Source organism: Lacerta agilis, chromosome 8, assembly GCF_009819535.1.
Source record: "Lacerta agilis isolate rLacAgi1 chromosome 8, rLacAgi1.pri, whole genome shotgun sequence".
NCBI classification, from domain to species: Eukaryota; Metazoa; Chordata; class Lepidosauria; order Squamata; family Lacertidae; genus Lacerta; species Lacerta agilis.
In genome coordinates this window covers 72,872,997-72,945,085 of record NC_046319.1, presented here as the reverse complement: position 1 = coordinate 72,945,085, position 72,089 = coordinate 72,872,997, and the positions used below count along the sequence as shown (strand labels likewise).

At 41.9% G+C, this 72,089-nt stretch overlaps 2 protein-coding genes across 4 annotated transcripts; both read left to right on the top strand.

Moving 5' to 3' along the window:
• Positions 1-12,612: 12,612 nt before the first annotated feature.
• LOC117052408 (phospholipase A2 inhibitor 25 kDa subunit-like) lies at positions 12,613-22,889 on the top strand. Of its 2 annotated transcripts, XM_033159306.1 has the most exons (5): positions 12,613-12,701; positions 13,672-13,782; positions 18,341-18,487; positions 21,812-21,943; positions 22,478-22,889. In XM_033159306.1, exons 1-5 carry the CDS (start codon positions 12,653-12,655, stop codon positions 22,639-22,641), a joined length of 603 nt encoding a protein of 200 aa, XP_033015197.1. In that variant the 5' UTR covers positions 12,613-12,652; the 3' UTR covers positions 22,642-22,889. The 2 variants fall into 2 exon arrangements, with proteins under 2 accessions (XP_033015197.1, XP_033015198.1); XM_033159307.1 differs by lacking the exon at positions 21,812-21,943.
• A 19,964-nt stretch (positions 22,890-42,853) lies between these two features.
• LOC117052407 (phospholipase A2 inhibitor and Ly6/PLAUR domain-containing protein-like) lies at positions 42,854-68,132 on the top strand. Of its 2 annotated transcripts, XM_033159305.1 has the most exons (6): positions 42,854-42,965; positions 44,099-44,209; positions 47,555-47,701; positions 50,551-50,682; positions 51,554-51,730; positions 67,894-68,132. In XM_033159305.1, the coding sequence occupies exons 1-5, from the start codon at positions 42,917-42,919 to the stop codon at positions 51,715-51,717; spliced, it is 603 nt and encodes a 200-aa protein (XP_033015196.1). In that variant the 5' UTR covers positions 42,854-42,916; the 3' UTR covers positions 51,718-51,730; positions 67,894-68,132. The 2 variants fall into 2 exon arrangements, with proteins under 2 accessions (XP_033015196.1, XP_033015195.1); XM_033159304.1 differs by lacking the exon at positions 67,894-68,132 and having other exon boundaries at positions 51,554-51,982.
• Positions 68,133-72,089: the final 3,957 nt, after the last annotated feature.

Genomic DNA, 72,089 nt, shown 5'->3' with positions numbered 1-72,089 from the left:
GCTCTTCTAATATGGTGTTGCAGGACCCCTCAGCCATGACCTTGGGGAACAGGAGGCTGTAATGTATTTCAGTAATGCTCCCCAGATCAAAGGAAGTGAAAAGGACTTTTCCAATATTTTCAATTAATGTGTGTTTTTGAAAACATGTATTAAACGCTTTTAAGGATTGAAGTTCTGACTTGGAAAAGGTTCTGCTTGAAGGAAGAGAGAAATTGATTTAAAAATGTATAAAATGTTACAAGAATGGGAAATAAAAGATGAGCTGGTTAATCTGCAATGATACAATGGGCTCAAGATCTAGGACATCATATAAAAATGGATGCATGGGCAATGTTGTGGAAAATTGATATGAAATGTACTGCCTGTTATACTCTTAAGGGAAATTTCAAGAAAATAATCTATAGATGATATGTATCACCTAAAAAGTTGGCTAAAGGTTGCAAATAATTGTTGGAAGTGCAAACAGGTACATTGAACTTTCTTTTATATGTGGTGGACTTGTAAGAAAGTGAAGTTTTTTGGGAAATGATATATGATGAGATAAAACAGTGTCTAAAGTATTTATACAACAACAACAACAACAACAACAACAACAACTCTCCTGGAAATTTTCTCCTAGAGATTATAGGGAAGGTAGTTCCAAAAAATATGATAAAGCTGATTATGTATGAAACAACAGTGGGTAGGATTCTCTATGTACAAAAATCGAAGGGAGTAGAAGTTACCACTAAGGAAGAATGGATAAGTAAGGTGATGGACTATGCAGAATTGGCAAAGTAAACAGCCAAAATAAGAGAATCTAACAATGATTGCTTTGTGGAAGAATGGAAGCCTGTTTCAGACTATTTAAGGAAATATTATAGTATGATGAACTCATGAGCAGGATTTGAAATATGAGTAACAGAAGGAATTAAAGAATAAGTATTGATGTGTTGGTATAAGAGATAGAAGGTTTTGTGCAGCAGAGGGGAAGAAGTAAAAACACCCTGGAAAAGAGGGTGGGAAGTCTGAAAAAGATAAATTTATTACGCATTGATGTATATATATCAAATTTTTGAAAATTTAAAAAAATGTTATTATACTGTAGCGAAAGAAGGAAGGAAAGAAAGAAAGAAAGAAAGAAAGAAAGAAAGAAAGAAAGAAAGAAAGAAAGAAAGAAATGAGCTGAAACTGTGTGCTGATTTAGTGGTTGCTTTTCACAGGGCCAAGACGTCGCTTAAATGGGGAGGAGTGTCCAACCTGTCGTCCTGCTCTCTCAGAAGGCTGTAAGGGCTCAAACACCATCAAGTGTTATAATGATGAGACTCAGTGCATAGAGTTTGTTGTTGCTCACGGTAAGTAGCACTGCCAGCCAGTGAGGTGGAAACAGGGTGGTGGGCTGCTCTCTTGCTCTGTTTGTGGCTTTCAGCCAGAAAATGCACTATGTGTATTGGTAGGGGGGAGATATATTTTTCTGAAAACATAACTGCATTAAATGATCTTTGTTTTGCATGTATATAGTTGAGACTCCATATTTTTGGGGTGGGAGTATGAGAAAGAAAGCAAAATAATCTGTTCATTTAATCATGTGTAAAACTGCGTTTAAAAGAAAGTTTTCACTAACCTTTTAGAAGAAGTAAAAGCAGCCATGGGGCCTAGATCTGGAAAGCAATATTGATGAAGATGGGCGCCCATCCCATAATAAAAAATTGATATTTCTTTTTTCTAAATTTTAAACATCCTTGTCAAATTAATCACATGTATGATTCTGAGATGCTTTCTATACTTGCTCAATGCACTTAATAAAAATTAAAATGTTTCTAACCTTTCTCTTCTGTACACAAACTCACGCGTTTACTACCCCGGCACTCATGTGAAAATGTCTCTTTTTCTTTACTAGATGACAGTGCAATTCCTGACAAGCTTTTCTATGGCTGTGCATCACCAAAGTTTTGTGAACTGACCAAGAATTCAATGCATATTAATGCCCTTTCAGGCACTATAACCCGAGCACGATGCTGTGGAACTCTGCCTCCCCTAGAGCAGTCCATGGAATCGAGAAGCTAAAGTAGGAAAGGGGGCTTGGGAGCTCTGTCTCATGATAATATGGTATATGGGTAAAATTTATCATTGTCCATAATCAAAATAAATTTATGTGGCAAATAAAAACTGTGTTCTGTGTCTGTATTCATCAAATTTATTAATATTTTTAGCTCCAATGGCAAAGGACAGTGTTTTTAAAAGGTACAAATGCGTAATGATTTTTTTTTATTTTATTGATTTAGGAAATGTTTATACCACTCCATATTTCAAAGAAATCATTGAGTTGCTTAGAATATCATATGGGCATCACAAAATTCAAACAAATACAACAAAAAGCTTCCCACCCAACTTATCAAGAAGAAAGATTGAAGAAAGCTTTGAAATGCAGCCCACTGTTTGCATTTATAGCTGTTTTTAGAGATTTGCCACCCAGCACTAGGCACCCAATGCAGACTATTTCTGTTTGGCAGAACTCTGGAGAGCCAGCGAGAGATTCACCATTCTGCTCCCAGAGCACCGAACCATAATGCAGGCCGAGAGAAGAGGATGGGTGACATTCCTATTCTCCCTCCCCTGCATGAAGATACCTATGCACAGGAAGTAACCCAGGGTCTTTCCCCATGGAAGTGTCACTGGTCCCCCATGGCTAAAGCTCCCCCTCCTATGTGTAATAACATTCTCCACACAAAAATGCAAGGAAGTAAAAGTTACCACCAAAGAAGAATGGATAAGTAAGGTGATGGATTATGCAGAATTCGCAAAGTAAACAGCCAAAATAAGAGAATCTAACAATGATTGCTTTGTGGAAGAATGGAAGCCTGTTTCAGACTATTTAGGGAAATATTGTGGTATGAAGAACTCATGAGCAGGATTTGAAATATGAGTAACAGAAGGAATTAAAGAATAAAGTATGGATTTGTTGGTATAAGAGATAGAAGATATTGTGCAGCAGAGGGGAAGAAGTAAAAACACCATGGAAAAGGGGGTGGGAAGTCTGAAAAAGCGGGATTTATTATGCATTGATGTATATATACATATAATTTTTTTGAAAATTTAATTAAAATATTACACTGTAGCGAAAGAAAGAAAGAAAGAAAGAAAGAAAGAAAGAAAGAAAGAAAGAAATGGGCTGAAACCAAGCATTGCTTTTCACAGTGCCAAAAATTCACTTAAATCGGAAGGAGTGTCCAACCTGTTTTCCTTTTCTCTCAAAAGCCTTTAAGGGCTCAGAGACCATCAAGTGTCACAATGCTGAGACTCAGTGCATAGAGTTTGTTGTTGCTCACAGTAAGTAGCACTGCCAGCCAACGAGGCGGAGACAGGGTGGTGGGCTGCTCTCTTTCTCTGTTTGTGGCTGTCTGCCAGAAAATGCACTATGTGTTTTGGTAGGGGGAAGTTTTATTTTTCTGAAAACATAACTGCATTAAATGATCTTTGCTTTGCATGTATGAGACTCCATATTTCTTGGGTGAGCGTATGAGAAAGAAAGCAAAATAATCTGTTTGTTTAATCATATGTAAAACTGCCTTTTAAAAGAAAGTTTTCACTAACCTTTTAGAAGAAGTAAAAGCAGCCATGGAGCCCAGATCTGGAAAGCAATATTGATTAAGATGAGCCCCGTCCCATAATAAAATATCGATATTTCTTTTTCTAAAGTTTAAACATCCGTGTCAAACTGATCACATGTATGATTCTCAGATGCTTTCTATATTTGCTAAATACACTTCACAAAAATTAAAATGCTACTATTCTCTCTTCTGCACACAAACTCACTCATTACTACCCAGGCACTTATGTGAAAATGTCTCTTTTTCTTTACTAGATGACAGTGCAATTCCTGAAGAGTATTTCTACGGCTGTGCATCACCAAGTTTTTGTGCATTGGCCAAGAATTCAATGCATAGTGATGCCGTTTCAGGCACTATAACCAGAGCACGATGCAGTGATACTCTCCTTTCCCTATGAAGGGTAGTTAGGAGAGAAAGATGTCTTCTTCCTTTTGGATCCCACTGTTTCTTCCAGCAGTGGAGGTGGAAGTTGCTTGCCTGGTGGTGGGAGAGGAAGAGTGAATGCAATTCACAGGATTCCTGAATCCTCTATTTGCCTTTTAGTGGAGGGTGAATGGGATGCAGGGAATACAGAAGCAGAAAAGGGGGGCTTGGGAGCTCTGTCTCATGAAAATATGGTATATGAGTCAAATTTATCCTTGTTCACACCATTTATCCTTGGTGTGGCAAATAAAAACTGTGTTCTGTGTCTGTATTCATCGAATTAAGAATCTTTATTACGGTCCAGAGACCCAAACAATTCATTACAATTCATTACAGTACACAATTTCAACAGCCCGCCTTCAGGTTACACATGCATTTTGTTCAGATTTAGGAATAGGGATCATTGGTTCTTGCCACCACCAATAGAAACTTCGCCACTGCTAATGTGCTGTCATTTGTCCGGTCTTCCAGTAGGAACCTGACATAGTAAGCCTTTGATTTTCCTGGGAAAGGTACTACCCTGTTTCTCCTAAAATAAGACATAGCCATAAAATAAGCCATAGCAGGATTTCTATGCATTTGCGAAATATAAGCCGTTCCCCGAAAATAAGCCATACCCCGAAAATAAGCCATAGTGACGCGGCACCTCCCATTAAAACAGCCTGGGGAGGCGTGGCTATGCAGCGTACCGATGCGACACGGTTAAAATAAGACATCCCCTGAAAATAAGCCATACTGTGTTTTTTTGAGCAAAAAAAAATATAAGACGGTGTCTTATTTTAGGAGAAACACGGTAACTAGGGTAATATCAGTTCAGCCCTGCCTTGCTCGAATTTCAAACAGTGCAGCAAAATATCAAACAAATACAATAAAGAGCAGTAGACTTGTAATCTGGGTTTGTGTCCCCGCTCCTCCACATGCAGTAGCTGGGTGACCTTGGGCTAGTCACCCTTCTTTGAAGTCTCTCAGCCTCACTAACCTCACAGACTGTTTGTTGTGGGGGAAGAAGGGAAAAGGAGATTGTTAGCCACTTTGAGACTCCTTAGGGTAGTGATAAAGCAGGATATCATATCCAAACTCTTCTTCTTCTTCTTCTCTTCCCACCCAAATAATCAAGAAGAAAGATTGAAGAAAGCTTTGAAATGCAGTCCACTGTTTGCATTTGTAGCTGCTTTTTGAGATTTGCCACACAGCACTAGGCACCCAGTGCAGACTACTACTGTTTGGCAGAACTGTGGAGAGCCAGTGAGTGATTCTGGAGTCAGGAACATAAGAGGATTTCTGATGGATTGCATCAAAGGTCTCTCTAGTTCTGCATTCTGCTCCCAGAGCACCTAACCCCAGAAAACAAGGCATGAGCCCAATAGCCCTCTCCCACCTGGCATCTCTACTAACTAGTTTAAAGAGCAGTGGAAGCTGGTCACTATGTGTGGCATAACCCTCCCACTGAAAATGTCAAACAATTTAAAAAAGGCACTCCCACTCATCCCAAATCTACACACTCTTTCTTGTTCCACACACATTTTATATTTCCATTTCTGTCAATCCCTTATTCTCTGGCCGAGCAGCTCTTTGCAATGAAGGAATCTTTAGCCCAACATGGGGATTGCACCCACAAACCAGTCTCATACTCTGCCAGGTGAGCTATCCCACTGCTTGATAATTTCCTCCTGCTCTAGTGCAAAAGTTATTAGAGGAAACACACAAAACTGCAGTATTTTAGGTGCAGAAATCTTTTAATTTATGTATTGCAATCAATGAAGCATGGGGGGGAGAGAAAGCCCCAAATTAATAAATGGTGTGTGTGTGTGTGTGTGTGTGTGTGTGTTTGTACACAAACATATTAAACAATAAAAAGAACTTTATAAAAACAAACATTATAAAAATGAACATTAAAATACATACATACAGTGGTGCCTCACAAGACGAAATTAATTCGTTCCGCGATTCATTTCGTTTTGCAATGATTTCGTCTTGCAAAGCACAGTTTGCCATAGGAATGCATTGAAATTTAATTAATGTGTCCCTATGGGCAAAAAAACTTGGGGCCGCTGCGTCCTGACAGGGCTCCAGCGCTCGCTTGCGCTTTGTAGAAGGGAGCAGCGCCCAGCCACACAGGCAGCAACAGCAGCAGCAGCGACTCTTACAGTGGTACCGCACAAGACAAATGCCTCATTTTGCGAGTCACGGCCATAGAAAAAATCGCAAAACCCTTTCGTCTAGCGAATTTTCCGTTGCGCGAGGCATTTGTCTTGCGAGGTACCACTGTATATGCATACATACCCTCCAACATTTCTCCATACAGCAGTTGTGAAAAAGGCAAATTCCACAGCTAGGCTCATCAGGAAAGGAATTGAATATAAAAATGTAAATATCTTTGACACTGGTATAGAAATATATGCTGTGACCATACTTGCATTATTGTGTACATTCACGTCAACTCAAAAAGGGTATTGTAGATTTAGAACAGTTGCAGAAAAGGGCAATCATGATATTGAAGGGGATGGAGTAATGCCCACACAAGGAAAGGTTACAAAATTTGAGACATTTTAGTTTAGAGGAAAGACAAAAGAGAGAGATGAGAAACCTATTTAGGATTATGCATGCCACAGGAAAAAAATGGATATAGAAGACTTCTTCACCTTTCCTGATAATACTAGACACAAAAGGAAATGGAATGCTAGAATATGACAGTGAGATCAGGATGGTGTGGAAGGGGCATCTGGAAGACTTTCACAGCATTCCATAAAAACTCCATGGCAGAGTTTTGAGTTGAGCAAGAAGGGTTGACACAGGGGGTGGTGAGATGTGGCAGCTGAGCAGAATATTCAAGTTCGGCAAGAAGGGTGTTTGGAAAGGCTGTGTTGTGTTACTTTGTTCATGTTATATTATCATGTAACTATTTTGGATGTATCACTATCATGATTAGGAGAATAGGAGAGAGGAGAAGGGGTGGAAATGAGAGATCTGTGTGCAAGGGATATTTGACATAAATTAAGAGCAGGAGAGGAAAAGGAAGAGCAGCTGAAAAGAGATGTGTAAGGGGGGTTGTGAGCAGTGGTGGAGCTTCATGGTCTGGCACTGGGGGCGTGAAGCAGGGGGGCTGGGGCTGGTGCGCGTTCTGGGGGCGGGGACCACCGAGATGGAACCCTATCAGGATCACGCTGCCCGTGGTGCCCAGCCCCCTACACCCCGCAATTCCTACACTAGTGGTGGTGAGCAGAAAAGGGGTAGCAGGCCTGGACACCTGGTGAATCAAAAGCAAGAGTGTAAACAGGTTGCAGAATAGGAGGGGTTGATGGCTTCATAACTTGGAGGAAAGTGGGAAGAAGCCTTTTATTTGCAGTGTCCGGCAGGAGGAAGAGGCAGGAAGTTGCCACATGCTGGTTTACCTCTGGGGGGTGGGTGGTTTTGTACAAAAGGAGAAGAGGGGGGTACATGGACATGGGTGTGAACATGAAAAAGGATTACCCTTATCCTCCAGGAATTTGTCTATGGGTAGCTGGTAAACCTGATGGTCTACCTAATGGTTATGTTCAACCTATGTTGTTGGGGCAGTATGCCTCTGAATGTATGTTGCATCTGGTTGGCCACTGTGAAAATGGTTTTCTTGAGGAGATGGCCTGATTTAGCAGCCTGGTGCAAGTTCTGGCCAACTGAAATTTACAGGAAATCTGCTTAGAGCAGCCAAATTCTTAATTACCTCTAAGTGGTGCCCACGCAACTTACATGCTGATGAGAAGTTGTTCCACAATGTACCAGCTGAAGAAGTCTGCTTTCATAATTTCATCTCATTCGAGCCAACTGCTCATGTGGCTGAGGGAGCAAAGCCAAAAAAGGAAAACAGGTTGAGACACTATAGAGCCCTTTTATCATCTTTACCTGGGGTTGAGAACCTCTGGCCTGGGAGCCAAGTGCAGCCCCTACCTACCTGCTTGTCTTGAGTTTCACGAAACCAAAAGCGTGGAAGCTTTGATAGATTATGCAGCCCCTGTATTATCTATATGAATCGAGACTGTTCATACTCCTTTAATTGTCTGGTTTATTTATTCCACCCTTCTTCCCAACAGACTCCAGGCTAGTTATTCAGATGGTTAGTCATAGTATTTTCATGAAAGACTCCTGAGGAAGCTTAGCTGTCATTGGATGAGAAGGCAGTTCCTGTAAAAACCAGCAATTGGCTAAAGAGAAGGATAAATAAACAGTATTCAGAATATGGAGCTGTTAGATGTGAAATCCCAATAGGTCAGTATTTTCTTAGGGGTCTTAGCCATTTTTTTGCATTTATATTTATATTACCATCTCTCTCATGGAAGCCATGGATACGGACAACAGGTAAATATCACTAGTAAAAATAAAAGAAAAGAGAGAGAGAGAGAGAGAGAGAGAGAGAGAGAGAGAGAGAGAGAGAAATCAAAAACATTGAAAATCAGCACAGTCAAACCATGGTTGTCTAACATATTCCTTTCCAGAAGCCCATTCGGCTTCCGAAATGTTCGGCATCCGAGGCGAGGCTTCCGATTGGTCGGAAGAGCTTCCTGCACTCAAGCAGATGGTGCGTCAGACATACGGCTTACGAAAAAAGTTTAAAACGTAGCCATTTGGGAACTGAGGTAACAACCATCACAGCTAATAATTTCAAGGCTGCCAGGAGCAGTGTCCTTCAGGTTTAAATGCCTGGGTGAATAAGTATTTTTAATATCCCCCAGCATATGAAGTCTGAGGGAGACTGATGTACTTTAGCACAGCAGTCCTTTCCATGTCATGTGTTTAGCACTGATCTATCCTTAAGAAAACAACTGTCTTTCTTTTGAAGCAATTTGGAGTCTGTCCAACTCTGTTTGGGGGCCTAAGTCATATCTGCTTCAGAAAAACAGGGCATTGTTTCTCTCTCATTCACTGTTTGGAGGACTAAAACATGGCTATAACTAATCATTTGGTAGTTCCGTCCTTAAATAACTCCCTATTTCTTGCTCTCCCTTCATTCTGGTACCCATGGCATTTTTTCAGCCAGAAATCGCCTGAATCAGTTTTGGCACCTCTCCGGGGGGGGGGCACTATCATTAAAAGAGAACAAGGCATAGTGAATTAATCCACCTGAGTTAATCTTGGAAAGGATCTTGCATAGGTGGTCCCTGGGTCCGCCTGCCTGATTGTGGGTGGGGGATGGATTCAGATCAGGGGGATGTCTGCATAGATGTATTTTCTAGTTTTTTATGCTTCAGCGTGAGTATAAAATACGCTTGTTTAAGAGACCTGTATCTGACTCAGTATTCCTCAATAAAAACATAAACAATAGCCCAGTGTTATCAGTGGATTTATGATGAAATTAACAAAGTTAGGGAAATTTATTTTGATGTGCATAAACAACATGAGTGGCTATCCTGTATAAGTGAAACCTTTGAATTGTTTTCAAGTCATCTAAAAAAACCCATGATGTTCGGTCTAGCCACTTGAACCAAATAGGAAACATTCTAATAGCAACCAAGCTTCAACTGCCTCAAAGTGGTGTTCATCCAGTGTACTTTCTGTAGAAAAGTGGTTCCATTAAACTAGCTAAAATGATAAAACTTGTTTGACTGAGGGAGGGATGCTAAAGGAGATTGAACTTTGAGACTCTACGCAGCCCATTTATCATCTCTGTGAATCAGAAGATGGATATTTTATTTATCAAATTTATCAAATTTCTATCCCACCATTTCTGCCGAAGGACTCCCCACTGGATGTTCAGAAACCTCTTCATGAAGTTCATCGGAAAAGATTCCTGAGTAAGCTTAGCTATCCTGGGAGATGAAGAGAGGTCATCAGATAGAAAAGTGACTTTTTAAAAGTAGGAAGCAGGACAAGTGGACAGAATCTTCAGTCGGAAGGAGCTGGAAGTGAGATCTCAGAAGGATCGGTATTGGGTTTGGCGCTTTTCAGTTTATTTAATTGCTTATCTTTCTGTCCCATACATCCCCCCAAAGGATCCTATGGCAGCAAACAACAGAAAAGAACATTAAGAACATTAAAAAAACAAACACACCCTCCCACTTAATAATCTGAAGTCTGAACAGACCAGTATCTTAAACTTGTGTAAATTAATAGAGATGGATGTATGTCACTGGACATGAGTTGACACCAAATAAGCAGCTACATCAAAAGTACATTGTTTGCCCCACAGCATATGAACACAAATATTTCTTTGTGTGTGTGAATATAATATACGTTTCAGGAAATAAAGTTGTATGAGTTTTAGTTTTAGCTGGAACTTGGAAACTCTGGGTTATTGGTACTTGACGCCTGTTCTCTTGAACAACTGCTTCTATCTGTAGGTATGGAGGTGTGCATTGGCTCAGGATATTATTGATGCCTCTTTCAAAGAGGAATAGAGTGGTTCTAGCTGCTTTCAAGGCTATGAGTTGACACCAAATAAGCAGCTACATCACAAGTACCTTGTTTGCCCCACAGCATATGAACACAAACATTTTTTTAATGTGAATATAATATACATTTCGGGAAATAAAGTGGTATGAGTTTTAGTTTTAGCTGGAACTTGGAAACACTGGTTAATTGGTCTGGGCTCTTATCCCTGAGAATAGAAGATGCAGCTGGCAGAATTTCATACAGTTCCCAGAAATGACAGGAATAACATTTAGGTTGACATAAACTTCACTGGGACTAAATCAACACCAGCTTCTTCTTTATTTTATCCAGTGGCGTAGCAAGGTGGAGGCGACACCAAGCCTTGCCCCACCTGCGGGCCCCGAGCAGGCCACAGAGCGAGGCAGCCTCGCCCCACAGCCTGCTTGCAAACCTGCTCGGTGTACCACACATGGTGCATGCATTGCTGTGTACTGCGAATGGCGCATGCGTGCCAGCAGCACCAGCGGGCAGCTCCGGGCGGGCCGCAGGGCGGAGAGGCCTCGCTCCGCGGCTTGCTCGCAAGCCGCCAAGCAGGTCACTTGGAGGGTATGAAACATTAGTCATGCCTCAGAACTAATTTGGAAAAGGATCCAGGATAGATTGGTCCTGAATTTGTGTGCACGAGTGGAGGTGGGGCTAGACTGTGGCCCAAGGTCTGTTCAGTTGTGTACATAGATGCATATATATTTTTGGTGTGTGTTTCTAATTGATCCAGGGTGTCTGGAAGCAGTTGGTGGATGGATGGCAGCTAACAGATTGAGGTTGAATCCTGACAAGAAAGAAGTACTGTTCTTGGGCAGATAGGTGTGGGTGAGGTGGGGGGCTCCCTGGACCTGAATGGGGTAACTGTGCCTCTGAAATAACAGGTGTGTAGCCTGGGAGTCATTTTGCACTCACAGCTGTCCATGGAGGTGCAGGTCAGTTTTTTGTCCAGGGCAGCTCTTTACCAGCTCTATCTGGTACGCAGGCTGAGACTCTACCTGCCCACAGGCTGTCTCACCAGAGTGGTGCATGCTCTAGATATCTCCCTCTTGGACTACCGCAGTGCAGCTACCTTTGAAGGTGACTCAAAAACTACAACTAATCCAGAATGCAGCAGCTAGACTGGTGACTGGGGGTGGCCGCTGGGACCATATAATACCGGCCCCAAAAGACCTACATTGGCTCCCAGTACATTTCCGAACAGAATTCAAAGTGCTGACCTTTAAAGCCCTAACTGGCCTCGGCCCTTTATAGCGGAAGGATTGTCTCCACCTCCATCATTCAGCCCGGACACTGAGGTCCACTTCCAAGGGTCTTCTGGCAGTTCCCTGACTGCAAGAAATAAAGTTATAAGGAACCAGACAGGGGGCCTTCTTGGCAGTGCTGCCCTCCCTGTGCTGTCCTATCATCAGATGTCATGGAGATAAAGAATGACAATACTTTTAGGAAACATCAGGAGGAAGCCCTGTTCAGGGAAGTTTTTATTATGTTTCAGATATGCTGTAAGCCTCCCAGAATGGCTGGGGAAACGCAGTCAGGTGGGCGGGGTATAAATAATAAAAATATTATTGTTGTTATTGTATGTATTATATGTAACAGCATTCTTCAGTAAAAATATATCCTTGTATTAATGGAGTCATGATGAGATTAATGATGCTAGGGAAATTATTTTGATGTGCATCAACAACATGAGTGGCTATCCTATGTAACTAAGATCTTTGAATTTTTTGCTTGGTATCTCCACGGTGATGTGTGTTTGAGCCACTTGAACTTGGTAGGAAATATTCACATAGCAGTCAAACTCCAATTGCCTCCAAGTGGTGTCCATCCAGTGTATTTTCTGTAGAAAAGTGTTTCCGGAATAGTGGCCCCCATTGTGGTGAAATTGGAGTGGGACAGAATGGAATTTGGTGAATTTTCATGGCTTTCCAAAGGTTATTCAAGTACTTAAAATATATGTTTCTTATCCCTGAGAATGCAGTGGAAGAGGCAGCTGTCAGAATTTTATACAGTTCCCAGAATCTAATTACTACTCCGTGCTTTGTGTTCCAATATAAAATTAGAGGATGTTTGGGAAAGTATACAATCTCCTTTATTATCATTTGCCACCCCCTCACTGGACCAGTTCTGTCTACCTGGAACCCTCAGGCTCCTCTTCTTGGCCTATATATCTCTCCGGGTCAGCCTATTCCACCATCAGTTGCCTCCTTCTTTGAACTGAGTTCTCCTCAGCTTTTGATCTCTCCAGCACTATGAAGATCTTCCTCAGTACTTGTCTCTTCTTGGCCATCCTTTCTGAAGGTGAGTAGCAACCTGCAATCTTGAATTGTTTTTTTTCAAATTGGGAGGGGATATGCAGTGGACTAGAGAAGGCAAAATGATATTGCTTCTAGGAAGGATAAGTGAAGCTAAAGATATTAGAATACTGGGAATCTGGACTCCAAATTTTAGAAGGCAGCATTATGGAGTGTACTGCTGATTCACGAGCTTGGCTTTCTTCACATACAGCATGAGTGCTGCATGTGAAAGTATGCAATGGGACTGCTAAATTCCCATTGGGCACCTCACTGTGTGTTATGGAAGAGGACATGTCATGATCATCCTACACACAAGTAGGAGTCCGATAGAGACACATGCCCGACTGGCATGTTCTCTCCCTCCTGGCTGTTTGTTCGGAAGCTTCAAAAGCTTTCTCCAGCCCGAACATCACAGCAACTGATACCAAGTGCCATTAGCACACTTTAGGATCCTGCAGTGTTTACAGTTCGTGTAACAGACTCAATAGTGCAGCATTTTGGCTAAACTACTTCTGACCCAGCTCCTTCCTCTTTCTCATCAAACAGCAAAGAGAAAGAGACAAAGGACAATAGTCCCACATCACCCAAACATCCTGTCTCTGTCACTTCTTGCACTGTGGAATGAAAATATACACAGTCATGTGATTTTAAGAAACAATCCCATGACTGCAAGCATGGGGCAAGAATCCTAACAGGATGTTCCTGTTTTAGTGCATGCATTCATACTAGTAAATGGAATGAAGGCTGTGTGTCTCTTCATCTTTGTGTCTGGAGATGTTCCTGTGTGTAGAATAGGGGGAAGATGTGTGTCAGTCTGCATGCAGCCTCCAACACACCACTACATGTGGACCAATAAAATTGCTCATGTCTGACTTGGAAAATTGTATCCAGGTGGGAATGTAGATTCCATTTCTCAATGCCTGAGGAACTGATGTATTTGGCACTGAATATTTATTCTTCTCTTGTCTCTACAGGAGAAGCTGATATATGTCATATACACAAACCAGGAGAAAAAAACTCAAATGAAAATTGTGTAACTTCCAAAGGCGGCAGTTGCTTTGTTCATTATAATGCCAACAATTTAAGTGAGTATAAAGCCTTTCTGTCCGATTAAACCTGAGTGTGTGGGTCTATCATTTGGACCCTGGGATATCTAGGGGGGAGCCACAGAATGCTGATCTCGCCCAATGTCGAGGAATTTTCAACATTTAATTATATATTAGTAGAATTAAATATTTATATATACAATGAGACTTGTGTTCAACCAATGATCAACCAGTCCCCCTGTTGGTTGAAAGACAGTTGGGAATGACCAACATTAGGGTTCACCAATGGCAACATCTAGCAAACTCCAAGAACCTACTGGTAAGAATTGCTCTTTTCCCTGATCCCCAGATGTGGGTGTAGGGACAAAGATTGCAGTCTTTCCAGATGGCATGAGATTTTGGGGGAAGTGGGCTTCCCATCCCATTGCTGGGTAAATTAAAAAGGGTTGATAGACTGGAGGTATGTCTCCCAGAAAACCATAGGCCATGGGCTCAAAAGAATACAAATACTCCAAATGATCCAGTTCTATGAAATTATTATTTTCTCTATCATTTCCCCATTTTTTGGAAGGTAACGATTCCATGATCATTTCTTAGGCAGAATATTTTATACTCACACAGGTGGAAGTGCCTACTTTACATAACAAATGCCATACCAATATGGGGGAAATACTCAGACTCACTCCCCACATATCCAGTAGTGACATCTCAATACTTTCCAGCTTGCAGTAACCATATGATGGTAGGACAACGTGGAATGACTGTGCTGCTTATGCCACCCTGAAAAGTATTAAATGTGACCTATGTTTGATTTATGGGTGATGTTTACAGTGATTTTATTAAACTCACAATTTAAGATTTTATTGGGTTTATACCCAGGGGCATAACTTGCACAGTGCACACAATTTACGCTTCCTTGACTGGTGTAATCAGCAAAACCAAAAAAATTACTGTGTGTTATCTATTGACAAACCCAGCATAATGCATAACAATATTCAATATTTAACATTTGATTCCTTTTCACGCTCTTGTGGCCTATAAGACACCTGAGCATGCTTATGAACCAAGAGCAGGAATAACATTTTTGTTGACATAAACTTCACTAGGACTAAATTAACAACAGCTTTTTCTTTATTTATTTTTCCCCTTTGGGGGAGAAAACTGCAATCACTGAAGATCATAAATCTTTTTAGTTACAATGTATAAAAAAAAATGAGACTACCAGGAACAGAGCCCAGAGGAGCATCATATTCGGCTCTCCAGTGTGGTGTAGTGGTTAAGAGCGGTAGACTCATAATCTGGTGAACTGGGTTCGTGTCTCTGCTCCTCCATGTGCAGCTGCTGGGTGACCTTGGGCTAGTCACACTTCTTTGAAGTCTCTCAGCCCCACTCACCTCACAGAGTGTTTGTTGTGGGGGAGGAAGGGAAAGGAGAATGTTAGCCGCTTTGAGACTCCTTCGGGTAGTGATAAAGCAGGATATAAAATCCAAACTCCTCCTCCTCCTCCTCCTCCTCCTCCTCCTCCTCCTCCTCCTCCTCCTCCTCCTCCTCCTCTTCTTCCTGTTTCCTAAAAGCAAAATATTTTCATTTTAAGGTATAGAAAAGGGGAATAAATGAGGAATCAAAGTACGTATAGAAAAATCCACAGAAATAAGAAAATTCATCTCCCTCCATATTTTGACACACAGAATGGTACAATATCACAGGAGATAAATAATTATCCAGCGAGGATGTTGGCATGTATAGCAGTGATGACCTCAGCAACTTGGACACCTTTTAATATTTGAAAGGAAAAAAGCTTCAAGAATTTCATAGTCAGATACCACAACATAACCAGACATGAATTTATCATAGTCATTTGTTTTACAAAAGCCATCAATATACAGAATCAAGTTGAAGAAAGGAATAGCATTAAGATCTGAATGAGGTGTGACACTGAATTGTTGAACTTGTTTGTTATTTTTACAGGAGCAATTAATCTATAAATCCAATCACGTTTAGGGGGAAAAAACAAGAAAAGGAATATGAACTAAATTTCATGGAGGGAAAATTGCAAGGACAGATCCAGCAAACAGTGGTTACAGTAGTGAAACCTAAAATATATTTTTAAAATTATTTTTATTAGTTTTCAGAATTTTAACAAATCAACCCAGATCATTTAAATTTAATACATTTTTAAATAAATAAATAGGTTTCCTGCTCCTTTCACAAACATATGTCCATTGCTTCCTGATGTTGCCACATTCATTCTTTTTCTTTAATCACCTTCTTATTCTTCTATTAGTCGTAATCCATTTTCCTAGCTAGCATTCTTGTTTTCTTACACACAGCACCATAGTTATTTTCCAAACAAAAAAAATAACCATCTCACATGTGCATCCTTTCCATCAGTCTGTTCACAAACTTGGTGTGGAGAGAGATTAATTGCCAACTTTCTCTGTCCATTCCATTCCTTTGAAAACATCCCTTCTGTTGATCAAGGACGTGCCAAATTATAAATAACTCCTGAGAAGATGCCTTCTCTGCCATTAAAATCCTGGGGGTTCTTTTCCACAGCCCGCAGTTAAAAATCAAAATCCCATTTATAAACTCCTGGCAAGTGTAATTAGCAGTCCTTGGGAAACCACTCTCTCACCCACTCTTTCTTCATACAGTTCAAAGAAACTGTATTTAAAATCCATTCATCTCCTCCTCCACCTGCTCCTCCTCCTCATTTTCTTCTTCTTCTACTAATATTGTAAGTCTTTTTGCACTAGTTGAACATCATTAAGATAACTTCACGGCTCAAGTCCAATCCTTTTGGCAGCTGATTAGTTGCAGCCCTTTATCATATGCCATTACAGGAGTGCCCCATAATTAATGCAATATGCCAAATTCTTGAGGAACTGATCACAGATCATGCCGGAAATGGACGTTTGTCCATGGCAGGGACAGATTTCCCAGGCTGCCTTTCAAGCTGGGAGATACGAGTTTAAGTGACACCGCGGGATACAGTGCACTCCTCAGAACCCTGTGAAGCATTGCTAGGAATTTTACCTCTGGCTTTCCCCTCTCTGGGCAGCTCCCCTGACCGGGAGGGCAGAACAGCTCAACCACCATGACCATGACATCAGACCAGAAGCCAAAATCTAATTAGCCTTTTGTTATTTTTTAATTATTTTTATCGAAAGTTTTCAACATAAAATACAATAAAAGCCAAGCTGATCTAAAGAAAAAGGATACACAAAAGCAAGAATAAGAAAGGAAGGAAATAAAAAAGTGTACAAGAAATGAAGAAGAAATACAAAGCTCTCTATCACAGTTATCAGACTCCTGACATTTAAAATGGGTTTCCTAGAATTATGGTATTCCATCTAGAAACCTAAATGGAAAGGATGCAGGCTCCAAGTGAAAAGATAGGCCTGTAATGAAATGCAAATTTGCATAGGCACAGCCTCAAAATAAGGAGGAGATTGTAAAGAACCACATCCAAATCAATGGTGTTTTTTATATATATACACTTCTAGATTACACGTGATTTCATTTCACCAATCAAAGGATCACAGCAATCTTAATAGTTGCAACCAATTATCAATTATAATTATCAATTATCAATTATACAATGGCCACAATAAATTCTAACAATTTGTCCTTTTCAGTGTTATGGAAAGCACATTTGCTACATACCATGCTCAAAAGTAGCTAGTTCTGCACTGTAAAAGGCAGACTGATAGGCTCCCATGTTCTTTTGAGTTTTTCCTTGCACAGGAATGTCTGCAAGACATGGGGAACTGCCTGGAGCAGCAAGCTGGTGCTGAAAACCATCAGGTACCAAACCCATCCGCAGTTATGCTGGGCTGCAAACGGCACTCCTGGAAAGGAGGGATGGAATGGAGATTCTCAAATCAGTCAGAAAGAATTTACCTGATCCAGGCCCCATCAAAATAAACATTGTACTCGAAGCCACTCCACCTCTCGTTTCAGAACCTGAGAGCACAGCAGTGGCTGTCAAATAGGTCTGCAATATATAGTAACAACACAAAGCTCCAAACCCTTTTGGTTACAATCTGACAGCAGCTGAACCCACAGAAATCTTTTTTTATGAAAAAGGAAAACTTATTCAGACATTTCCCCATAAAAAGATGCGTGGAAAAAGATTTATCCCCTTGAGATAGCCAGTCAGAAGTTAGATCAAGGGGAAAAGACAATTAGAGGAAAGAGAAAACTATTTTCTCCACTCTCTAAAAAATATATCACATAGTATAAGATAGCATCTTGTGTCAGCCAATGGATCAACTAGCTGGAGAGCAGATGAGTGGAAGATCAACCTTTTCCAGGCCCATGCCATTTTGTGTGTTCAGGAAACACAAGTCAACAATGCCTCATTTAAGGAACAATCCTGGAATATTCATATGATTTGGCAGAAGAATTTATACTGATTCAGGAAGAAACTACTTTAAGGATTAGCTTGAGCAATTCAGTACTTGCCAGATTTTTCCTTTATTCACCCATTTGCCCAATGTATGTATATAAGGGAGCATCACAAAAAAAATCATTCAGGAGAGGAATGATTTGAATTTTTGCTGATCTAGGTATTCCTTCTAATGCTCTCTCACAGATGGCTCTCTGAAGAACGAAAGTGAAAGCGGATGTACTACAAATTGCACCTCAGAGAACTATAGTTTCACCAGCGAAGATGGTCGTTTCTTCCGGAGTTTCAGGTCCTGCTGTCGTTATGGAAAGTGCACCCAATTATTTATTAAAAGTAAGTATATGTGTATTTGTATATATCCTCGAGCATAAATAGCATTGAGGCTTTAGGAGTTTTCCTTGGTTGCCGTTAGACAAACGATATCAAACAGATGGCATTGGAGATCTTCAATGAAGCCCAAGATAGATTACAGCTTCCCTGTAGCTGGTTAGAGGACACCAAACGTGGTCCCTGTGGCAGTTTACTCCAACCTGCACAGGTCCCCCAGATGTTTAACGGTCCGTTGATACCCGCGCTCACCACTTTGTTAATTAATTGCTACCACCAACCAGTCTGTCTGGTATTTACTTTACACTGTTCAGTCAAGGATAATATTGGAACAAAACTATTTTATTTCAAGTTTAGTACATAAGCATGTGGTTTCTGAATAAACAGTTCTTTCTTGGTTGTGTTCTTGTTAACAACAGTGCCCAACAATTTCCCCCACCCTTATACCTACTACTTCCCTTGCCACCCTCCTTCCAGCCTCTCAATACCCACAATAAGCCCTAAGACAAAGACCAAGACCCTGACAAAGGACCCCCTTCCTTCCCCAGGAGGGGTTTATATAGCCCACATAACTCCGCCCCCTAAAGGTTCTTACTGGTTATTCCTTTTAACTCCTTCTATGCCAATCCTAAGTTTGGGTGATCATCACAGTCCCCATGATACCTCATAGTAAGGAAAAAGGTAAAGGTAAAGGACCCCTGGATGGTTAAGTCCAGTCAAAATCGACTGTGGGGTGCAGCACTTATCTCACTTTTCAGGGTGAGGGAGTTGGCCGTTTGTCTGCAGACAGCTTTCCAGATCATTTGGCCAGCATGACTAAACCGCTTCTGGTACAATGGGACACTGTGATGGATGCCGGAGCACATGGAAACACTGTTTCCCTAGTAGTAACTCCACCTCTGGAACACCACCTACAAGGGTGACAGCCTGGCTCTTCTAATATGGTGTTGCAAGATCCCTCAACCATAACCTTGGGGAACAGGAGGCTGAAAACTTTCAATAATTTTCACCAGATAAAAAAAAAGAAAAGTGAATAGGAAAAGAAACCATTGAAACTGCAAAGGCCTCTTTTTCATGTAAATGTCCCTGTTCCCCATGGCTAAAGTTCCCCCTACAATGTGTAATAATACTACAGAAAGAAGCAACTGCACTGTGAACAATGTTTTTACTTAGTCCTGACGAAACATCAAGTGGTTCTGTGCTACAATCTTGAACCAAAAGGATTAATATCACAGATGGAGATATGGAGTGCAAATTACATCTTTTACAGATTTTGAGACTAGTGAACATAAATATATTTCACAGTAATAAGCAATACATGAGACTACATAATCCATGATGGATCAAAATGCATAATAGGCAATGGAGAAAACATAGAAGTGGAAAATTAATCACATAGTCATAGCCATCCCAGCAATAAATTCCACAACTCACTCCCTAAAAATACTCCTACTTGCCTACTCCTCTTAGGTTGAACAATGAAACACAATACATATTTAACAACAGACTGGGTGGAGTTTCTCTGGAATGTATTTGCACAGTGACAACTAAAATTGCTCCTCTTTGATAACATAGCTGCCAGCACTTATGTCTCATCATTAGAGATACTATCTAGATCTACACCTTCAGCATAATGAATTCCTGAAACAGAATGCAGTGGAGATGTCACAACCCTCTCACAGGAGTAGAGAACTGAGGTCTAGGAATCATAGAAATATAAAATTTTCAGCTACAATATTAGCAAGACAACTTAAACAAGTGTTAAGAAATTTGATACATGAAGGTCGGACAGGATTTCTGCCAACAACACAGTTAAAACATAAAGGAAGAATTGTACAGAAAACTATTTGAAAAAGTGATTAGCAATTAGCTATGCTTTTAGATGCAGAGAAATTTAATCTGATAATATTTCTTGGAGTTTTAGGGGAAAATTACAGGTTATAATGGGGTTTGGGATAAATTTAAAGAATAAAACTAAAATGTTAACAAAAACTATAAACTGGCAAGGTAAAGAGAAACTGAAAGAAATAACCACATTAAGATGGTAAAGAAGGTGAGATATCTGGGTATCTGGATAACAAATACGAATGCAAATCTGTTTCAAAATAATTACCTGAATGTGTGGAGTAAGATTAATCAAGACACGGGAAGATGGAGTTGAATGAAACTTTCTCTTTTTGGAAGAATCTTGGTGATAAAAGTTAATATTTTGCCTAAGATGTCATTTCTACTTCACACAATTCTGGTAAAACAAATTTGCTAGATTTTGAAGCATGTGGGAATTGGTATGGGTGGCATGCTTACTTGTGGTATGGTAAGGTAAAGGTACATAGAGAATTTTTAAATAACTATAAGGAAAAGTTTGTATAGTGTGTGGACCTGATATCAAGACTTACATGTGAGGAAAACATATTGTGTTTTCAGAAAATGTAAGCTTAACGGGAAACAAAAAAATGAGCTGCTTAAATCTGCAATGATACAATAGGCTAACAATCTAGGACATAATGTAGAAATGGATGCATGGGAAAGGTTGTGGAAAATTAATATGAAATGTACTGCCTGTTATACTCTAAAAGGAAATTACATGAAAATAATGTATAGATTGTATTTTTCACTTAACAAATTGGCTAAATGTTGCAAATAATTGTTGGAAATGTAAACTGCTACATTGAACTTCCTTTAATAAGAAAGTGAAGGTTTTTTTTGAAAATGACATATGATGAGATAAAAAAGGTGTCTAAAGTGATTATACACAAAAAAAACCCAAGATTTTCTCATGGAGATTATAGGGAAAGAAGTTCCTAAAAAATGATTAAGTTGTTTAGGTATGAAACAACAGTGGCCAGGATTCTCTATGTACAAAAATGGAAGGAAGGAAGTTACCACCAAAGAAGAATGAATAAGTAAGGTGATGAACTATGCAGAACTGGCAAAGTTAACAGGCAAAATAAGAGAATCTAACAATGATCGCTTTGTGGAAGAATGGAAGCCTGTTTCAGACTATTTAAGGAAATTATTGTATTATGAACTCACGAGCAGGATTTGAACTATGAGCAACATAAGTAATGAAAGAATAAAGCATTGATGTGCTGGTGTAAGAGATAGAAGGTATTGTGCTGCAGAGGGGAAGAAATAAAAACACCATGGAAGAGGGGGTGGGAAGTCTGAAAAATTGATTTGCATTGATGTGTGTGTTTGTGTGTGTGTGTAATTTAATAATAAATTATTACAATGTAGCAGGCGGGCGGGCGGACGGAAGGAAAGGTAGGAAGGAAGGGAGGGAGATATGGGCTGTAGCCGTGTGTTGATTTTAGTGGTTGTTTTCCACAGAGTTATCACGTAAGTTGAATGGGCGGGAGTGCCCAACTTGTTGTCCTGCTTTCTCAAAAGCATGTAAGGGCTCAAAGGCCATCAAATGTCACAATGATGAGACTCAATGCGCAGCATTTGTTGTTGCTTACGGTAAGTAGCACTTCCAGCCAATGAGGTGGGGACAGGGTGGTGGGTTGCCCTCTGGTTCTGTTTGTGGCTTTATGCCAGAAAACACACTGTGTGTATAGGTAGGGTGAAATGCTATTTTTCTGAAAATATAACTGCGTTAAATGATCTTTGCTCTGCATGTATATAGATGAGACTCCATATATCTGGGGTAGGGGTATGAGAAATGAAGCAAAATAATCTGTTCGTTTAATCATGTGTAAAACTGCCTTTTAAAAGAAAGTTTTCACTAAACTTTTAGACGACGTAAAGGCAGCCATGGAGCACATATCTGGAAAGCAATATTGATGAAGATGGGCCTCTGTCCAATAAAGTTTTTTTTAATGGATATTTCTTTTTCTAAATTTTAAACATCTGTGTCAAATTGATCTCATGTATGATTCTGAGATGCTTTCTATACTTGCTAAATACACTTCACAAAAATTGAGATGCTACTATTCTCTCCTCTGCACACAAACTCACTCATTACTCATGTGAAAATGTCTTTTTCTTTACTAGATGACATTGCAATTCCCGAAAAGGATTTCTACGGCTGTGCATCACCAAGTTTTTGTGCATTGGCCAAGAAATCAAAGCATAGTGATGCCCTTTCAGGCACTATAACCAGAGCACGATGCAGTGACACTCTCCGATCCCTAAAGCAGCTCAACTATGAAGGGTAGTGAGGAGAGAAAGATGTCTTCTTCCTTTTGGATCCCACTGTTTCTTGCAGCAGTGGAGGTGGAAGTTGCTTGCCTGGTGGTGGGAGAGGATGAGAGACTGCAATTCACAGGATTCCTGAATCCTCTATTTGGCATGGGATGCAGGGAATAGATAAGCTAAAGTAAGAATGTTGGGCTTGGTGGCTCTGTCTCATGATAATATGGTATATGGGTTAAATTTATCTTTGTTCATAATCAAAATAAATTGCTGTGGCAAATAAAAAATGTGTTCTGTGTGTATTCATCAAAGTAAGAACATTTGTTAGCTGCAGTGGCAAAGGGCGGTGCTTTTAAAAGGAACAAATAGACAATGATTAGTTGTTTTATTGTTTTATAAAATGTCTATATCACTCCATATTTCAAAGAAATCATTGAGTTGCTTACAATAACATAAGGGCATTCAAACAAATACAGTAAAAAGCTTTTACACAGTATATCTGAAGAAGTGTGCATGCACACGAAAGCTCATACCAAGAACAAACTTAGTTGGTCTTTAAGGTGCTACTGGAAGGAATTTTTGCCATTTATTTGCATTTATATTTATATTTATATTTATATTTATATTACCATCTCTCTCAAGGAAGCCATGGATACAGACAACAGGTAAATATCACTAGTAAAAATAAAAGAAAAACATAAATTAAAACAGATATGTAAATATTGAGATAAATTAAAAAAAGAAAAGAAAATCAGCATAGTCATACCATGGTTCTCGATCACAATCCGTTCCAGAACCCATTTGGCTTCCGAAATGTTCAACAACCGAGGCATAGCTTCCAATTGGCTTGCAAAAGATGCTTGAAAACTGGAGCATTTACTTCTGGATTTTTGGTGTTCGGGAGCCAAAACATTCTAATTTGTAGCTATTTGGGAACCAAGGTTTAACTGTAACATCCCGTTGCAGCTAATAATTTCAAGGCTGCCAGGAGCAGTGTCTTTCTGCTTTAAATGCCTGGATGAATAAGTATTTTTTAATATCCTCCAGCATATGAAGGACGAGGGAGATGGATGTAATTTAGCACAGCAGTCCTTTCCATGTCATGTGTTTGGCACCGATGTACCCGCCGCAACCCCAGAGTCGGACACGACTGGACCTAATGGTCAGGGGTCCCTTTACCTTTACCATTTACCCTTAAGAAAACAACTGTCTTTCTTTTGAAGCAATTTGGAGTCTGTCCAACTCTGTTTGGGGGCCTAAGTCATATCTGCTTCAGAAAAACAGGGCATTGTTTTTGCATGTTTAGACCTTTAAACCTCCCCCTTAAATAAATTCAGTCAAGACTCAAATTTTGGTTTGGTTTTTGGCAGAATTTAGGCCACAACTTTATTTTTTACAGCAAGTGAGTGGTTGCATAGGCTCCTGTTCGACTAGCTCCCTGCACCGTTGCAGGTAGCGCTGACCCAGGGCACCAGCATAGGTCAGCCTAGGGTGAACACCTGGAAAAGCGGAAAGCTGGGGACAGGCTAGTCCACCACCCAGATGTCCCCCTCGACTCTGGCACGGGCACAACCCCCTCCCAGCACTGACCAAACCACTGATTCCCTGGATTATTTTAACGTAATACCCATCACATAGGGATGGCCAGAGTGATTCCCCATCCCTATCACCTGAACCAGAGCCTATCCGCCACATGAGCATCGCGCTCGCTGCCAACCACTCACACCTGTAACCAATCCCTTAACCCCGCTGACATGGAGGTCAGCAATACAACATTCCCAATCACAGACAGATGTAACCCATCAAGCCTGTGAAAGGACATATCAGGAAGGTAATGCCTGGGTGACAGCTCACTGTCCCTGCCCAAGGCCAGAACCTTCTTTGGTCACTGCGCTCTGGGCACTCACCCGGGCCCTCTCACTGGCAGCTGGGCAATGGCTACCTCACCACACACGTCACTGCCATCAGTGATCAATTTTGAGTCCAACAAGAGCCTTCACCTCTTCAAAGTCCTCCTGCATGTGGGGCCGCATGCTCCACTGGGGGCTTCTGGCAATTGCGCCCAGCTGCACCACTGCCACTGCAGGCATGCCTCCGCAGACACCTTCACCCGCACCACTTGGGAGAAGCCCCTTCCAATGCATTCCTTGTCTGGACACCCAGAAGTCGCTTGCATGGTCGGGGGCCCAAGCCTGCGTCCAAATCCAGACTCCGCCGCCCTCTTGCTGGCCCAGTGGACAATGCTGTGCCTGACTATCCAGATGTGCAAGGAAGGCTGACAAAGGAATGAACAAAACAACATTAGCAAATGCACCTCAGTGCCGCATCCAACATAACCCTTGCATGTTCAGTTTTCCAGCGGCCCAGTTCCTTAATCCTATCAACGGACAGGACCCAATGAGCAGCGGTGGTGGCTGGCCCAATACGAAAGGAATAAGGTGCAGTCTGGCTGGCCGACAGGCCACATGCTGTGATTGCCTCACACATTACTGCAGCAAATTGATGCTTCCATAACAAGGACCCATCCTCATGAACCAGGAAGGGGCCATCCCCAGGCAGGCGAAGTGACACATAATACTTGGCATCTTTAAAAAGACAAGGGCTGGGCTGATCGGTGGGAAGCAGCCTCATCAAGGTGCCTCTGCCCAACTGGTCAGCTTTTGAATTGCGAATACTGAGCACCAGCTCAGCACCAGCAAGCTGAGCAACCTGCAAAGTATACAAAGAAAGTATCAGGTGTTGTAATAATTGTGATCAAACAAAACCAAAACTCAAAACACCAAATTGGCTAATAAATATTGGGAGCAATTTACTCAATCAAAAATATTAAAATGAACACAATAAGGTGCAGTGTGCAAATCCAAGCCTGTAGATACTATAAAGCACATAATAAACTGATGGCATAATATTGTGTCTAATGATAATATCCTAGCGTAGTCCAATAACGCGAAAAGTGTTGCAAATGGTACTCACAAAGTCTTTTGTGTGGGAATGGTCACAGTCAGGCAAGAGAACTTGGTCCTGCGAGATGGTAGTTGCAGACAGGCCCTCCTCCTGTATTATTAGACACAGTATTATGCCATTTATTAGCCAATTTGGTGTTCTGAGTTTTGGTTTTGAGCAACCTGCAAAAGCAAACCCCTAGGAGCCTGAAAGATACTCGGAGTCCAGTGTGATTTTCATGCTCTTTATTCAGCTCATAGTAGTGAGGAATGTAGTTCCCCCAAAACGTTTGCTTTATATACACTATTTACACAATGGGCCCCACGTGATTGGCTAATTCCAGGTTAAACATGTGTAATGAACTGCCACTGCTCAGGCCACCTCTGAGCGCACCAACAACCCTTAAAACAAAGCCCAAAACCCAATGAGCCAGCAGCGTCCAAATGGACCTGAAAATCAAATTGCAGATTCAAGGTATCCTGCCACAAGGATACGCCATTGAACTTCCACAGGAATTCCAGCCATATCTGGAGGTCTGCCTTGACCTCCCCGGGACAATCGCACCTGATGATGGGATGAATGCAGGCCTGCAGAAAGCCTGGCCAAGCATGCACAAAAGGGGCAACCCGGGGCTACCACCCTGCAGGAGAAATTCAGATGACCCAAGAGGGACTGAATCTGTTTCAAAATAACCTTTTCCCATGGCAAAACTGTGTTATGAGTTCATGCAAAGCCACCAATTTTTAATTCAGGCAAAGCAGAAGTCTGTGCCACAATATCCAACTGAATTCTGAGGCAAGATAACCTCATGACTGAGCCTTCAGTTTTATCAGCCGCTAAAGGAACACCTAACCCTTTGGTTAGGTTGTTAGAAGCCTGCAATAAAAGCAAGCATCCATCCAAATCTGCTGCAGAGCTTAATAAAATTATCGAGGTAATGGGTGACACCCCTAAAACCTGGTTTAATGCGTAGTGACCAGTCCAAAATTGTACTGAAGGCACAGGATATCGAGCAGCCCATAGGCATAGCCATATCCACATAGTAAGCTCCATCCATTGGAAGCTCCATGCATTGGAAGTAGGTGGAAGGCAGCTTCCACATCGCACTTTGCCAAAAGGGCCATGTCAGACTCGTCCTCCTAGGTCTCAGAAGATGTACCAGTAAAAGAGGAAGAATCGCTAACTCTACGCCTCTTGGCCCTGTGTTTGGAGCAGCTGCTCTTCTGCCGCTTGCCACCTGAGGAAGGGACTCTAGGCACTGGAAGACCCTCCTCTGTAAAAGGCGAAAGATTTATAGGATCTGAGGTGAAACCAGAAGATCCTCCTCTGTAGACTGGATGCTGAACACCTCCCTTGAAGGAGCAGATCATACCTGCAGGGAAACAGAAGCAGGAGCATGCGAGGAGCAATCTAGGAAGAAACCCCCCCCCCCAAATGCTGCACAGGATGGGTGCCTGAGCTCCCATGCCCCAGGGTGCAGACTGCGAACGGGGCAGTCATGACTGGAAGGCCCATTGCATCATGGCACCCATACTCCTGGGCCAACCCCTGAGACTAGCTGGGACTGGGATCCTGGACTGCTGGAATTAGGAGAATAAGGCACCAGAAGAATCAAAAGTCTCACTCCCTTCGCTTGTATCTAAAGGACCATGAGCCTCATCTAGAGTGGAAGAGGTGGAAGGGCCAGGCTGAGAAATAGGCTGCCTTCCAAACTGCTGAGCCAGGGACTCCAGCTCCATATTAAATCTGGCCAGGGCTGCAGGATCTGCTCCAATATCGGCCATTATTGTTCCCAAGCGATACAGCATATTTTGAGGTAGCGCTGGGAAAGGCAATAAATGCAAAGCCTGAGACGGGCATCTGATTTCCCTTTAGAAGAGAGAGCAGGACTCAGATTCCATTCAAAAGGCATCGCAGTCCCAACAATCAAATAAAATTGGCAAGACTACAGAATGCATTTCAATTGCACTGCGCAGCTAAGATGGTGCTCCCGTCAAAACAAGATGGCGCCCAGACACCTAAGATGGCGCTCCCACCAGAATGCCAACAGTGACATCCCCTACAAGGAGAGGTAAAATAACGCCAGTCACATTGGCACTAAGTGGGGGTGGGTCCCAAGCCTGGCAAAATTCCCCACAGACCCCTAATAGAAGCAGCTGCCAAGAGAGGGGATTCTGCACATTTATTTAAGTTGGCTTAAAATTTTTTAAGAGCCCTGACGCTGCAGCCGCAGCCGGCAAAGGAGCGTGCAGGTAGCCGACCGGCCAGTAAAGGTGACGGCAAGCTCCGGAGGCTCAAGGGGGCCGAAGCCCCGTGGGGCAAAGTCCCTTAAGGGGGAAAGGGAAAGGCAAGGGAAGGGGGGGGAAATTAAATGGGGAATAAACGACTACAGGATAAATCGGGAGAGAGAAGGGGAAAACGAAAACAGATCACCATAATGAATGGAGGTAGAATGGTCTCTCTTTCGGCTCGCAGCGGACACGTTCCTAGTGTTCCAATGCACTAGCCAAAAGAGGAAGCTCTGGGTCATGTGCATGGACATATATAGGTCCCTTGATCCCTTTTGCTAGCATTGCATTGGCCTGATTAAACCCAGTATCAAAGGACCTACCAATAGGATGTTTTGGCTATCCAAATGTAGCCACCCACAACACTGGGTTTGGTTGCCACGTCTGACCACAACACTTGCCCTCTTTGAGGGAGGACACAATTTCCAAATTCACTGTTTGGAGGACTAAAACATGGCTATAACTAATCATTTGGCAGTTCCATCCTCAAATAACTCTCTATTTCTCGCTCTCCCTTCATTCTAGCGCCCAGGGCATTTATTCAGCCAGAAATCGCCAGAACTCAGTTTTGGCACCTCTCAGGTGGGCACCACTGTCATTAAAAGAGAGCAAGACATAGTGAGTTAATCCTCCTGAGTTAATCTTGGAAAGGATCTTGCATAGTTGGTGCCTGGGTCCGCCTGCCTGATTGTGGGTGGGGGCTGGGTTGGGGCCCAAGTTCAGATCAGGAGGATATCTGCATAGATGTATTTTCTGGTTTCTTATGTTACAGCGTGAGTATAAAATACACTTGTTTAAGAGACCTGTATCTGACTCAGTATTCCTCAATAAAAACATAAAACTATAGCCCAGTGTTTTCAGTGGAGTTACGATGAAATTAACAAAGTTAGGGAAATTTATTTTGATGTGCATAAACAGCATGAGTGGCTATCCTGTATAAGTGAAACCTTTTAATTTTTTTCAAGTCATCTCAAAAACGATGTTCGGTCTAGCCACTTGAAACAAGTAGGAAACATTCTAATAGCAACCAAGCTTCAACTGCCTCAAAGTGGTGTTCATCCTGTGTACTTTCTGTAGAAGAGTGGTTCCATTAAATTAGCTAAAATGATAAAACTGGTTTGACTGAGGGAGGGATGCTAAAGGAGATTGAACTTTGAGGCACTATGCAGCCCATTTATCATCTCTGTGAATCAGAAGATGGATATTTTATTTATCAAATTTATCAAATTTCTATCCCACCATTCCTGCCGAAGGACTCCCCACTGGATGTTCCAAAACCTCTTCATGAAGTTCATTACGAAAGATTCCTGAGTAAGCTTAGCTATCCTGGGAGATGAAGAGAGGTCATCAGATAGAAAAGTGACTTTTTAAAAGTAGGAAGCAGGACAAGTGGATAGAACCTTCAGTGGGAAGGAGCTAGAAGTGAGATATTGGGTTTGGCGCTTTTCAGTTTATTTCATTACTTATATTTCTGTCCCATACACCTCCCCCCCAAAGGATCCTATGGCAGCAAACAAAAGAAAAGAACATTAAGAACACTAAAAAAATACCCACAAACACACCCTCCCACTTAATAATCTGACGTCTGAACAGAGCAGCATCTTAAAACTTGGGTAAATTAATAGTGCAAGAGATGGATGGATGTCACTGGACATGAGTTGACACCAAATAAGCAGCTACATCACAAGTACATTGTTTGCCCCATAGCATATGAACACAAATATTTCTTTGTGTGTGTGAATATAATATACGTTTCAGGAAATAAAGTTGTATGAGTTTTAGTTTTAGCTGGAACTTGAAAACTCTGGATTATTGGTGCTTGACGCCTGTTCTCTTGAACAACTGCTTCTATCTGTAGGTATGGAGGTGTGCATTGGCTCAGGATATTATTGATGCCTCTTTCAAAGAGGAATGGAGTGGTTCTAGCTGCTTTCAAGGCTATGATCATGAATCCCTTCATCCTTCTTGGATTTGTTCCATTTCAGGCTTTCCAGAATGGGATGGGTTATCAAAACTAGGGGGTGTCAACGTGGTGCAGTTTAGAAGACAATTTCCATCAACCCTAGCTAGAATGACAAGTTTAGCGGGCAATGTGATGTGTAGTCCAGCTACATCTGGAGGGCACCCTATTGGCTATTCCTGATCAAGACCCTTTTCCATCTCATCAGTCTCAGCTTTACCTAAAACAACCATTGTAGTTTTGTTTGTAAATTACAAATATTGAATTGAGTTCTCATTCTTCATTCCTAGGAGATTCTGGGAGCTATTTGGGAGGACTATAAAATGAGAAATTTGACTTGGCATCAATGAACTGCACTTTGGAAGAATTTGAGAGGATGTTTTTACAGAATTGTACGAAATTACGAAATACTACAAAACTGAACATGTCCAGTTGGTTTGCTCTTGGAATACAATAAGGTTACAGCACCACCCGATTGCTGTGAAGAAAATAAATATATATGCAATGTACCAACTGTTGGTCACTTTGTGTCTGATTGTGTATTGTCCCAAATGTATTTCAAGTACTTAAAATATATGTTTCTTATCCCTGAGAATGGAAGAGGCAGCTGGCAGAATTTCATGCAGTTCCCACAAATAACAGGAATAACATTTAGGTTGACATAAACTTCACTGGGACTAAATTAACACCAGCTTCTTCTTTATTTCATCCCTTTGGGGGAGAAAACTGCAATCACTGAAGAATATAAATCTATTTAATTACAAGGTATTAAAAATAGTAATCATGAAACAGAGCCCAGAGGAGCAGCAAGTTTGGCTCTCTTATTTCCTAAAAGCAAAATATTCCACAGAAATAAGAAAATGCATTCCCGCCCCCCATATTTTGGCACACAGAATGGTACAATATCACAGTATTTTCTGTCTGGGTATTCACTCCCCCACCTTTTTCAATATAAGTCCATGAGATGTGTCCAGACGTCAACACGAGAAACAATGGGCCTAACAGCTTTCCCATTGGCAGCCCAAGTGGAGTCAATGCACTTGGTCCATGTCAGGGGAGACTCCCCAGCTCTGGGTCGAACACACCCTATTTATCAACGAGCGATGCCAAAATCCTGCTTACATCTGTAATCAATAAAGTTGTGGCGTATTTCAAAGCAATGTTTTTCTTGATGTTTTCTGGCCCTTACTACAACACAGGCATCATGCGCCTGTTACAGCAAATTGGAGTAGATTTTGGGATGACGTGTCTTCAGAGAAGATGTAGAGATGAACTGATTCTGCTGTCTGATGTAGGTTCTTGGCACCTGAAGTTGTTATGAAATCTGAAGGTAACAAAAATCTTAATTGTTACACCTTAATTGTAGTAGTGATCACCAGTGTGCCTATGGTTCCATTATGTACCTGCTGAAGAACATGGTTTCATCATATTATCTAAAATGACAAATTGCTTCTTTGGCAGAGTGAGAGAATCCAATATAAAGCAAACCTTCAGGGACTTACAGCAGCCAAACTCCTATTTGGCTCCAAGTGGGGCTCACCCAGTGTACCTGCTGAAGAAGAGTCGCTTCATAATGTACCTGCCAAAAAACTGTGGATTCATCATTTTCTCTAATTAGACACAATTGCTCATGCAGCTGAGTGAGGGAAGCCAAAAGAGACAAGAGTTTGAGAGACTATGCAGCCCTTTTATAATCTGTACCTGGGGTTGGGATGCCCTAGCCTGGGAGACAAATGCAGCCCCTACATACATCTATTTATCAAGTTATACAGCATACAGGGATGCTCAAACATCCTCCTTTTTCTGCTTTTCATAGGCACACGTTGAATGACAAGTGGATCAGAATTGGTATCCTTTAGCTTTTGTCCTACAATTTTGTGAAAAAACTCTGCAAAATTGAATCCATTTGCTCATAATTTGAGAGGGGGACAAAAACACAAAATTTCCCCTCCTTCCTCGTCAAATATATAAAATTAGGATATTCTGGAATCAATTCAGAAACTGGGATGGCTTCTGAAAATTTGGGACGTTGTTGTTGTTGTTCAGTCGTTCAGTCGTGTCCGACTCTTCGTGACCCCATGGACCAGTGCACGCCAGGCACGCCTATCCTTCACTGCCTCTCGCAGTTTGGCCAAACTCATGTTAGTAGCTTCGAGAACACTGTCCAACCATCTCATCCTCTGTCGTCCCCTTCTCCTTGTGCCCTCCATCTTTCCCAACATCAGGGTCTTTTCTAGGGAGTCTTCTCTTCTCATGAGGTGGCCAAAGTACTGGAGCCTCAACTTCAGGATCTGTCCTTCTAGTGAGCACTCAGGGCTGATTTCTTTGAGAATGGATAGGTTTGATCTTCTTGCAGTCCATGGGACTCTCAAGAGTCTCCTCCAGCACCATAATTCAAAAGCATCAATTCTACGGCGATCAGCCTTCTTGATGGTCCAGCTCTCACTTCCGTACATTACTACTGGGAAAACCATAGCTTTAACTATATGGACCTTTGTCGGCAAGGTGATGTCTTTGCTTTTTAAGATGCTGTCTAGGTTTGTCATTGCTTTTCTCCCAAGAAGCAGGCGTCTTCTAATTTCGTGACTGCTGTCACCATCTGCAGTGATCATGGAACCCAAGAAAGTGAAATCTCTCACTGCCTCCATTTCTTCCCCTTCTATTTGCCAGGAGGTGATGGGACCAGTGGCCATGGTCTTAGTTTTTTTGATGTTGAGGTTCAGACCATATTTTGCACTCTGTTCTTTCACCCTCATTAAAAGGTTCTTTACTTCTTCCTCACTTTCTGCCATCAAGGTAGTATCATCAGTAGTATCTGAGGTTGTTAATATTTTTTCCGGCAATCTTAATTCCGGCTTGGGATTCATCCAGTCCAGCCTTTCGCATGATGAATTCTGCATATAAGTTAAATAAGCAGGGAGACAATATACAGCCTTGTCGTACTCCTTTCCCAATTTTGAACCAATCAGTTGTACCATATCCAGTTCTAACTGTACCTTCTTGTCCCACATAGAGATTTCTCAGGAGACAAATGAGGTGATCCGGCACTCCCATTTCTTTAAGAACTTGCCATAGTTTGCTGTGGTCGACACAGTCAAATGCTTTTGCATAGTCAATGAAGCAGAAGTAGATGTTTTTCTGGAACTCTCTAGCTTTCTCCATGATCCAGCACATGTTTGCAATTTGGTCTCTGGTTCCTCTGCCCCTTCGAAATCCAGCTTGCACTTCTGGGAGTTCTCGGTCCACATACTGCTTAAGCCTGCCTTGTAGAATTTTAAGCATAACCTTGCTAGCGTGTGAAATGAGTGCAATTGTGCGGTAGTTGGAGCATTCTTTGGCACTGCCCTTCTTTGGGATTGGGATGTAGACTGATCTTCTCCAATCTTCTGGCCACTGCTGAGTTTTCCAAACTTGCTGGCATATTGAGTGTAGCACCTTAACAGCATCCTCTTTTAAAATTTTAAATACTTCAGCTGGAATATCATCACTTCCACTGGCCTTGTTGTTAGCAACGCTTTCTAAGGCCCATTTGACTTCACTCTCCAGGATGTCTGGCTCAAGGTCAGCAACCACATTACCTGGGGTGTATGAGACTTCCATATCTTTCTGGTATAGTTCCTCTGTGTATTCTTGCCACCTCTTCTTGATGTCTTCTGCTTCTGTTAGGTCCTTTCCACTTTTGTCCTTAATTGTGGTAATCTTTGTACGAAATGTTCCTTTCATATCTCCAATTTTCTTGAACAAATCTCTGGTTTTTCCCATTCTGTTATTTTCCTCTATTTCTTTGCATTGCTCGTTTAGAAAGGCCCTCTTGTCTCTCCTTGCTATTCTTTGGAAAACAGCATTCAATTTCCTGTATCTTTCACTATCTCCCTCGCATTTTGCTTGCCTTCTGTCCCCCGCTATTTGTAAGGCCTCATTGGACAGCCACTTTGCTTTCTTGCATTTCTTTTTCATTGGGATGGTTTTCGTTGCTGTCTCCTGTATAATGTTACGAGCCTCCATCCACAGTTCTTCAGGCACTCTATCCACCAAATCTAAATCCTTAAACCTGTGCTTCACTTCAACTGTGTATTCATAAGGAATTTGATTTAGATTGTATCTTACTGGCCCAGTGGTTTTTCCTACTTTCTTCAGTTTAAGCTGGAATTTTGCTATAAGAAGCTGATGATCTGAGCCACAGTCAGCTCCAGGTCTTGTTTTTGCTGAGTGTATAGAGCTTCTCCATCTTTGGCTGCAGAGAATATAAGCAATCTGATTTCGATGTTGCCCATCTGGTGATGTCCATGTGTAGAGTCGTCTCTTGTGTTGTTGGAAAAGAGTGTTTGTGATGACTAGCTTGTTCTCTTGACAGAACTCTATTAGCCTTTGCCCTGCTTCATTTTGAACTCCAAGGCCAAACTTGCCAGTTGTTCCTTTTATCTCTTGACTCCCTACTTTAGCATTCCAATCCCCTATAATGAGAAGAACATCCTTCTTTGGTGTCATTTCTATAAGGTGTTGTAAGTCTTCATAGAATTGATCAATTTCAGTTTCTTCAGCACTGGTAGTTGGTGCATAAACTTGGATTACTGTGATGTTAAAAGGTCTGCCTTGGATTCGTATTGAGATCATTCTATCATTTTTGAAATTGCATCCCAGTACAGCTTTCGCCACTCTTTTGTTGACTAAGAGGGCCACTCCATTTCTTTTACGGGATTCCTGCCCACAGTAGTAGATATGATAGTCATCCGAACTGAATTCACCCATTCCTGTCCATTTTAGTTCACTGATGCCTAGGATGTCAATGTTGATTCTTGCTATCTCATTTTTTACCACATCCAGCTTACCAAGGTTCATGGTTCTTACATTCCAGGTTCCTATGCAATACTTTTCTTTACAGCATTGGACTTTCCTTTCGCTTCCAGGCATAACCGCAACTGAGTGTCCTTTCGGCTTTGGCCCAGCCGCTTCATCAGCTCTGGATCTACTTGTACTTGTCCTCCACTCTTCCCAAGTAGCATGTTGGACGCCTTCCGACCTGAGGGGCTCATCTTCCAGCGTCATATCTTTTATATGCCTGTTGTCTTTGTCCATGGAGTTTTCTTGGCAGGGATACTGGAGTGGGTTGCCAGTTCCTCCTCCAGGTGGATCACGTTTGGTCCAAACTCTCCACTATGACCTGTCCATCTTGACCTGTCCATAGCTTCCCTGAGTAATTCAAGCCCCTTCGCCACGACAAGGCAGTGATCCATGAAGGGGAAATTTGGGACAGTCCCTGGAAAATAGGGACATGTGGAGGGTATGAAACATTAGTCTAACAAAGGGTTGACAGATTGAGGTCCTGAGGACCCCGTTCCTGCCACTCACCACCTGTCCCAGGGCGGGGCCTGACATTGCTGTTGCTGCCTAGAACAGTGCAAAGCTCTTTTTAAATGTTTTAATTTATTATTATTTTTCCATCTTTTTAAATTTTCTTGTTGTGGGGGGTGGGATAGGTGTTTAGTGGGGTTTGGGGTTTTGTTTAATTTTGGATTGTTTAATTTTGGTTTATTTGTAGTTTTTATATTTTTTGTTTTGTATTGCTTTATTGTGTTTTGTTTTCTGTTTCTATATAGGTTTTATTTTGTTCTTAAGGGGTGGGGTCAGGGCTGCCTGGGAGGGGGTCCCAGCCAACAAAATGGCTGGGGTAGGTTCCACAGGGGGGGGGGTGCACTGGGACAACTGATCTCAGTGATCACTGGCAGGAGGAGGAGTCACGCTAAGACCAGACCATGTCATTGCCGAGGAGGCAGGTTTAGTCGTTGTCTGAGGACTATCTCTGCCTCCGGGTCTGGTCCTGACCAGACAGATACTGGAATCAGCAAGGGATACCCACATGACCTGAAGGTGCTGCTGTGCAATGCCAGGTCAATGATGAATAAGACCACTGCCATCCACGACCTGATTGTGGATGGAGGACTTGACCTGGCATGTGTAACAGAGACTTGGTTGGACGAAGCAGATGGGCCTGTCCTTGCCGCTGCCTGTCCACCAGGTTTCTCTTACGCACAGCAACCCAGGTCATGTGGGTGGTGGTGGTGGGGGTTTGCAGTGATTTTTAGGAAGTCATTAGTTTGCACCAGGTGTCCTATTGGGAAGACCCAGTTCTCTGAGTGCATGTTCTGGAAGTTGGGCAATACAGGATAGGGGCAGTACAGGATTCCTTTTGGTGTACCGACCTCCCCGCTGCACCAAGGATTCCCTGCCCGAGCTGCTTCAGGTCGTGTCGGATGTTCTCCTGGAGACACCTAGTTTGGTCGTCCTAGGGGATTTTAACATCCATGCCGACATGACCTTACAAGGGGCCGCTCAGGACTTCGTGGAAAGCATGGCCTCCTTGGGACTGTCCCTGAATAAGTCTGGTCCAACTCATAGCCGAGGACATGCCTTAGACCTGGTATTCACCTCTATGGATGTTGGTGAATTGACATTAAAAAAAGCGAAACTAAAGAAGTGCCATGGTCAGATCACTTCCTGGTGCGACTGGACTTCTCTGCGACCCTTCCCCTCTGCAGGGAGGTGGAACCAATTTGGATGGTCCGCCCCCGCCATTTAATGGATCCAAATGGTTTCCAGAGAATGGTAGGGGATGCTTTATCCCATGTTGATGGCCTTTCAGCTGATTCCCTGGTGACCCGCTGGAATGCGGAGTTAACCAGGGCTATTGACTGTTTGGCTCCAAAGCACCCTCTCCGGTTGCATGCAGCCCGGACAGCCCCGTGGTTTTCCCCGGAACTGAGGGCGATGAAACTATCGTTGAGACGGCTAGAGCGCCGGTGGCAGATAACTCATTCTGAAGCTGACCGGACACGGGTTAGAGCTCAATGTCGAGCCTACCATGTGGCGGTAGCGTCGCTGCCTCTATTGCATCTGCAGAAAACAGCAGCAGGAGACTTTTTAGGTGGTTCCCAATTTAGCGGAACCACCTGCTCCATCAGGGCCCAGTACGGGCCACATGATCTCCTGCAATGATTTTGCAAAATTTTTCGCGGTTAGAGTCGCTCAGATTCGGGAAGAGGTAGACTCCACCATGTTAGCAGGGCCAGGGCGGGAGAGTGCTAGAGTCCTGTCTAGTCCAGTTGCGTGGGATCAGTTCCAATCTGTTACCTCCGAGGATGTGGACAGGCTGCTTGGACGAATGAAACCAACCACCTGTCTCCTTGATCCTTGCCCATCCAGGCTTATAAAAGCTAGCCGGGAGGGGCTGGGCGATGCTCCGCAGGCTGGTGAATGCTTCCCTCTGTGAGGGAGTCTTTCCAGACCCGCTGAAAGAGGCGGTCATTAAACCGCTTCTTAAAAAAACATCTTTAGACCCGGCCAATATGGCCAATTATTGCCCAGTCTCAAATCTACCATTCTTGGGCAAGGTGATTGAGTGAGTGGTTGCTGAACAACTCCAAGCATGGAGGATGCAGACCATTTGGATCCCTTCCAGTCAGGATTCAGGCCTCACCATGGGATTGAACCTGCCTTGGTCGCACTGGTCAATCTCCAGCGGGCTAAGGACAAAAGTGAGAGCTGTTTCCTAGTTCTTCTGGATCTCTCAGCGGCCTTTGACACCATTGACCATAACATCCTTCTGGACCATCTAGAGGGGCTGGGAGCTGGGGGCACTGTTATACAATGGTTCCGCTCCTTTCTCCTGGGCTGTGTCCAGAAAGTGGTGTTGGGGGATGATTTTTTTAAACAGCAGCAGAGATTTTGGAAAGCAAAGATGAAGGACACTGAAAAGAAAATGGAGGTTTTAAACAACAGAAGTAAAGGAGAGGTGGAACTTTTGTAATAATAAAAAGTTGTATCAAGGCAAACAACAGAGATTGGTGCAACACAAAAGCTAACATAAACACAATAACACAAAATGGCATTTCCAAACCCCCTTGCTGAACTTGACTCTTCTGTTTAACTGCTACATACCACTATCCTCTGTGTCAACCCCTGCTTGTTCTATTCAGAACACTGGCATGGAGTTTTTATGGAAGTCTTCCAGGTGCCCCACTCTCACTATCAGAGAACAGGAATTGTAAATAGATGGGTCATTTTCTGGAACACCTTGAAATTTCACTACATACCTTTCCAGTATATCCCCACCTCTGTTTCACCACAATGTCTGTGGGGCCAAGATGCTCACAATTAGGCACAAAGTCATCAACAATTAGTGTCTCACATGCACATGTATTTATCTTTCCAGCAATCTTGTGATGCTGGAACCTTTTTATATCCCTGGATCCAGCCAAGTTTACGTGTTCATTTGTCTAGTTTCCATTTGTCTAGTTTCCATTTCCTTCAATGTCCACAAGTTCCACCATTATCAAAGAGGGTGAATAGGTTTTCTCTATTCATTTTGTCCATTTCATGCAGAATTTTAAACACCTTTCTCACCTTTCTTTTTTGCTTTTGCTCTAAATTTAAATGTCTCCAATTTTGTAACAATTCCATATCCAAAACTATAATATCTCTTTTGAGGTCAGCTGACATTACACAACAGGTATGCCAGCTTCCTCCGGTGAGACATCAGGTGGACAGGAGGAAGCAGAGCAAACAGAGTGTTGCTGCTGTGTTTCGCACTCTGCCTCCTTTCCCCTACGTAACATTGAGGGGTCCCACATGGGGTGTGGGCATGGAAAGTGCACCCCATGTGCGGCGTAGGTGTGCATTGCTGCAGGATATTGCGGGGCCCCAGCCCCCTCCTTAAAAAGTTGGGAGGATCAAGCTCCCTGCCCCCAGTTGGCACCCCGTTACACAATATTGCAAGTATGGTCATAGCATATTCTATCCTGGGAAGATATTGTCAAGATATTGGCAGTTTTGTATTCAATTCCTTTCTTTGTGAACCTAAGTATGGAGTTGGCATCTGCAGGCCCAGTCGCAGTGCCAACTCCCTCCGGGTCACTGTCTAGATGTAAGATATGATTAACTACTCAGACAGACAACCATCTAGAATAAAAATGGCCACAACTTTATGGGTGGAAAGTAGGTGGAATTTTGGTGATATGATAGCCATGTTCAAATATATCAAGGGATGTCATATGGAGGAGGGTGAAAGGTTGTTTTCTGCTGCTCCAGAGAGGCGGACACGGGGCAATGGATTCAAACTACAAGAAAGAAGATTCCACCTAAACATTAGGAAGAACTTCCTGACAGTAAGAGCTGTCCGACAGTGGAATTTGCTACCAAGGAGTGTGGTGGAGTCTCCTTCTTTGGAGGTCTTTAAGCGGAGGCTTGACAGCCATCTGTCAGGAATGCTTTGATGGTGTTTCCTGCTTGGCAGGGGGTTGGACTGGATGGCCCTAGTGGTCTCTTCCAACTCTATAATTCTATGATTGCATTTATATCCATTGCAGCCTCTTGCTGGAGGGCTGGAACTGCTGCAACATTGTGCCCACATTTTGGCCTCCCCCTCCCTACCAAAAGTTCTTTCCCTCACAAGATTTAACCTTTTGCCTTCTGCAGTTTTTGCAAGATAGATTCTCAAAAACCCAATATTCTGAAAGATGCTGCCCTTCTGGCACAAAACAGGTCGAATCCATGACACACGTCTTGCTTTATTGCCCATTTTATGCACAAATGTGTGACAAGCATTTGGCCCCTTTATTGAAGGAGGAAATTTATTGCACTGACTCTTCCTGGGTGTCCTATCTGCTGAATAATTGTAGGAATGATGCTGTGAAAAATGTGGCACGGATTTTGAATGAAGCCATGAAATTACGTTACCATAGGTCTTAAATGTCATTTTCATGCCTCATGTCTGGACAGTTTTATCATAAAGTATATCCTACTATGTTTCATTACCTGTGTCGTGCTCTGATCCATGTATACAATGATACTTTCTATGACAATGTTTGTTTGATTGACTGACTGACTGCACAACTGCCTTCTTCAAGGCTGCTAGAAACACTCCTTCCCTTGCTGAAACAACACATTCCCTCATGGGCAACATTCTGGGGCCACATGCTCAGTGTGGGCAGGGCCAAAATGAAAAGTGTCATTGTAATGGATATGAAATGGGATCCAGGGGTCTTAGTGAGCCACAAGCTGAACATGAATCAACATTGTGATGCAGCAGCAAAAAAAGGTTATGCTACTCTAGGCTGCATCAACAGAAGTATAATGTCCAGATAAAGGGCTACAATAGTACCACTCTATTCTGCCTTTTATAAAAAAAATAATAATATTTATTAAGGATTTTTCCAATTAAATCCAAATTACAATACATGATTAAATTTTTCCAAACTCCCCTTTCTCTCACCAAGGGGAGCATACAGAACAAACCCCCCTCTCACTGGGGTGACCAACAATTCTTTCCCAATTTAACCACTTACTTTGCACATACCATCTTTACCTTTACACACTTCCCTGATTCCCCCCCCTCGTTGTTTTCCATATTAACCCTAATTCACAGTTATTGCCACTTAATCCCCATATTACTTTTCCTCCTTCTCACATTTTCCTTAATTAAATTCTTTCACTAAATAATTATTCATCTTACGCATCTTATTTATCGTTTTAACCCATCCTCTGCATTCACTATATTCCTGAACCTCCATTGCCTAATTCCAAATTTCATTACTACAACCCAATTAAAATTAATTTTATTTTAACTCTTCCCCCCTTCCCTCCTATACCCCCTAAAATTGAATTCTTATTCCTTAACCATTATCCATTACCAATCCATATGTCTATACCATGACACAAAAAGAATTTCCATAAACACATTCATTTTTCAACCCACGCCCACCCTTTCCGCTTCTTAAAAAAACATCTTTAGACACGGCCAATATGGCCAATTATTGCCCAGTCTCAAATATACCATTCTTGGGCAAGGTGATTGAGTGAGTGGTTGCTGAACAACTCCAGGCATGCCTGGAAGAAGCGGACCATTTGGATCCCTTCCAGTCAGGATTCAGGCCTCACCATGGGACTGAACCTGCCTTGGTCGCGCTGGTCAATCTCCGGCGGGCTAAGGACAAAAGTGAGAGCTGTTTCCTAGTTCTTCTGGATCTCTCATCGGCCTTTGACACCATTGACCATAGCATCCGTCTGGACTAGCTAGAGGGGTTGGGAGCTGGAGGCACTATTATACAGTGGTTCCGCTCCTTTCTCCTGGGCGGTGTTCAGAAAGTGGGGTGTGTGTGTGTGTGTGTGAGTGTTCAGACCCCTGGGCTCTCACTAGAACGACCTCCCAGCAGAGGTAAAAGAGATAAGCAACTACTTGAAATTCAGAAAATACCTGAAGGCAGCCCTGTTTAGGGATGTTTTTAATATGTGATATTTTAATATATTTTAATATTTGTTGGAAGCCGCCCAGAGTGGCTCGGGGGACCCAGCCAGATGGGTGGGGTACAAATAATAAAATTATTATTATTATTATTAGCTATGCTCAGAACTAATTTGGGAAAGGATCCAGGATAGATTGGTCCTGAATTTGTGTGCATGAGTGGAGGTGGGGCTAGACTGTGGCCCAAATTCTGTTCAGTTGTGTACATAGATGCACATTTTTTGGGGGGGTGTGTGTTTCTAATTGATCCAGGGTGAGTGCCTGGAAGCAGTTGGTGGATGAATGGCAGCTAACAGATTGAGGTTGAATCCTGACAAGACAGAAGTACTGTTCTTGGGGTTGGGGGCTCCCTGGACCTGAATGGGGTAACTGTGCCTCTGAAATAGGTGTGTAACCTGGGAGTCATTTTGCACTCACAGCTGTCCATGGAGGTGCAAGTCAATTCTCTGTCCAGGGCAGCTCTTTACCAGCTCTATCTGGTACGCAGGCTGAGACTCTACCTGCCCACAGACTGTCTCACCAGAGTGGTGCATACTCTAGATATCTCCCCCGTGGACTACCGCATTGCACTCTATGTGGGGCTACCTTTGAAGGTGACTCAAAAACTACAACTAATCCAGAATGCAGCAGCTAGACTGGTGACTGGGGGTGGCCGCTGCGACCATATAATACCGGTCCCAAAAGACTTACATTGGCTCCCAGTATGTTTCCAAGCAGAATTCAAAGTGCTGACCTTTAAAGCCCTAAATGGCCTCGGCTCTGTATAGCTGAAGGAGTGTCTCCACCCCCATCATTCAGCCAGGACACTGAGGTCCACTTCCAAGGGTCTTCTGACAGTTCCCTGACTACAAGAAGTAAAGTTATGGGGAACCAGGCAGAGGGCCTTTTTGGCAGTGCTGCCCTCCCTGTGCTGTCCTATCATCAGATGTCATGGAGATAAAGAATGACAATACTTTTAGGAAACATCTGGAGGGAGCCCTGTTCAGGGAAGTTTTTAAGGCTTGATGTTTTGATTATGTTTCAGATATGCTGTAAGCCTCCCAGAGTGGCTGGGAAAAGCAGTCATATGGGCAGGGTATAAATAATAATAATAATAATAATAATAATAATAATAATAATAATAATAATGTTGTTGTTGTTATTGTATGTATTATATGTAACTCAGCATTCTTCAGTAAAAATATAGCCTTGTATTAATGGAGTCATGATGAGATTAATGAAGCTAGGGAAATTATTTTGATGTGCATCAACAACATGAGTGGCTATCCTATGTAACTAAGATCTTTGAATTTTTTGCTTGGTATCTCCACGGTGATGTGTGTTTGAGACACTTGAACTTAGTAGGAAATATTCGCATGGCAGTCAAACTCCAGTTGCCTTCAAGTGGTGTTCATCCAGTGTACTTTCTGAAGAAGAGAGGTTCCGGAATAGTGGAGTGGGTTAAACTGGAAAGATATTTGGTGAATTTTCATGGATTTCCAAAGGTGATTCAAGTACTTAAAATATATGTTTCTTATCCCTGAGAATGCAATGGAAGAGGCAGCTGTCAGAATTTCATACAGTTCCCAAAAATTACGTAATCCAATTACTACTCCGTGCTTTGTGTTCCACAATAAAATTAGAGGATCTTTGGGAAAGTATGCAATCTCCTTTATCATCATTTCCCACCCCCTCACTGGACCAGTTCCGTCTACCTGGAACCCTCAGGCTCCTCTTCTTGGCCTATATATCCCTCCAGGTCAGCCTATTCCGCCATCAGTTGCCTGCTTCTTTGAACTGAGTTCTCCTCAGCTTTTGATCTCTCCAGCACTATGAAGATCTTCCTCAGTACTTGTCTCTTCTTGGCCATCCTTTCTGAAGGTGAGTAGCAACCTGCAATCTTGAATTGTTTTTTCAAATGTGGAAGGGGATATAGAAAGGCAAAATGATATTGGTCTAGGAAGGATAAGTGAAGCTACAGATATTGGAATACTGGGAATCTGGACTCCAAATTTTAGAAGGCAGCATTATGGAGTGTACTGCTGATTCATGAGCTTGGCTTTCTTCACATACAGCATGAGTGCTAGTTACAGGTGGGTAGCCGTGTTGGTCTGCCATAGTCAAAACAAAATCGAAAATTCTTTCTAGTAGCACCTTAGAGACCAACTGAGTTCGTTCCTGGTATGAGCTTTCGTGTGCATGCATGAGTGCTGCATGTGAAAGTATGCAATGGGACTGCTAAATTCCCATTGGGCACCTCACTTTGTGTTGTGGAGGAGGACATGTCAGGATCATCCTACACGCAAGTAGGACTCCAATAGAAACACATGCCGGACTGGCATGTTCTGTCCCTCCTGCTTGGTCGTTCAGGAGCTTCAAAAGCTTTCTCCAGCCCAAACATCACAGCAACTGATACCAAGAGGCATTATCACATTTCAGGATCCTGCAGTGTTTGCAGTTCGTGTAACAGACTCAATAGTGCAGAATTTTGGCAAAACTACTTTATTTACATTTAATATACTTGGAGCATTCTGACCCAGCTCCTTCCTCTTTCTCATCAAACAGCAAAGAGAAAGAGACAAAGGACAATAGTCCCACATCATGGAACACAATAACCCAAACATCCTGTCTCTGTCACTTCCTGCACTGTGGAATGAAAATATACACTGTCATGTGATTTTAAAAAACAATCCCATGACTGCAAGCATGGGGCAAGAATCCTAACAGGATGTTCCTGTTTTAGTGTATGCATTCATACTAGTAAATGGAATGAAGGCTGTGTGTCTCTTCATCTTTGTGTCTGGAGATGTTCCTGTGTGTGTGAGGGGGGGAAGATGTATGTCAGTCTGCATACAGCCTCCAACACACCACTGCATGTGGATCCCGCGACCAATAAGATTGCTCTTGTCTGAATTGGAAAATTGTATCCAGGTGGGAATGTGGATTCCATTTCCTAATGCCTGAGGAACTGATGTATTTGGCACTGAATATTTATTCTTCTCTTGTCTCTACAGCGGAAGCTGAGGTATGTTTTGTAAAGAAACCAGGAAAAAAATTTGAAAGAAAAACTTGTAAAACTTCCAAAGGTGGCAGTTGCTTTGTGCAGTATAATACCACCACTTTAAGTGAGTATAAAGCCTTTCTGTCCGATTAAACCTGAGTGTGTGGGTCTATCATTTGGACCCTGGGATATCTAGGGGGGAGCCACAGAATGTTGATCTCACCCAATGTCGAGGAATTTTCAACATTTAATTATATATTAGTAGAATTTAAAAATATATAAAAAGTATGTCTAAAATGTACCGATGATAACAATGAAAAGTCGTAGCATCCCTTTCAATTAAAAGCAGTAATTCCTCAAAAGCCTGTTGGGACAATAAGGTCTTCACCTGCCAGGAGAAGGAGAAGGGAGGGAATCTAGCTTCTCCTGGGAGTGAGTTCCAGTGTCGGGGAGAAGGCACTGAGATGGCTCTTTTCCATGTCAATAACTAATAAAGTGTACAGCCTCCCCCACACCTTTACACGGGGCTGCCTCTTAGCCTCAGAGAACCACTGGCAACCTTCTTCTGAACTTTGCCAGCTGATTACTGTTAATACATCGTGCATGAATATTGAAGCCTCATCTTTCTCCAGCCTTTGTCTCACAGCTCCATCCCCAAAGTTTTTCCAATGGCCAAATCCTAAGTAAAAATACCTCACTGGCAGGTCTCTCTCCACTCATTAGCACACAACATAATCAGAGTCTACTCTTGGTGGGTTCAGACACAAGTGATGCAGTGGTCAGGTGTGTAGCCAATGATGAATACAGTGAGACTTGTGTTCAACCAATGATCAACCAGTCCCCCTGTTGGTTGAAAGACAGTTGGGAATGACCAACATTAGGGTTCATCTATGGCAACATCTAGCAAACCCCAAGAAGCTACTAGTAAGGATTGCTCTTTTCCCCGATCCCCTGAGCTGGGTGTAGGGACAAAGATTGCAGTCTTTCCAGATGGCATGAGATTTTGGGGAAAGTGGGCTTCCCATCCCATTGCTGGGTAAATTAAAAGGGTTCGTATACTGGAGGTATGTCTCCCAGAAAACCATAGGCCATGGGCTGAAAGGAATACTAATACTTCAAATGATCCAGTTCTATGAAATTATTATTTTCTCTATCATTTCCCCATTTTTTGGAAAGTAACGATTCCATGTTCATTTTTTAGGCAGAATATTTTATACTCACACAGGTGAAAGTGCCTACTTTACATAACAAATGCCATACCAATATGGGGAAAATACTCAGACTCACTCCCCAAATATCCAGTAGTGACATCTCAACACTTTCCAGCTTGCAGTAACCATATGATGGTTGGACAATGTGGAGTGACTGTGCTGCTTATGCCACCCTGAAAAGTATTAAATGTGACCTGTTTGATTTATGGGTGGTGTTTACAGTGATTTTATTAAACTCACAATTTAAGATTTTATTGGGTTTGAACCCAGGGGCATAACTTGCACAGTGCACATAATTTACCCTTCCTTGACTAGTGTAATTAGCAAAACGAAAACAAAAAAAATTACTATGTGTTATGTGGTATCTATTGACAAACCCAGCATAATGCATAACAATATTCAATATTTAACATTTGATCCCTTTTCATGCTCTTGTGGCCTATAAGACACCTGAGCATGCTTATGAACCAAGAGCAGAAATAACATTTTTGTTGACATAAACTTCAGTAGGACTAAATTAACAACAGCTTTTTCTTTATTTTTTCCCCTTTGGGGGAGAAAACTGCAATTACTGAAGATTATAAATCTTTTAATTACAAGGTATTTAAAAAATGTAACAGCCAGGAACAGAGCCCAGAGGAGCATCATATTCGGCTCTCCAGTGTGGTGTAGTGGTTAAGAGCGGTAGACTCGTAATCTGGTGAACCGGGTTCGTGTCTCTGCTCCTCCATGTGCAGCTGCTGGGTGACCTTGGGCTAGTCACACTTCTTTGAAGTCTTTCAGCCCCACTCACCTCACAGAGTGTTTGTTGTGAGGGAGGAAGGGAAAGAAGAATGTTAGCTGCTTTGAGACTCCTTCGGGTAGTGATAAAGCAGGATATAAAATCCAAACTCTTCTTCTTCTTCGTCGTCTTCTTCTTCTTCTTCTTCTTCTTCTTCTTCTTCTTCTTCTTCTTCTTCTTCTTCTTCCTGTTTCCTAAAAGCAAAATATTTTCATTTTAAGGTATAGAAAAGGGGAATAAATGAATCAAAGTACGTATAGAAAAATCTACAAAAGTATATGAGGAATCAAAGTACGTATAGAAAAATCCACAAAAGCCATCAATATACAGAATCAAGTTGAAGAAAGGAATAGCATTAAGATCTGAATGAGGTGTGACACTGAATCATTGAAGGAACCTTGTTTGCTATTTTTACAGGAGCACTTAATCTATAAATCAAATCACGTTTAGGGGAAAAAACAAGAAAAGGAATATGAACTAAATTTCATGGAGGGAAAATTGCAAGGACAGATCCAGCAAACAGTGGTTTCAGTAGTGAAACCTAAAATGTATTTTTAAAATTAATTTTTATTAGTTTTCAGAATTTTAACAAATCAATCCAGATCATTTAAATTTAATACCTTTTAAAATAAATAAATAAATAGGTTTCCTGCTCCTTTCACAAACATATGTCCATTGCTTCCTGATGTTGCCACATTCATTCTTTTTCTTTAATCACCTTCTTATTCTTCTATTAGTCTTAATCCATTTTCCTAGCTAGCATTCTTGTTTTCTTACACACAGCACCATTGTTATTTTCCAAGCATATAAAATAACCATGTCACATGTGCAGCCTTTCCAGCAGTCTGTTTACAGACTTAGTGTGGCGAGAAATTACCGTAATTGCCAACTTTCTCAGTCCATTCCATTCTTTTGAAAACATCTGACAGCAGCTAAACCCACAGAAATCTTTTTTTTTATGAAAAAGGAAAACTTATCCAGACATTTCCCCATGAAAAAAGATGCGTGGAAAAAGATTTATCCCCTTGAGATAGCCAGTCAGAAGTTAGATCAAGGGGAAAAGAAAATTAGAGGAAAGAGAAAACTGTATTCTCCACTCTCTGAGATATATATTACATAGTATAAGACAGCTTCTTGAATCAGTCAATGGATCAACTTGCTACAGATCAGATGGGTGGCAGATCAACCTTTTCCAGGCCCTTGCCATTTTGTGTGTGCAGAAACACTAGTCAACAATGCCTCATTTAAGGAACAATCCTGGAATATTCACATGGTTTGGCAGAAGAATTTATACTGATTCAGGAAGAAACTACTTTAAGGATTAGCTTGAGAAATTCAGTACTTGCCAGATTCTTTTCTTCTATTCACGCATTTGCCCAATGTGTGCATATAAGGGAGCATCACAAAAATTTCATTCAGGAGAGGAATGATTTGAATTTTTGCTGATCTAGGTATTCTTTCTAATGCTCTCTCACAGATGGCTCTTTTATGTTCGAAGACGCAAGGGGATGTACTACAGATTGCACCCCAGAGAACTATAGTTTCACCAACGAAAATGGTCGTTACTGGCGGAGTTACAGGTCCTGCTGTAGTGGTTTAGATTGCGCCGATTTATTTACTCAAAGTAAGTATATGCATATTTGTATATATCCTCGAGCATAAATAGTATTGAGGCTTTAGGGGTTTTCCTTGGTTGCCGTTAGAGAAATGATATCAAACAGACGGCATTGGAGACAGGGGAGGAAGGTGGGGGCGATAGGAGCGCACCGCCCCCATTGGCGCGATCCAGGGGGGGTTCCATCGTGGCTGCCCACCCGCCCGCACTGGGCGCCACACCCCACAGGCTGCGTGCCATGCCCCAGAACTCGCACCACGCCCCTTTGGAAATATAAATAAATAAAGATAAATAAATAATAATAAATAATAAATAAATAAAGGTAAAGAACCCCTGGATGGTTAAGTCCATTCAAAATCAACTGTGGGGTGCAGCACTTATCTCGCTTTTCAGGGTGAGGGAGTTGGCCGTTTGTCTGCAGACAGCTTTCCAGATCATGTGGCCAACATGACTAAACCACTTCTGGTGCAATGGGACACTGTGATGGAAGCCAGAGCACATGGAAGCACTGTTTACTTAATAGTAACTCCACCTCTGGAACACCAGCTACAGGGTGACATCCTGGCTCTTCTAATATGGTGTTGCAAGATCCCTCAACCATAACCTTGGGGAACAGGAGGCTGAAAACTTTCAATAATTTCCGCCAGATAAAAGGAAAGAAAAGTGAATAGGACAAGAAACCATTGAAACTGCAAAGGCCTCTTTTTCATGTAAGTGTCCCTGATTCCCATGGATAAAGTTCCCCCTACTATACTACAGAAAGAAGCAACTGCACTGTGAACAATGTTTTTACTTAGTCCTGACGAAACATCAAGTGGTTCTGTGCAACCATCTTGAACCAAAAGGATTAATATCACAGATGGAGATATGGAGTGCAAATTAAATCTTTTACAGATTTTGAGACTAGTGAACATAAATATATTTCACAGTAATAAGCGATACATGAGACTACATAATCCATGATGGATCACAATGCATAATAGGCAATGGAGAAAACATAGAAGTGGAAAATTAATCACATAGTCATAGCCATCCCAGCAATAAATTCCAAAACTCACTCCCTAAAAATACTCCTACTTGACTACTCCTCTTAGGTTGAACAATGAAACACAATACATATTTAACAACAGACTGGGTGGAGTTTCTCTGGAATGTATTTGCACAGTGACAACTAAAATTGCTCCCCTTTGTTAACCCAGCTGCCAGCACTTCTGTCTCATCATTAGAGATAATATCTAGATATACACCTTCAGCATAATGAATTCCTGAAACAGAATGCAGTGGAGATGTTGCAACCCTCTCACAGGATTAGAGAACTGAGGACTAGGAATCATAGAAATATAAAAATTTTGGCTACAATGTTAGCAAGACAGCTTAAACAAGTGTTAAGAAATTTGATACATGAAGATCGGACAGGATTTCTGCCAACAAGACAGTTAAAAGATAAAGGAAGAATTGTACGGAATGCTATTTGAAAAAGAAAAAGTGATTGGCAATTAGCTATGCTTTTAGATGCAGAGAAAGAATCTAATAATATTTATTGGAGAAATAACTGTATTAAGATGGTAAAGAAGGTGAGATATCTGGGTATCTGGATAACAAATACGAATGCAAATCTGTTTCAAAATAATTACCTGAATGTGTGGAGTAAGATTAATCAAGACATGGTGGGAAGATGGTGTAGAATGAAACTTTCTCTTTTGGGAAGAATCTTGGTGATAAAAGTTAATATTTTGCCTAAGATGTCATTTCTACTTCACACAATTCTGGTAATACAAATTTGTTAGATTTTGAAGCATGTGGGAATTGGTATGGGTAGCATGCTTATCTGTAGTATGGTAAGATAAAGGTACAAAGAGAATTTTTAAATAATTCTATAAGGAAAAGTTTGTATAGTGTGTGGATCTGATATCAAGACTTACATGTGAGGAAAAGATATTGTGTTTTTCAGAAAATATATGTTTAATGGGAAATGAAAAAATGAGCTGCTTAAATCTGCAATGATACAATAGGCTAAAAATCTAGGACATAATATAGAAATGGATGCATGGAAAAGGTTGTGGAAAATTAATATGAAATGTACTGCCTGTTATACTGTAAAGGGAAATTACATGAAAATAATGTATAGATTGTATTTTTCACCTAACAAATTGGCCAAATGTTGCAAATAATTGTTGGAAATGTAAACTGCTACATTGAACTTTCTTTTATAAGTGGTGGACTTGTAAGAAAGTGAAAGGTTTTTTTTGAAAATGACATATGATGAGATAAAAGGGTGTCTAAAGTGATTATATACACACACAAAACCCAGAAAGTTTTCTCCTGAAGATTATAGGGAAAGAAGTTCCAAAAAGAAAAGAAAAGATTAAGTTGTCTAGGTAACAACAGTAACAAAAATGGAAGGAAGTAGAAGTTACCACCAAAGAAGAATAAATATGTAAGGTGATGAACTATGCAGAATTGGCAAAGTTAACAGGCAAAATAAGAGAATCTAACAATGATTGCTTTATGGAAGAGTGGAAACCTGTTTCAGACTATTTAAGGAAATTATTGTATGATGAACTCACAAGCAGGATTTGAACTATGAGCAACATAAGTAATGAAAGAATAAAGTATTGATGTGCTGGTATAAGAGATAGAAGGTATTGTGCTGCAGAGGGGAAGAAGTAAAAACACCATGGAAGAGGGGGTGGGAAGTCTGAAAAATTGATTATGCATTGATGTGTGTGTGTGTGTGTGTGTGTATTTGAAAATTTAATAAGAAATGATTGCAAAGTAGCAAAAGGAAGGAAGGAAAGAAGGAAAGAAGGAGATGTGGGCTGAAACTGTGTGTTGATTTTAGTGGTTCTTTTCCACAGAGATGAAATATCAGTTTAATGGCAAGGAGTGTCCAACTTGTTGTCGTTCTCTTTCAAAAGCCTGTAATGGCTCGAAGACCATCAAGTGTCTTAATGATGAGACTCAGTGCATAGAGTTTGTTGTTGCTCACGGTAAGTAGCACTGGCAGCCAATGAGGTGAAGACAGGGTGGTGGGTTGCCCTCTGGTTCTGTTTGTGGCTTTATGCCAGAAAATGCACTGTGTACTGGTAGGATGAAATTCTATTTTTCTGAAAATATAATTGCGTTAAATTATCTTTGCTCTGCATGTGTATAGATGAGACTCCAAATTTCTGGGGTGTATTATGAAGTTACATTCTGTATTAAGAAGTTATATTTAGATATTTTGATGGTAATTGATTTAAATTTCAGAGATGAGAAAGTTATTAAAGTAAATTGGAAATGGAAGCACAGGAGAGAAACGGGGGAAGTCCCCTAATTAGATTTGAAATAAGATTTTAATTATTGAAAGGAGAGTTGGTGTTCCAGTGTGGGTTTGTATTCTTTTTATTTTTTATTTTTGTTTTGTTTACTCTATTTGTTGTTGTTGTATTTGTCTTATTGTAATTGTATCTGTATTTGTTATGTTGTGGAAAACCAATAAAATCTTTGTTAAAAAAAAAAATTCTGGGGTGGGGGTATGAGAAATGAAGAAAAATAAACTGTTTGTTTAATCATGCATAAAACTGCCATTTAAAAGAACGTTTTCACTAACCTTTTAGAAGAAGTAAAGGCAGCCATGGAGCCCATATCTGGAAAGCAATATTGATGAATGAGGGCCCCTGTCTCATAAAAAAGGATATATATTTTTTCTAAACTTTAAACATCTGTGTCAAATTGATCTCATATATGATTCTGATTAGCTTTCTATATTTGCTAAATACACTTCACAAAAATTGAAATGCTACTATTCTCTCTTCTGCACACAAACTCATTCATTACTACCCCGGCACTCATGTGAAAATGTCTCTTTTTCTTTACTAGATGACAGTGCAATTCCTGAAGATTATTTCTATGGCTGTGCAGCCCCAAAGTTTTGTGAACTGGCCAAGAATTCAATGCATATTGATGCTGTTTCAGGCACTATAACCAGAGCACGATGCAGTGATACTCTCCCTTCCCCAAAGCAGCTCAACTATGAAGGGTAGTTAGAAGAGAAAGATGTCTTCTTCCTTTTGGATCCCACTGTTTCTTGCAGCAGTGGAGGTGGAAGTTGCTTGCCTGGTGGTGGGAGAGGAAAAGCTACTGCAATTCACAGGATTCCTGAATCCTCTATTTGGCTTTCAATGGAAGGTGAATGGGATGCAGGGAATAGATATGCTAAAGTAAGAATGTTGGGCTTGGGAGCTCTGTCTCGTGATAATATGGTATATGGGTAAAATTTATCTTTGTTCATAATCAAAATAAATTGGTGTGGCAAATAAAAAATGTGTTCTGTGTCTGTATTCATCAAATTAAGAATATTTGTTAGCTGCAGTGACAAAAGGCAGTGCTTTTAAAAGGAACAAGTGGACAATGATTTTATTGATTTATAAAATGTTTATACCACTCCATATTTCAAAGAAATCATTGAGTTGCTTACAGTAACATAAGGGGGTCACAAAAGTTCAAACAAATACAGAAAAAAACTTCCCAACCAAATTATCAAGAAGAAAGAATGAAGAAAGCTTTGAAATGCAGCCCACTGTTTGCATTTGTAGCTGCTTTTTGGAGATTTGCCACACAGCACTAGGCACCCAGTGCAGACTATTACTGTACGGCAGAACTGTGGAGAGCCAGTGAGAGATTCAGGAGTCAGGAACATAAGAGGATTTCTGATGGATTGCATCAAAGGTCTCTCTAGTTCTGCATTCTGCTCCCAGAGCGCCTAAGCCCAGAAAACAAAGCATGAGCCCAATAGCCCTCTCCCACCTGGCATCTCCACTAACTAGTTTAAAGAGCAGTGGAGGCTGCTCACCATGTGTGGTGTAACCCTCCCACTGAAAATGTCAAGCAATTTTAAAAAGGAACTCTCAGAAATCCCAAATCTACACACTATATTTCCATTTCTGGCAATCCCTTATTCTCTGGCCGACCAGCTCTTTGCATTGCTAACCCAGTCCTTGTCCAAAATAGAGCTACTAGAAATATGGTGACTATAAGGAAAAATAAAGAAATAAAGAAACATGTGCCTCTTTGGACTGCCTTGTATTCAGCCCTACCGGGAAGGCTCAATATGATGGTTTGAGGCCTATCCAAAACAGGCACTATAGCAAATATGAGAGGATCCTAGAACTGAAGATTTGGAAGGGACACTAAGGGTCATCGAGACTATCCCCCTGCAACGTAGGAATCTCAGCTAAAGCATCCATGACAAACATACAGGAGTCACAGCATACCCTCCAACATTCCTCATGTGAAAATAAGGACATTATATTCTTCATCAGTATCACAGAATCCAAGAATTGTAGAGTTGGATGGGAACCCAGCGATCATTTAGTCCAACCCTCTGCAATGCAGGAATCTTTAGCCCAACATGGGGTTTGCACTCACAAACCACTCTCATGCTCTGCCAAGTGAGCCATATTACTGTGTCAGGGAACTGTCCCCAGCTCAGCGTAGGGTGGTGGAATGGCTCTCAGGATGCTACAGAGAGCCTCAGCCCCACCTGACCAGTAGCACCTCCTCATCCAGCGGAGGGAGTAGCGAGGTCTCCAGTGGGGAGGGGCAGGCAGCCCAGGAGCGGGAAAGACAAGGCTCTGGGGATGCTGGAGAGACCCAGCACTCCTCTCACTTAGCGGGCGAGGAGGGAGACACGCTACTTCTGTCGCCCCAAGTACGCCCAGGAGTGAAACGAAAAGAGGGGAGGGGGAGATTTCGTATACCGAAACTCTTATGTTGGGGTCAGAACCGGAAGGGGCCACTCCCGGATTCTGCAAACGGTTGATACATGAACTTTTAAGCTCTGCACTGTACATAGTATGCACAATAAAACTACTAAAGGAATGGCTGAAGTTTTTCCTGGTTACTCATGAGCAACCATCCAAGAACCTTACATACTGCTTGAGCATTTCCTCCTGGTCTAGTACGAACGTTATTAGAGGAAACACACAAAACTGCAGTATTTTAAGTGCAAAAATATTTTAATTTCTGTATTGCAATTAGGGAAGCATGGGGGGAAAGAAAGTGCCAGATTAATAAATGCAAATAACTGTGTGTGTGTGTTTGTACACTAACACATTAAATAATAGATACAACTTTATAAAAAAAAACATTATAAAAACAACCATCAAAATACATACAGTGGACCCCCTAGATACGAAAGTAATTCATTCTGGGGGTCTGTACGTACCCTGAAATATCCACAAGTAGAGGCGCCGCTTCTGCGCACGCATGCGGTGTGATAGAGCCCTTCACGCACTGAGAAACCCGGAAGAATACACCACGGAACATATTGAGATTGTGAGTCTCTTAGTAAGTAAGACTAGCTGCAGCAGCATCCCTCCTTTCTTTGTAACAAACGGAGAGTTAAAAAAAACCAGGGAGGAAGAAAAAAGTGAGTGAAGCTGATAACGATGCATGTGCAAAGGACACTGCAGAATAGGAGAGCAGAGAAAAGGTGGAGATGGGAGATCTGTGTGCAAAGGAGAGTTGAGGTGAGTAAAGAGCAAGAGAGGGAAAGGAAGAGCAGCTGTAAACAGGCGAGTAAGGGGGGATTACCTCTGGGGGGCGGGGGGGTATGCACAAAAGGAGAGTAGGGGCAGGACATGGACATGGGTGTGAACGGGAAACAGGATTACCCTTATCTTTAATGAATTTGTCTACGGATGGTTGGTAAAGCTGATGGTTATGTTCTACGTCTGCTGTTGGGGGCAGCATGGCTCTGAATGTCTGTTGCCAGTAGTGGAGAGAGTGGTGTGGCCCTTAGGTCCTGCTTTCAGGCTATGCACAGGCATCTGGTTGGCCACTGTGAAAATAGTTTAGTTGAGCAGATGGTCTGATTCAAGAGACTGATGTAAGTTCTGGCCAGTTGAAGATTCTGGGAAATCTGATAGGGAGGAAGGGAACACCCGCCTAGCCAGCCAGATCAGCCGAATCAACCCTGGCGATCAATGGGGTGACAGATGTCGCAGCCAGATCACCCTCACATCCTCACACAGGGCACCTTCTGAAGAGTCTTTGTGTTATGTACCTGCTGAAGAAGTGTGGTTTCATAATTTCATCTCATTTGTGCCAACTGCTCACGTGGCTGAGGGAGGGAAGCCAAAATGCGGAGTTAACCAGGGCTATTGACTGTTTGACTCTGAAGCGCCCTCTCCGGTTGCATGGAGCCCGGACAGCGCCGTGGTTTTCCCCGGAGCTGAGGGCGATGAAACAATTGTTGAGACGGCTAGAGCGCCGGTGGCAGATAACTCATTCTGAAGCTGACCAGACATGGGTTAGAGCTCAATGTCGAGCCTACCATGTGGCGGTAGCGTCGCTGTCTCTATTGCATCTCCAGAAAACAGCAGCAGGAGACTTTTCCAGGTGGTTCCCAATTTAGCGGAACCACCTGCTCCATCAGAGCCCAGTACGGGCCACATGATCTCCAGCAATGATTTTGCAAAGTTTTTTCGTGGTTAAAGTTACTCAGATTCGGGAAGAGGTAGACTCCACCATGTTAGCAGGGCCTGGGCGGGAGAGTGCTAGAGTCCTGTCTAGTCCAGTTGTGTGGGATCAGTTCCAATCTGTTACCTCCGAGGATGTGGACAGGCTGCTTGGACGAGTGAAACCAACCACCTGTCTCCTTGATCCTTGCCCATCCAGGCTTATAAAAGCTAGTCAGGAGGGGCTGGGCGATGGGCTCCGCAGGCTGGTGAATGCTTCCCTCTTTGAGGGAGTCTTTCCAGACCCGCTGAAAGAGGCGGTCACTAAACATCTTTAGACCTGGCCAATATGACCAATTATTGCCCAGTCTCAAATCTACCATTCTTGGGCAAGGTGATTGAGTGAGTGGTTGCTGAACAACTCCAAGCATGCCTGGAGGATGCAGACCATTTGGATCCCTTCCAGTCAGGATTCAGGCCTCACCATGGGACTGAACCTGCCTTGGTCGCACTGGTCAATCTCCGGCGGGCTAAGGACAAAAGTGAGAGCTGTTTCCTAGTTCTTCTGGATCTCTCCGCGGCCTTTGACACCATTGACCATAACATCCTTCTGGACCATCTAGAGGGGCTGGGAGCTGGGGGCACTGTTATACAATGGTTCTGCTCCTTTCTCCTGGGCTGTGTCCAGAAAGTGGTGTTGGGGGATGATTTTTTTAAACAGCAGCAGAGATTTTGGAAAGCAAAGATGAAGGACACTGAAAAGAAAATGGAGGTTTTAAACAACAGAAGTAAAGGAGAGGTGGAACTTTTGTAATAATAAAAAGTTGTATCAAGGCAAACAACAGAGATTGGTGCAACACAAAAGCTAACATAAACACAATAACACAAAATGGCATTTCCAAACCCCCTTCCTGAACTTGACTCTTCTGTTTAACTGCTACATACCACTATCCTCTGTGTCAACCCCTGCTTGTTCTATTCAGAACACTGGCATGGAGTTTTATGGAAGTCTTCCAGGAGCCCCACTCTCACTATCAGAGAACAGGAATTGTAAATAGATGGGTCATTTTCTGGAACACCTTGAAATTTCACTACATACCTTTCCAGTATATCCCCACCTCTGTTTCACCACAATGTCTGTGGGGCCAAGATGCTCACAATTAGGCACAAAGTCATCAACAATTAGTGTCTCACATGCACATGTATTTATCTTTCCAGCAATCTTGTGATGCTGGAACCTTTTTATATCCCTGGATCCAGCCAAGTTTACGTGTTCATTTGTCTAGTTTCCATTTGTCTAGTTTCCATTTCCTTCAATGTCCACAAGTTCCACCATTATCAAAGAGGGTGAATAGGTTTTCTCTATTCATTTTGTCCATTTCATGCAGAATTTTAAACACCTTTCTCACCTTTCTTTTTTGCTTTTGCTCTAAATTTAAATGTCTCCGATTTTGTAACAATTCCATTTACAAAACTATAATATCTCTTTTGAGGTCAGCTGACATTACACAACAGGTATGCCAGCTTCCTCCAGTGAGACATCAGGTGGACAGGAGGAAGCAGAGCAAAAAGAGTGTGGCTGCTGTGTTTCGCACTCGGCCTCCTTTCCCCTATGTAACATTGAGGGGGTCCCACGTGGGTGTGGACATGGAAGGTTCACCCCATGTGTGGCGTAGGTGTGCATTGCTGCAGGATATTGAGGGGTCCCATCCCCCCCTTAAAAAGTTGGGAGGATCAAGCTCCCTGCCTCCAGTTGGCACCCTGTTACACAATATTGCAAGTATGGTCATAGCATATTCTATACTGGGAAGATATTGTCAAGATATTGGCAGTTTTGTATTCAATTCCTTTCTTTGTGAACCTAAGTATGGAGTTGGCATCTGCAGGCCCAGTCGCAGTGCCAACTCCCTCTGGGTCACTGTCTAGATGTAAAATATGATTAACTACTCAGACAGACAACCATCTAGAATAAAAATGGCCACCACTTTATGGGTGGAAAGTAGGTGGAATTTTGGCTCAGTCATTGCATTTATATCCATTGCAGCCTCCTGCTGGAGGGCTGGAACTGCTGCAACATTGTGCCCACATTTTGGCCTCCCCCTCCCTACGAAAAGTTCTTTCCCTCACAAGATTTAACCTTTTGCCTTCTGCAGTTTTTGCAAGATAGGTTCTCAAAAACCCAATATTCTGAAAGATGCTGCCCTTCTGGCACAAAACAGGTTGAATCCATGACACACGTGTTGCTTTATTGCCCATTTTATGCAAAAATGTGTGACAAGCATTTGGCCCCTTTATTGAAGGAGGAAATTTATTGCACTGACTCTTCCTGTGTGTCCTATCTGCTGAATAATTGTAGGAATGATGCTGTGAAAAATGTGGCACGGATTTTGAATGAACCCATGAAATTACGTTACCATAGGTCTTAAATGTCATTTTCATTCCTCATGTCCAGTTTTATCATAAAGTATATCCTACTATGTTTCATTACCTGTGTCGTGCTCTGATCCATGTATACAATGATACTTTCTATGACAATAAATGAGATTGTTTGTTTGATTGACTGACTGACTGACTGACTGCACAACTGCCTTCTTCAAGGCTGCTAGAACCACTCCTTCTCTTGCTGAAAAAACACATTCCCTCATGGGCAACATTCTGGGGCCACATGCTCAGTGTGGGCAGGGCCAAAAGGAAAAGTGTCATTGTAATGGAAATGAAATGGGATCTAGGGGTCTTAGCGAGCCACAAGCTGAACATGAGTCAACAATGTGATGCAGCAGCAAAAAAGAAGTTATGCTACTCTAGGCTGCATCAACAGAAGTATAATTTCCAGATAAAGGGCTACAATAGTACCACTCTATTCTGCCTTTTATAAAAAATAAAAATATTTATTAAGGATTTTTCCAATTAAATCCAAATTACAATACATGATTACATTTTTCCAAACTCCCCTTTCTCTCACCAAGGGGAGCATACAGAACAAACCCCCCTCTCACTGGGGTGACCAACAATTCTTTCCCAATTTAACCACTTACTTTGCACATATCATCTTTACCTTTACAGACTTTCCCGATTCCCCCCCCGTTGATTTCCTGATTAACCCTAATTCACAGTTATTGCCACTTAATCCCCATATTACTTTTCCTCCTTCTCACATTTTCCTTAATTAAATTCTTTTACTAAATAATTATTCATCTTACGCATCTTATTTATCGTTTTAACCCATCCTCTGTATTCACTATATTCCTGAACCTCCATTGCCTAATTCCAAATTTCATTACTACAACCCAATTAAAATTAATTTTATTTTAACTCTTCCCCCCTTTCCTCCTATACTCCCTAACATTGAATTCTTATTCCTTAACCATTATCCATTACCAATCCATATGTCTATACCATGACACAAAGAGAATTTCCATAAACACATTCATTTTTCAACCCACGCCCACCCTTTCCGCTTCTTAAAAAAAACATCTTTAGACACGGCCAATATGGCCAATTATTGCCCAGTCTCAAATCTACCATTCTTGGGCAAGGTGATTGAGTGAGTGGTTGCTGAACAACTCCAGGCATGCCTGGAAGAAGCGGACCATTTGGATCCCTTCCAATCGGGATTCAGGCCTCATCATGGGACTGAAACTGCCTTGGTCACGCTGGTCAATCTCCGGCGGGCTAAGGACAAAAGTGAGAGCTGTTTCCTAGTTCTTCTGGATCTGTCATCGGCCTTTGACACCATTGACCATAGCATCCGTCTGGACTAGCTAGAGGGGTTGGGAGCTGGAGGCACTATTATACAGTGGTTCCGCTCCTTCCTCCTGGGCGGTGTTCAGAAAGTGGGGTGTGTGTGTGTGTGTGTGTGAGTGTTCAGACCCCTGGGCTCTCACTTGAATGACCTCCCATCAGAGGTAAAAGAGATAAGCAACTACTTGACATTCAGAAAATACCTGAAGGCAGCCCTGTTTAGGGAAGTTTTTTAATCTGTGATATTTTAACATATTTTAATGTTTGTTGGAAGCTGCCCAGAGTGGCTGGGTTGACCCGGCCAGATGGGTGGTGTACAAATAATAAAATTATTATTATTATTATTATTATTATTATTATTATTATTAGCTATGCTCAGAACTAATTTGGGAAAGGATCCAGGATAGATTGGTCCTGAATTTGTGTGCATGAGTGGAGGTGGGGCTAGACTGTGGCCCAAGTTCTGTTCAGTTGTGTACATAGATGCATATATATTTTTTTGGTGTGTGTTTCTAATTGATCCAGGGTGAGTGCCTGGAAGCAGTTGGTGGATGAATGGCAGCTAACAGATTGAGGTAGAATCCTGACAAGACAGAAGTACTGTTCTTGGGGTTGGGGGCTCCCTGGACCTGAATGGGGTAACTGTGCCCCTGAAATAACAGGTGTGTAGCCTGGGAGTCATTTTGCACTCACAGCTGTCCATGGAGGTGCAGGTCAGTTCTCTGTCCAGGGCATCTCTTTACCAGCTCTATCTGGTACGCAGGCTGAGACTCTACCTGCCCACAGACTGTCTCACCAGAGTGGTGCATACTCTAGATATCTCCCCCTTAGACTACCACATTGCAGTGTATGTGGGGCTACCTTTGAAGGTGACTCAAAAACTACAACTAATCCAGAATGCAGCAGCTAGACTGGTGACTGGGGGTGGCCGCTGGGACCATATAATACTGGTCCCAAAAGACTTACATTGGCTCCCAGTATGTTTCCAAGCAAAATTCAAAGTGCTGACCTTTAAAGCCCTAAATGGCCTCGGCTCTGTATAGCTGAAGGAGTGTCTCCACCCCCATCATTCAGCCAGGACACTGAGGTCCACTTGCAAGGGTCTTCTGACAGTTCCCTGACTACAAGAAGTAAAGTTATGGGGAACCAGGCAGAGGGCCTTTTTGGCAGTGCTGCCCTCCCTGTGCTGTCCTATCATCAGATGTCATGGAGATAAAGAATGACAATACTTTTAGGAAACATCTGGAGGGAGCCCTGTTCAGGGAAGTTTTTAAGGCTTGATGTTTTGATTATGTTTCAGATATGCTGTAAGCCTCCCAGAGTGGCTGGGAAAAGCAGTCATATGGGCAGGGTATTATTAATAATAATAATAATAATAATAATAATAATGTTGTTGTTAATATTGTATGTATTATATGTAACTCAGCATTCTTCAGTAAAAATATAGCCTTGTATTAATGGAGTCATGATGAGATTAATGAAGCTAGGGAAATTATTTTGATGTGCATCAACAACATGAGTGGCTATCCTATGTAACTAAGATCTTTGAATTTTTTGCTTGGTATCTCCACGGTGATGTGTGTTTGAGACACTTGAACTTGGTAGGAAATATTCGCATGGCCGTCAAACTCCAATTGCCTTCAAGTGGTGTTCATCCAATGTACTTTCTGAAGAAGAGTGGTTCCGGAATAGTGACCCCCATTGTGGTGAAATTGGAGTGGGATAGACTGGAATTTGGTGAATTTTTCAAAGTTGATTCAAGTACTTAAAATATATGTTTCTTATCCCTGAGAATGCAATGGAAGAGGCAGCTGTCATAATTTCATACAGTTGCCAAAAATTACGTAATCCAATTACTACTCCGTGCTTTGTGTTCCAATATAAAATTAGAGGATGTTTGGGAAAGTATGCAATCTCCTTTATTATCATTTCCCACCCCCTCACTGGACCAGTTCCGTCTACCTGGAACCCTCAGGCTCCTCTTCTTGGCCTATATATCCCTCCAGGTCAGCCTATTCCACCATCAGTTGCCTGCTTCTTTGAACTGAGTTCTCCTCAGCTTTTGATCTCTCCAGCACTATGAAGATCTTCCTCAGTACTTGTCTCTTCTTGGCCATCCTTTCTGAAGGTGAGTAGCAACCTGCAATCTTGAATTGTTTTTTCAAATGTGGAAGGGGATATAGAAAGGCAAAATGATATTGGTCTAGGAAGGATAAATGAAGCTACAGATATTGGAATACTGGGAATCTGGACTCCAAATTTTAGAAGGCAGCATTATGGAGTGTACTGCTGATTCATGAGCTTGGCTTTCTTCACATACAGCATGAGTGCTGCATGTGAAAGTATGCAATGGGACTGCTAAATTCCCATTGGGCACCCTCACTTGTGTTGTGGAGGAGGACATGTCAGGATCATCCTACACGCAAGTAGGACTCCAATAGAAACACATGCCGGACTGGCATGTTCTGTCCCTCCTGCTTGGTCATTCAGGAGCTTCAAAAGCTTTCTCCAGCCCAAACATCACAGCAACTGATACCAAGAGGCATTATCACACTTCAGGATCCTGCAGTGTTTGCAGTTCGTGTAACAGACTCAATAGTGCAGCATTTTGGCAAAACTACTTTATTTACATTTAATATACTTGGAGCATTCTGACCCAGCTCCTTCCTCTTTCTCATCAAACAGCAAAGAGAAAGAGACAAAGGACAATAGTCCCACATCATGGAACACAGTAACCCAAACATCTTGTCTCTGTCACTTCCTGCACTGTGGAATGAAAATATACACTGTCATGTGATTTTAAAAAACAATCCCATGACTGCAAGCATGGGGCAAGAATCCTAACAGGATGTTCCTGTTTTAGTGTATGCCTTCATACTAGTAAATGGAATGAAGGATGTGTGTCTCTTCATCTTTGTGTCTGGAGATGTTCCTGTGTGTGAGATAGGGGGAAGATGTGTGTCAGTCTGCATACAGCCTCCAACACACCACTACATGTGGATCCCGCGACCAATAAGATTGCTCTTGTCTGACTTGGAAAATTGTATCCAGGTAGGAATGTAGATTCCATTTCTCAATGCCTGAGGAACTGATGTATTTGGCACTGAATATTTATTCTTCTCTTGTCTCTACAGCGGAAGCTGAGGTATGTTTTGTAAAGAAACCAGGAAAATTTTTTGAAAGAGAAACTTGTGAAACTTCCAAAGGTGGCAGTTGCTTTGTGCATTATAATGCCACCACTTTAAGTGAGTATAAAGCCTTTCTGTCCGATTAAACCTGAGTGTTTGGGTCTATCATTTGGACCCTGGGATATCTAGGGGGGAGCCACAGAATGTTGATCTCACCCAATGTCGAGGAATTTTCAACATTTAATTATATATTAGTAGAATTTAAAATATATAAAAAGTATGTCTAAAATGTACCGATGATAACAATGAAAGTCGTAGCATCCCTTTCAATTAAAAACAGTGATTCCTCAAAAGCCTGTTGGGACAAGAAGGTCTTCACCTGCCAGGAGAAGGAGAAGGGAGGGAATCTAGCTTCTCCTGGGAGTGAGTTCCAGTGTCGGGGAGAAGGCACTGAGATGGCTCATTTCCATGTCAATAACTAATAAAGTGTACAGCCTCCCCCACACCTTTACTGTTGAATGTACAGTTTAAGGTTCATTACTGTTCCACAGAAACGTGTATCTCTTTAAAAGAAAGAAGGAAATTAACTGACCTAGTTTTCCAGGGTTGGGGCAGTGCAGCAGGTGATGTTGAGTTCGTCTTGATTTGGGGCGTGCCAGTAATCGGGTACGGTATATAAGGAGGTCTGCGTGCCTCTCTGAGTACCCTAGGTGGTGGGTCACTGTATGGGTCATGTTTCTGTAATGTTCTTTCTGTTATTTTTCCTTTTATTAAAACCACTCCTAGTTATGCTTTACAGTCTCCTCAGCCTTTTGTTGTGCAGTTGCTCAGCTTAAATATGCCAACATATTTAAATATGCCAACGGGGCAGCCTCTTAGCCTCAGAGAACCACTGGCAACCTTCTTCTGAACTTTGCCAGCTGATTACTGTTAATACATCATGCATGAATATTGAAGCCTCATCTTTCTCCAGCCTTTGTCTCACAGCTCCATCCCCAAAGTTTTTCCAATGGCCAAATCCTAAGTAAAAATACCTCACTGGCAGGTCTCTCTCCACTCATTAGCACACAACATAATCAGAGTCTACTCTTGGTGGGTTCAGACACAAGTGATGCAGTGGTCAGGTGTGTAGCCAATGATGAATACAGTGAGACTTGTGTTCAACCAATGATCAACCAGTCCCCCTGTTGGTTGAAAGACAGTTGGGAATGACCAACATTAGGGCTCATCTATGGCAACATCTAGCAAACACCAAGAAGCTACTAGTAAGGATTGCTCTTTTCCCATATCCCCTGAGCTGGGTGTAGGGACAAAGATTGCAGTCTTTCCAGATGGCATGAGATTTTGGGGAAAGTGGGCTTCCCATCCCATTGCTGGGTAAATTAAAAGGGTTCGTAGACTGGAGGTATGTCTCCCAGAAAACCATAGGCCATGGGCTCAAAGGAATACTAATACTTCAAATGATCGAGTTCTATGAAATGATTTTTTTCTCTATCATTTCCCCATTTTTTGGAAAGTAACGATTCCATGTTCATTTTTTAGGCAGAATATTTTATACTCACACAGGTGAAAGTGCCTACTTTACATAACAAATGCCATACCAATATGGGGAAAATACTCAGACTCACTCCCCAAATATCCAGTAGTGACATCTCAACACTTTCCAGCTTGCAGTAACCATATGATGGTTGGACAATGTGGAGTGACTGTGCTGCTTATGCCACCCTGCAAAGTATTTAATGTGACCTGTTTGATTTATGGGTGGTGTTTACAGTGATTTTATTAAACCCACAATTTAAGATTTTATTGGGTTTGAACCCAGGGGCATAACTTGCACAGTGTATACAATTTACGCTTCCTTGACTAGTGTAATTAGCAAAACAAAAACAAAAAAAATTACTATGTGTTATGTGGTATCTATTGACAAACCCAGCATAATGCATAACAATATTCAATATTTAACATTTGATCCCTTTTCATGCTCTTGTGGCCTATAAGACACCTGAGCATGCTTATGAACCATAAACTTCACTAGGACTAAATTAACAACAGCTTTTTCTTTATTTTTCCCTCCTTTGGGGGAGAAAACTGCAATCACTGAAGATTATAAATCTTTTAATTACAAGGTATTTAAAAAAATGAGACAGCCAGGAACAGAGCCCAGAGGAGCATCATATTCGCTCTCCAGTGTGGTGTAGTGGTTAAGAGCGGTAGACTCGTAATCTGGTGAACCAGGTTCGTGTCTCTGCTCCTTCACGTGCAGCTGCTGGGTGACCTTGGGCTAGTCACACTTCTTTGAAGTCTCTCAGCCCCCTCACCTCACAGAGTGTTTGTTGTGGGGAGGAAGGGAAAGGAGATGTTAGCCGCTTTGAGACTCCTTCGGGTAGTGATAAAGCAGGATATAAAATCCAAACTTCTCCTCCTCCTCCTCCTCCTCCTCCTCCTCCTCCTCCCTCCTCCTCTTCTTCTTCTTCTTCTTCCTGTTTCCTAAAAGCAAAATATTTCATTTTAAGGTATAGAAAAGGGGAATAAATGAATCAAAGTACTTATAGAAAATCTACAAAAGTAAATGAGGAATCAAAGTACATATAGAAAAATCCACAAAAGCCATCAATATACAGAATCAAGTTGAAGAAAGGAATAGCATTAAGATCTGAATGGGGTTTGACACTGAATCATTGAAGGAAACTCGTTGGCTATTTTTACAGGAGCAATTAATCTATAAATCAAATCACGTTTAGGGGAAAAAAACAAGAAAAGGAATATGAACTAAATTTCATGGAGGGAAAATTGCAAGGACAGATCCAGCAAACAGTGGTTACAGTAGTGAAACCTAGAATATATTTTTAAAATTAATTTTTATTAGTTTTCAGAATTTTAACAAATCAATCCAGATCATTTAAATTTAATACCTTTTAAAATAAATAAATAAATAGGTTTCCTGCTCCTTTCACAAACATATGTCCATTGCTTCCTGATGTTGCTACATTCATTCTTTTTCTTTAATCACCTTCTTATTCTTCTATTAGTCATAATCCATTTTCCTAGCTAGCATTCTTGTTTTCTTACACACAGCACCATTGTTATTTTCCAAGCATATAAAATAACCATGTCACATGTGCAGCCTTTCCAGCAGTCTGTTTACAGACTTAGTGTGGAGAGAGATTAATTGCCAACTTTCTCAGTCAATTCCATTCCTTTCAAAACATGTGACAGCAGCTAAACCCACAGAAATCTTTTTTTTATGAAAAAGGAAAACTTATTCAGACATTTCCCCATAAAAAAGATGTGTGGAAAAAGATTTATCCCCTTGAGATAGCCAGTCAGAAGTTAGATCAAGGGGAAAAGAAAATTAGAGGAAAGAGAAAACTGTATTCTCCACTCTCTGAGATTTATATTACATAGTATAAGACAGCTTCTTGAATCAGTCAATGGATCAACTTGCTAGAGATCAGATGGGTGGCCAGATCAACCTTTTCCAGGCCCTTGCCATTTTGTTGTGTGCAGAAACACTAGTCAACAATGCCTCATTTAAGGAACAATCCTGGAATATTCACATGGTTTGGCAGAAGAATTTATACTGATTCAGAAGAAAACTACTTTAAGGATTAGCTTGAGAAATTCAGTACTTGCCAGATTCTTTTCTTCTATTCACGCATTTGCCCATGTGTGCATATAAGGAAGCATCACAAAAATTTCATTCAGGAGAGGAATGATTTGAATTTTTGCTGATCTAGGTATTCCTTCTAATGCTCTCTCACAGATGGCTCTGTAATGGCAGAAACTGAAAAGGGATGTACTACAGATTGCACCACAGAGCATATAGTTTCACCAGCGAAAATGGTCGTTACTTGCGGAGTTTCAGGTCCTGCTGTAGTGCTAAAAAATGTCCCTACTTATTTAATCAAAGTAAGTATATGCATATTTGTATATATCCTCGAGCATAAATAGTATTGAGGCTTTAGGGTTTTCCTTGGTTGCCGTTAGACAAACGATATCAAACAGACGGCATTGGAGACAGGGGAGGAAGGTGGGGGCGATAGGAGCGCACCGCCCCCATTGGCGCGATCCAGGGGGGTTCCATCGTGGCTGACCACCCGCCCGCACTGGGCGCCACACCCCACAGGCTGCGTGCCATGCCCCAGAACTCGCACCACGCCCTTTGGAAATATAAATAAATAAAGATAAATAAATAATAATGAATAATAAATAAATAAAGGTAAAGAACCCCTGAATGGTTAAGTCCAGTCAAAATCGACTGTGGGGTTGCAGCACTTATCTCGCTTTTCAGGGTGAGGGAATTAGCCGTTTGTCTGCAGACAGCTTTCCAGATCATGTGGCCAGCAGACGAAACCGCTTCTGGTGCAATGGGACACCGTGATGGAAGCCAGAGCACATGGAAGCATGTTTACCTAATAGTACTCCACTAAACGTTTTTTGAAAATGACATATGATGAGATAAAAAGGTGTCTAAAGTGCTTATAGACACCCACAAATCCAGAAAGTTTTCTCCTGAAGATTATAGGGAAAGAAGTTCCAAAAGGAAAAGAAAAGATTAAATTGTCTAGGTAACAACAGTAACAAAAATGGAAGGAAGTAGAAGTTACCACCAAAGAAGAATAAATATGTAAGGTGATGAACTATGCAGAATTGGCAAAGTTAAAAGGCAAAATAAGAGAATCTAACAATGATTGCTTTATGGAAGAGTGGAAGCCTGTTTCAGACTATTTAAGGAAATTATTGTATGATGAACTCACGAGCAGGATTTGAACTATGAGAAACATAAGTAATGAAAGAATAAAGTATTGATGTGCTGGTATAAGAGATAGAAGGTATTGTGCTGCAGAGGGGAAGAAGTAAAAACACCATGGAAAAAGAGGTGGGAAGTCTGAAAAATTGATTATGCATTGGTGTGTGTGTGTGTGTGTGTGTGTGTGTGTGTGTGTATTTGAAAATTTAATAAGAAATGATTACAATGTAGCAAAAGGAAGGAAGGAAAGAAGGAAGGAAGGAGATGTGGGCTGAAACTGTGTTGATTTTAGTGGTTGTTTTCCACAGAGATGAAATATGACTTGAATGGGCAGGAGTGTCCAACTTGTTTTCGTTCTCTTTCAAAAGCCTGTAATGGCTCGAAGACCATCAAGTGTCATACTATTGAGACTCGGTGCATAGAGTTTGTTGTTGCTCATGGTAAGTAGCACTGGCAGCCAATGAGGTGAAGACAGGGTGGTGGGTTGTCCTCTGGTCCTGTTTGTGGCTTTATGCCAGAAAATGCACTGTGTACTGGTAGGGTGAAATTCTATTTTTCTGAAAATATAATTGCGTTAAATTATCTTTGCTCTGCATGTGTATAGATGAGACTCCAAATTTCTGGGGTGGGGGTATGAGAAACGAAGAAAAATAAACTGTTTGTTTAATCATGCGTAAAACTGCCATTTAAAAGAAAGTTTTCACTAACCTTTTAGAAGAAGTAAAGGCAGCCATGGAGCAAATATCTGGAAAGCAATATTGATGAATGAGGGCCCCTGTCCCATAAAAAAGGATATATATTTTTTCTAAACTTTAAACATCCATGTCAAATAGATCTCATGTATGATTCTGAGATGCTTTCTATATTTGCTAAATACACTTCACAAAAATTAAAATGCTACTATTCTCTCTTCTGCACACAAACTCATTCATTACTACCCCGGCACTCATGTGAAAATGTCTCTTTTTCTTTACTAGATGACAGTGCAATTCCTGAAGATTATTTCTATGGCTGTGCATCACCAAGTTTTTGTGCATTGGCCAAGAATTCAATGCATAGTGATGCCTTTTCAGGCACTATAACCAGAGCACGATGCAGTGATACTCTCCCTTCCCTATGAAGGGTAGTTAGGAGAGAAAGATGTCTTCTTCCTTTTGGATCCCACTGTTTCTTGCAGCAGTGGAGGTGGAAGTTGCTTGCCTGGTGGTGGGAGAGGATGAGAGACTACAATTCACAGGATTCCTGAATCCTCTATTAGGCTTTCAATGGAGGGTGAACGGGATGCAGGGAATAGATAAACTAAAGTAGGGAATGGGGGCTTGGGAGCTCTGTCTCATGATAATATGGTATATGGGTAAAATTTATCTTTGTTCATAATCAAAATAAATTGGTGTGGCAAATAAAAAATGTGTTCTGTGTCTGTATTCATCAAATTACCGGTAAGAATATTTGTTAGCTGCAGTGGCAAAAGGCAGTGCTTTTAAAAGGAACAAGTGGACAATGATTTTATTGATTTATAAAATGTTTATACCACTCCATATTTCAAAGAAATCATTGAGTTGCTTTCAGTAACATAAGGGGGTCACAAAAGTTCAAACAAATACAGAGAAAGCTTCCCACCCAAATTATCAAGAAGAAAGATTGAAGAAAGCTTTGAAATGCAGCCCACTGTTTGCATTTGTAGCTGCTTTTTGGAGATTTGCCACACACTAGGCACCCAGTGCAGACTATTACTGTTCGGCAGAACTGTGGAGAGCCAGTGAGAGATTCAGGAGTCAGGAACATAAGAGGATTTCTGATGGATTGCATCAAAGGTCTCTCTAGTTCTGCATTCTGCTCCCAGAGCGCCTAAGCCCGGAAAACAAAGCATGAGCCCAATAGCCCTCTCCCACCTGGCATCTCCACTAACTAGTTTAAAGAGCAGTGGAGGCTGCTCACCATGTGTGGTGTAACCCTCCCACTGAAAATGTCAAGCAATTTTAAAAAGGAACTCTCAGAAATCCCAAATCTACACACTATATTTCCATTTCTGGCAATCCCTTATTCTCTGGCCGACCAGCTCTTTGCATTGCTAACCCAGTCCTTGTCCAAAATAGAGCTACTAGAAATATGGTGACTATAAGGAAAAATAAAGAAATAAAGAAACATGTGCCTCTTTGGACTGCCTTGTATTCAGCCCTACCGGGAAGGCTCAATATGATGGTTTGAGGCCCATCCAAAACAGGCACTATAGCAAATATGAGAGGATCCTAGAACTGAAGATTTGGAAGGGACACTAAGGGTCATCGAGACTATCCCCCTGCAACGTAGGAATCTCAGCTAAAGCATCCATGACAAACATACAGGAGTCACAGCATACCCTCCAACATTCCTCATGTGAAAATAAGGACATTATATTCTTCATCAGTATCACAGAATCCAAGAATTGTAGAGTTGGATGGGAACCCAGTGATCATTTAGTCCAACCCTCTGCAATGCAGGAATCTTTAGCCCAACATGGGGTTTGCACTTACAAACCACTCTCATGCTCTGCCAAGTGAGCCATACTACTGTGTCAGGGAACTGTCAGGGAACTGTCCCCAGCTCAGCGTAGGGTGGTGGAATGGCTCTCAGGATGCTACAGAGAGCCTCAGCCCCACCTGACCAGTAGCACCTCCTCAGCAGCCCAGGAGCGGGAAAGACAAGGCTCTTGGGCTTTCCTCCCAAGATGGCGACGTGAAGAGCAGCCTTTACTTGCATTCGGTAATGCTTATCTCCTTTTTAAAGTTCTTTTAAACTTTTTTTTCCCTTTTAAGTTCTTTCAACGTTTTTAAGAGCCTTAACGGCGTTTTAGAATTGTTTTTATTGTTTTATGGTTTTACTACTCCTATAAATCAGCAAGTCAACTTTACAGATAAAGACTGCTAAGGAGTGAGTTGTTAAAGAGAACTACGCTCATTAATTAATGCAGCTTGCCCTGATCTGACTCTGTGGATTGAGGGGTCCTCTCCCCCTCTTTGATTGTGCTGACATGAGGGGGAAGAAGCGCATTAGGCAGCATTCCAGTGAGGCTGTGGACACTGCCAAGAAACAGATGAAAATCAGTGATTATTTGTCCAACAATGACCTGGCAGAGATTTTTAGCAACTTTCCTACTGCAAACAGTTTTGCTGCTCTAGCCTCTAATGCTACTCACGAGGAGTCCGGCTGCATGGCGGGCGAGACACAGTCAGCCCCGAGTTCAAGAGTGGAGGCATACTCCTCTGAGCCAATTCAAACAACTTCACCTGAAATACCACTATTATCCGCCCAGGTTACTGCGGACCAAGGGATGATGGAACTGTTAACCTGCCAGTCCGGACTGATAACGCATACAATTACCAACCTGTACAAAAGGCTGGATGGCATTGAAAAGAAGCTTGAAGAAGTGCTTAGTCTGGCCAAACGCCCCTCCCCGCTTCCCCAGTTTGATAAGGCTTCTAACCCTGCTCCCCTTAGTTCAAGTTTGCAGGCCGACTCCGTTCAACAAGAATGGTACCTGGACGAACAACCTCAAAATTTGAATTTACAACTCCAGCCTTGTAAGCTTGCTGTACTAGTGGGTAACCATCCCTTGAATTATAACAAATGGGTGGATAAACACTCAGTTGCCAACTCCCTGTCCCAACTGTTGGGGCATACTCTGCGTACATCTGAGATTGTGGATATTCTATGGCTGCCCACTGGGCCCTTCCTGAGGCGTATGGTTATCAACTTTAGATCTAATCACCTACCTGCAAGAATTTTAAAATTAAACAATTGCACAAGGAAATGGCATATTTCCTTTACAAGGGTGTTTACTAACCTAATCCGTAAACTGTTACCCATCAGTACAAGGGCCACCCGCACTGACACTAAGCCAGACCGCCGTAGGAAACCAGTGAATGGGGAGCTGGAGCCGAGGCCCTCACGCACGGACAAAGCTAATTTCCAACAGGATTCGGACAGGCCTGCATTGGATCCAAGTCTGCTTACAACTGATCTGAGGTATCTGAAGAAGTGTGCATGCACATGAAAGCTCATACCAGGAACAAACTCAGTTGGTCTCTAAGGTGCTACTGGAAAGAATTTTTGATTTTGTTACAACTGATTTAATTGACTTTTTACACCCTCCCCTTAACTCTTTGGCCGCCTCACGGGATATGCCCACCACCGGTCCACCTAAGCAACATCGAAGTGAATTGCTTTCATCTTCATATGCCTCCATGCCAGAATTGGAGGCTTCAAGCCCAATACAAGGCCATGAGCCGCAACACCTGTTAAACTCTAATCCTCTAATAATTCCATCTCAAGATACAGTTGCTGATCTTCTACCTTTACAACCTATACTGTCTGGTGAAGTCCTTCCTATTAAAGCTAATGTCGAACATCCTGACATCTGCAACAGTGACATTGAGGACCCTCTTGGCCATATCAACTTGTTGGCCCTCCGATCCAAGCTACCACAGCTTTTCAGTGCCCAGCAACCCAAGGCCAGTCGGAATCCTAGCACGGGGCAGAGTGAGGAAGACCCCCTGATTATTTTAGCAAAGGACTCCAGGGTCCACCGACCAACAATCGATGCCCCAGAGGTTGTGGAAGAAATACATCTGGAACCGTCCGGGGCTTCAGGTGACAGCCATCCTTCCAATATGCACCTAGATTGACTCGATGCCACGGCCGGGAACCTGGTGCAAAATCCTTCTCTGCAGCATATCCTCCATCTTATATCGTGGAATATGGCCGGATGGAATAGGACCAGAAACGCCGATTGTTTGGATTTTCTATCGAAATTTGACATAATTCTGTTACAGGAAACCTGGGTCATTGAAGATGTACATCTTAGTGGATTTACCTCACATGGGGTCAGGGCTCAAGCAGGGATCCGCAAAGGTAGGCCAAAAGGTGGCATTGTAACTCTGGTTTCTACTGCTTTGTTTGCCAATATTACCCCTTTGCCTGCATGCCAGCAATTGGCAACAGCTATCCTTATTCAACAATACTCATATTCCCTGATAATAATCAATGTATATTTACCTCCACAATATCTTATGGATGAAACCAAGTCAACCTGGGACAAATTGGAGCAATATATTGAAGATCTAATTCTGATCTCTCCCGACTCACAGGTGATTCTAGGGGGGGACTTCAACTCGCGGATGGACAATTCCGACGGGGATTTATATAACAAATATCAACTACTCCCTCCAGATGCTGACCAGAATTTGACACACACCCCTCTTATCAGATGCTCCAAAGATACGAAAGCAAACTATGCAGGTTTATGTTTAGCACTGACAACTAACAAACTAAACCTTCATATTGTAAATGGCTCCTTT

What these genes read in the sequence shown, in the direction of transcription:
- LOC117052407 (XM_033159305.1), top strand. Translation starts at nt 42,917, where the DNA reads ATGAAGATCTTCCTCAGTACTTGTCTCTTCTTGGCCATCCTTTCTGAA. An exon ending in CGCCGATTTATTTACTCAAA is followed by an intron (nt 47,702 to 50,550) that starts GTAAGTATATGC and finishes TCTTTTCCACAG; the next exon opens with AGATGAAATATCAGTTTAAT. An exon ending in AGAGTTTGTTGTTGCTCACG is followed by an intron (nt 50,683 to 51,553) that starts GTAAGTAGCACT and finishes TTTCTTTACTAG; the next exon opens with ATGACAGTGCAATTCCTGAA.
- LOC117052408 (XM_033159306.1), top strand. Translation starts at nt 12,653, where the DNA reads ATGAAGATCTTCCTCAGTACTTGTCTCTTCTTGGCCATCCTTTCTGAA. An exon ending in CTTGGCCATCCTTTCTGAAG is followed by an intron (nt 12,702 to 13,671) that starts GTGAGTAGCAAC and finishes TTGTCTCTACAG; the next exon opens with GAGAAGCTGATATATGTCAT. An exon ending in AGCATTTGTTGTTGCTTACG is followed by an intron (nt 21,944 to 22,477) that starts GTAAGTAGCACT and finishes TTTCTTTACTAG; the next exon opens with ATGACATTGCAATTCCCGAA.